The following is a 72,089-nucleotide window of genomic DNA, read 5'->3' on the forward strand; positions in this document are numbered from 1 at the left end:
TTCACTTATCTTGGACTTTGACCAAATTTGAATGGCCGTCTCTGCACTGTGTGTGTGTGTGTGGTACTTCGCCCCTTTCCCAATATTCCAGATGTTTCCTATTTGGTTTGATGAGCTGACATGTTTGGCATCGGTACAAGTCACAGCGACCTGCCACTCATTCTACTACACTTCCTATCTTTGCAGGAGAAAATGTTTTGTCTCTATAGATGACCACTCCTCTAAACACTATGAAGTTACCTGAGGGGCAACACAGGGATCAATTTTAAAACAGCATTTTATCATTTGAAGAACTTCTCCACAGCGAGGCCATTTCTCTCTCTGAGCAACACAGAAAGACCCTTTATAACCAGCAGGCTAGACGGCTGTAACGCTCTCCTTTCTGGTCTACTGAAGAATACAATTAATCAGCTACAATTAATTCAAAATCCTGCTGCAGGAGTGCTGATTAAGACCAGGAGGACACATTATACCTATTTTAAAGTCTTTACACTGGTTACCTGTTAGTTTTGGTATTGATTTTAAAATTCTTTCATTAGTTTATAAGGTACTTGATGGCCTCGCACCAGACTACCTCTGAGAAATGCTTTATGTTTATGAACCAGGAAGGCCCCTCAGATCCTCCGGTTCTTCTCTTTTAGCTGCTTCTCAAAGCAGAACCAAAACCTTCAGAGGATCTGAGAGCAGCTGAAAATACTAAAATCCATCTATGTAGTCTGGCTTTCATGTAGTGTTTTATCATTTTATTGTTTTATTATTTATACTTATTTATCATCATCATTATGATTTATTTTATTCTATTTTATTTTATCAAGATTTTACTGTTTTACTGTAATCTATTTTTTCCACAATTTTATTTATTGCTTGTATTATCTGTATTATCTTAACTATCCATCTTTTATTGTTGTTTTATTCAATTAACCTTTTTTTTGTTGCTTTTTATTTGTTTTGGTGCACATTAGACTCTAAAGAAAGACTGAAACATTGGTCAATAATCACTTGATCACTTGATTTGACCATTAATACATGTCAAATACTGTGCTGTCTCTGATGTCAGACACTCTTTGGATATTTGGATATTTTAACACCCAGCAATTTTTAGAACAATTTCAAATCTCCCTTTTTTAAGCAAAACTCTAGAGAAACTAGTTTTTAATCAATTAAGTACGTTTTTAAACTCAAACGCTAAATTAGAAATGTTTCAGTCAGGTTTTAGGACACATTACAGCACAGAGAAAGACCTGATAAAGGTTTCTGGATGCTACTTGACCTGAGAGCTGCCTTTGATACTGAGGACCACCAGATTCTTTTAGATAGATTAAGTGAGCATGTTGGGCTGTCTGGAATAGTTTTTAACTGGTTTACTTCTGTTGTGGCAGAAAGAGGAGGATAACAGAGGGATCAGATGGTCGAGACACAGGTGTCAGATGGGGAATCTCTTTATTCACAGCGGCCCTACTAACAACGTAGTCAGAGATATCTTACGTGACATGCCTTTTTAAACTGAAGACAGGCTGTGTGTGTGTATGTGTTTGTGTTGCGTGACAAGTTTCATCCTGTTTACCAGACTCTTTGGCTATCGCAAATCCAGAAGAAGAATGGAACATCTCTCAATTTCACTTATCTTGGACTTTGACCAAATTTGAATGGGCGTCTCTGCACTGTGTGTGTGTGTGTGTGTGTGTGGTACTTCGCCCCTTTCCCAATATTCCAGATGTTTCTTGTTTGGTTTTGTGGACTGACATGTTTGGCATCAGTACAAGTCACAGCGACTTGGCATTCATTCTCCTACACTTCATATCTTTGCAGGAGAAAATGTTTTGTCTCTATAGATGACCACTCCTCTAAACACTATGAGGTTACCTGAGGGGCACCACAGGGATCAATTTTAAAACAGCATTTTATCATTTGAAGAACTTCTCCACAGCGAGGCCATTTCTCTCTCTGAGCAACACAGAAAGACCCTTTATAACCAGCAGGCTAGACGGCTGTAACGCTCTCCTTTCTGGTCTACTGAAGAATACAATTAATCAGCTACAATTAATTCAAAATTCTGCTGCAGGAGTGCTGATTAAGACCAGGAGGACACATTATACCTATTTAAAGTCTTTACACTGGTTACCTGTTAGTTTTGGTATTGATTTTAAAATTCTTTCATTAGTTTATAAGGTACTTGATGGCCTCGCACCAGACTACCTCTGAGAAATGCTTTATGTTTATGAACCAGGAAGGCCCCTCAGATCCTCCGGTTCTTCTCTTTTAGCTGCTTCTCAAAGCAGAACCAAAACCTTCAGAGGATCTGAGAGCAGCTGAAAATACTAAAATCCATCTATTTAGTCTGGCTTTCATGTAGTGTTTTATCATTTTATTGTTTTATTATTTATACCTATTTATCATCATCATTATGATTTATTTTATTCTATTTTATTTTATCAAGATTTTACTGTTTTACTGTAATCTATTTTTACCATAATTTTATTTATTGCTTGTATTATCTGTATTATCTTAACTATCCATCTTTTATTGTTGTTTTATTCAATTAACCTTTTTTTTTTTTTTGCTTTTTATTTGTTTTGGTGCACATTAGACTCTAAATTCATTTTTAAATTCTTAATGTGTGATACTCACAGCAGCATTCACAAAAAAATCACATTTCAAAACTAACCAGACAGTTTGCACGTTACTGTGGATAATTCACAGAAAATCTCTGAACAGATAGGACAGACAATAATAATAATAACATTCGATCTGGTTCCTGCCAGCAGAATTACAGACTACACTTTTACCCATATCCTCTGTACAGAGTGATGACAAGTTTTAACCTTGTTGATGCTGAAACTCTCAGGGAAATAGTAACAGAACTGAAGCCGTCCACGTGTTCCCTTAATTAAATTCCTGCCTCTCTTTTTAAACCTATTTAAACTCTGTATCTGAATACATCCTAGTCATAGTAAATCACTCCCTACAGCTTAGTGTATTCCCCACTGATTTAAAACTGCTCTAGTAAAACCTCTTAAAGAAAGGGAACCTGGATATTTTAACACCCAGCAATTTTTAGAACAATGTCAAATCTCCCTTTTTTAAGCAAAACTCTAGAGAAACTAGTTTTTAATCAATTAAGTACGTTTTTAAACTCAAACACTAAATTAGAAATGTTTCAGTCAGGTTTTAGGACACTACTTGAGTAAACGTACTTAGTTACTTTCCAGCACTGTGGCTGAACTCCTGTAAAGATTACAGGCACTGCAGTATTTTTGTGTTGCAGCTCCACCGTGTGTAATGATGCAGTATTGCAGCTACTTTCCAGATAATATTTTTTTATATCTTTCAGCAAATATTGCAGCAGTCAGCCTGCAGGTCAAGTGTCATTCAAATTAGTGGTCAGTTTCAGTTCACCTTTGTTGTTTTTTGATTAATTATTGATTGATTGATTATTATTAACACACACCTCCTGATATCCACAGCCTGTCTCACCTGTTTCCTATGTAACACAAGTTGTCAGATATAAAGACAGATATAATCCAGGCCTGATGGTGGTAAATAAAGCTGAACTGGATTTTCAGTGTATTTCTTTTGACTATTCAGGTGTTTTGAATGAACACCAGCTGCTGGATGCACCCAGGACTAAACTTTACAGTAACTTGTCTTTTGAGTTTTGACACAATGCTGAAGAACAGCAGCCTTTTTATTTGATGAAGTGACCACATTTATATGTTCCTTTTTAAGTTTTAAACTCTAAAGGAAGTTAAAGGTAACTTTAACTCTTTACTGTTAATAGTTATCACACTAGCACGTGAACGCACCACAGAAATGAGTCTCTTGTATGCACTTTTAGTCCAGTCTTTCTTTAGCTGTACACAGTGTCATTGAAAGGGCATCTTCATAATGTAAAGACACTTTTTATTTTCATTTTCAGCATCTTTTAACGGAGCATTAAAACATATTCCCATCATTACTTCCTGCAGTTCAGTGCTATTTGATTTCAAAACACAGATTTAACATTAGTGACTGTTAGTTATTCAATAATTAATTCTTTATCATATAAAATAAACACTTGATAGATTAGATTTATGGTCCACCTCAGTAATTTCATATGTGCAGAGTCGTCATACAGGCAAACTGTTGAAACTTTTTACAGCTGCAGCCTCTGTCCTCACCCACAACATGTACATTCTGATTATGTTTATATAGATCATCAGACAATGATGATTCTAATATTTTCCAGGTTTCTGATCACCTGTGCAGGTACGTCTCTGAGGACATGTACACAATAAACCAGAGCGAGTTTATATACGGCAGGTCAGTAATCGCATTTCTTTTGAACCGAGGCTGACTGAGAATAAGTGTGAGTAGGAAAGAAGGAAAATCAGGGATAAAGGTCCTAATATTTCATAATTTTCATAATTTAAAAAATGTCTCAGTATTAAGGAATTAAGTGCAAGTTTCAACAATTCAGACCAACACAGTGACTAAAGCTCCATTTGACTTCATTCTCATTGTCACTTTTTTCTTGTAATTTTACTTTTTTCTCTAAAACTAACTACTGTAGAGCACAGAAGTGAAACTAGAACTTTTAAGTAAAACCATATGTTTGTGTCTTGTTGTTCAACATGTTACTTAAACATTTTCAGTAAAGATAAAAAGAAAGAATATATATATAAATGTGCCTTAATGTAAACAGACAGGTGACAAATTAAAGGAAAAACTGGTCCAGGTCTGAATGTTTGACCCCTACAGTGAGGGGGTCTGGTGGATCTGTTATGCTTTGGGGGCATTTTGCTGGCATGGTTTGGGTCCACTTGTCCTCTTAGAGGGAAGAATCACTGCTAATCAATACAAAGTAGTTGTGAGTGATCAGCTTCATCCTATGATGAAACATTTCTATCCTGATGGGAGTGGTCTCTTCTAGGATGACAATGCCCCAATTCACAGGACACGAGGGGTCACTAAATGGTTTGATGAGTATTAAATGATGTGAATCAGATGCTGTGACCTTCATAGTGCTAGCGATCCAAATCACTTCCCAGAGTAAGGTACTGGACCCCCAAGAAGGTTTCCTCCACAGAACAGGAAATCTGTCTGAGAGACTACCTGACAGAGGCAGCTGATTAGTATTATGGGTTGAGCCCAAAGGAGGTAGGTTACATATTAAGCTAGAGAATGCTTAGGCTATATGTAGATTTACTACTTTTATATTAATAACTTTTTTCATTTTGAGTATTTGATTGATTAATTATGTATATTTTAGACATGTTACAATCGTCCCTGGTATGTACAGGGACAGTTGTAACAGTGGACTGACTGTATTTAAATCAATTTTGCAAGCTGTACATATTTCATAAAACCATTTAAATACATTGTTTCAGTAGCTGACACATTTGAAGTTTATAATATGTCAAATGGACTATTCCAGTGTAAATGTTTTTTGATTTATAAAGATTTGATTACCAGATATTCTGTACTGAGTATTGGTACCAACTAGAGCTGAGCTTTTAAAGTGAAACTGCACCAAACAGCAACTGAGATACTGAACAGAAAGTTGAGTATTTTTATGTTGCATATATCACACACCTGGGCCTGTGTGATAAGTTAAAAGAATGATACACTAAAAGGGCCATACAAGCTTAAAAAGGACAAAATGCTGTGATAAGGTTAAAAAGATCATAGTCATGAGAAACAATTTATAAGATGTGTTTAAAATGGTTTAAAGAAAAAGTAGGAATTCATTATGTCAAAAGAGGTTAAAATTTTAAAAGGTCTTTAATTAATTCATTGTTCATTTCATCCTTTATTGTCAGAGGTTCAGCTATAATGGTATTATCAGTGATCCGCAAAGTAGTCTTAATCTACTAGCGTGAGATCGATTGCTTTTGTCTCCATCCACGTATCCAGGGGAACTCGCGGTGTTTTCTTCATTCGAGTAAACGCTCTCACTGAAGAAACATTACCGTATCACTCTTGTGATTATTTCTCCCCGTTTCAGGTATGTTGTCGGCATTTGACACTATTAAGGTGGTTGTAATAATTTTTCTAATATGTTTGAGTGTCAAGTGAATGTATGTGTAACATTTCAAGTGAGTTAAAGTAGAGTTTGCCGAGTATGGTAAAGTGTCTGGCGAGCTAGCTCCCGCTTGTTAGCAGAGTTCAACCCGTAACTACGCCAATTGCTTCCGCCATTTTGTGAATCCAATTGTCTACATATGTAGATGTATTTTACACAGTTTTTCTATATTGTCTATTTAGTAACTTTTATAAGGTTATGAGAGGTTACTGAGTTACAGCAGTATATTATTTACCAGTAACAGTAGAGAGAATAGGAATTATGTCTCAAAGAAATACTGTATATTTGTGTAACTTGAATAGGGTATGTATGCTACTGTAATCAGCCTGTTAAGCAGGGTATGTTTATTTGTAGATTGTGTATATGTTCAATTATTTATTCGAGTAAACGCTCTCACTGAAGAAACATTACCGTATCACTCTTGTGATTATTTCTCCCCGTTTCAGGGGCGTAACACCTGCAGGCTTTAGATTCATACCAGGACAATATTTCCAAAGTCAGTAATTCAATCAATCAATCAATTTTTATTTATATAGCGCCAAATCACAACAAAACTCCCCTCTCATATCACAATATCAATATAATATCGATATATTGCCCAACACTACATAGTCTCTACTGAGTTTTGCTGTCATTTATGGTCACGTTAGTTTTTGTCTCCTCTCCTCTGCTCTGTTTCACTGTAAGCGAGGCTCAGCCCCTCCACTCATGGAGCACAGCGGAGCGGAGGAGAAACAGACAGCAGTGGAGAGTTGAAGACAACTACACTAGTTACGTTACTATAACTGCAAAACAGCTTTGCGAGTGAAAAGTATTGATGTAATCTGCACAAAAGATGGGAAGACTCCACATGAAGAAAAATACTACTGTAAAGAGTGTAAAGAGCTGTATCACAATCAATCAATCAATCAATCAATCAATCAATCTTTATTTATATAGCGCCATATCACAACAGAAGTCATCTCAAGGCACTTTTCACATAGAGCAGGTCAAGACCGTACTCTTTAATTTACAGAGACCCAACAATTCCCCCATGAGCAGCACTTGGCGACAGCGGTAAGGAAAAACTCCCCTTTAACGGGTAGAAACCTCAAGCAGACCCCGGCTCTTGGTGGGCGGCCATCTGCTTTGACCAGTTGGGTTGAGAGAGAGAAAGACACAGGGAAAGGGGGAGGAAGGAGGGCGGGGGGGGGGGGGGGGGACAGAATAACAACAATCATAACAATAACAATAAGTATAAGTAGCAACAGCAGTAACAATAGCCAGGGAAGGATACCAACAGGACTGTGAAGGACCGCGAAGGCTCGGCCCAGAACCCAGGATTTCCTACGAGATGAGAAAGCACAAAAAACTCTGGGGAAGAAGCAAAGTTAGTGACATGCATTGATGTTACATGAATGCATACAGATGGAGAGGAGGAGGAGGAGGAGAGAGGAGCTCAGTGCATCATGGGAAGTCCCCCAGCAGTCTAGGCCTATAGCAGCATAACTAAGGGCTGATCCAAGGTGAGCCTGGTCGGCTCTAACTATAAGCTTTATCAAAAAGGAAAGTTTTAAGCCTACTCTTAAACATAGAGAGGGTGTCTGCACCCCGGACCGAATCTGGAAGATGGTTCCACAGGAGAGGAGCTGAAGGCTGAAGGCTCAGCCTCCCATTCTACTTTTAAAGACTGTGGGAACCACCAGTAAGCTGCATACTGGGAGCACAGTGTTCTAGTGGGATAATACGGTACTATGAGCTCTTCAAGATATGATGGTGCCTGACCATTAAGGGCTTTGTAAGGTAGGAGAAGGATTTTAAATTCTATTCTAGATTGTACAGAAAGCCAATGTAGCGAAGCTAAAATGGGAGAAATGTGATCTCTTTTTCTAGTTTTAGTTAGAACACGTGCAGCTGCATTCTGGACCAGCTGGAGAGTCTTTAGAGACTTGTTAGGGCAGCCTGATAATAAGGAATTGCAATAATCCAGCCTAGAGGTAACAAATGCGAGAACTAGTTTTTCTGCATCTTTTTGGGACAGGATGTGCCTGATTTTTGCGATATTATGTAAGTGAAAAAAGGCAGTCTTTGAGATTTGATTTATGTGGGAGTTAAAGGACATATCCTGATCAAAGATAACTCCCATAAAGATAAAGATAATTATGGCTATTAAGTGCTTTAAAGCATTGTGGATGACTGTTTAAATACTAAATATCCATCAATGTTAAAAGATGTCGTACAACTTTTCTCCAGATCATCATGATATGTTCACCAAACATTTTCGTCATCAGAGCAAGGCAACAGGGCTGATGATGGCGAGATAGCTGAAAACATTTGATGAGTAAATCACGGTGTATTGAAGAAGAGTTGAACCACATCTTTTAATTTTGATGGAATAAAGCTCACACTGGTCTGCACCTCACTGTGTGTGTGTTCTCCAAGTTAGAAATAAATGCTGCATGAAAAACAGAAGAGACTGAGAAGCCGTGACAGGTAAAACGTGGTGACATCTGATTGGCTGAACTGGTTCTGAAAAACAAAGCAGCAGTAAGCAGAGAGAGAACACTACAGAGTCTCATAGCAGCTGTTTAACTGCAACATGTTTCAGCCTCTGTGCTGTTCTTCAGGCAACATGTATGTCAGTTACATATGTAACATCATGTGACATATTTTCACCAGTTCAACAACTGTCAGCTGGAAGTTAAAACAGTGCTGCTTTACTGGGAACAGTTTGCACTTCAAGAGGTTTCTTTTTTGCTTCATGCTTGATGCTTTGTAACTTTTATAAAAGTTTTATGACCTCTGTTGTTTCTTCTTCTCATCAGCTGGAGGTTGTGATCTCTATCTGTACAAAATAAAGAAGTGATACAGATGGGCACAAACAGCCGGGAGCAGTACCAGGAAGCAACGGTCAGTCTAGAAATCCAGTCTCTTCTAGGCTCCCTTCTGGTCCAGATCTACCCTCAAGAATACAGAAGGTGTAGAGCTGTGTCTGGTAAACATTAACCACATATTTGATCATCGGGCCTCATTATCAAACTTAAAATGAAAAACAAAACAACCAAAGAAAATGAATAAATAAAGTTGATTTGATTCAGACTGCAGATCCATTAGGAAGAAAAGTCTCAAACCAAAAACAATCCAGACAGCCAGAAGCTCCACCTTAGTTATTGTGAGACTCCAAAACAATATAAAAACACATTGAGAGCAAATGAACGATATCTACAAAACCAATTACAATTAATTGAAGAGTCTCTGGGGTCAAATAAATTTTGGGAAAATGGGAACTTATTTGCCAAGAAACATTACAACAAATAGTCCATTTAAAATGGAGATACATGGAAAAATCATTCTGAAGATCTCTATAGAAAACCTCCAAACAATTAAGCTCAAGAACAGATTTCAGGATAACTGAAAGGTCTTGAAAGAGTTCTTGAGAATTATCAGACCCCACTGGATCACCCCATCACAGAATTAGAACTGGAAGACAAACTGAAGGTTCTGCAACACAAAAAAGCATGCAGGCCTGATGACATCTTAAATGAGATGTTAAATATACCAACAGAAGATGCAAATTGGTCATCCTAATACTACTTCTATTCATTTGCATTTGCTATTCATTTGTCTTATACTTTGTATATTTCAAATAAACATATCAATACAAAAAAATCTGTGTTTTGTGTGAATCCTGTGTTTCAAGAACAGCTGTCATTTTTAAATTCCTCATGGGTCTAATTTGCATGATCTACCTGGTTCCTCAGATGCGGTGGAAACGCAAACAGGATGCACAGCAGGGACTTAAAGTTCCCAGTTTAGCTCCTCTGAGTCCAAAGTACCTGGAACTTTTCATCAAAATGGGGCTCATGTCATTTTTCAACCATAAATCTCATTCATTACCTTGTAGCAGCCTCTTAAATGTGTAGCAGTCACCCATTTGTGGGACTTGCTATCATTTCACTGTCTCCCCGTTCCAAATTCAGATAGTTGCATGTCTGGGTTGATTGGAGGGTTTATGCAGATCACCTGTGTGCAGAGTGTGGGGACTGGCTCCCACACTGTAAAAAAAAATCATAAAAAAATGGTAAAAAGTCTGGCAGCAAAAGTTGCCAAACGCTTACCGTCAAATAACAGTAAAAAAAACTTTAGTTATTCTACAGAGATTTATTTTTAAAATACAGATATTTACTTTGGACATTGTCTACATTTTTACAGTCCAAACATTATAAAATAAAAATAAAATCTCATTATAAAACATTGCTAGAATGTTAAACAAATGCATAAATCTGCACAAAAAATGGAAAAGATTGCAGAACTACCTTAAAATTACCTAATTTAAATGAAGACTCTTCTTTTCATACAGTAATCTTTGGTAAATTCATAGGATTATCCAATCCATCCACAAGAACTCCAGTACAGATTTCTGGATGTAAAACAGAAAAATGATGTAAAATTACATTCAAATTACCCTCCTTTAACACCCATTAATGGTATCTTTAGAGCTTTAAGCTTTTATTTTATGTGATTATCCAATCTATTTACAGTAGATCCCTGGTAAATGTTAGTTTTATACTGTACAAAACAATAAGATCATGTGATAATAGTTTACAAAACATAATTTTAATAATCATTACTTTACTAACATTATTTGATAGTATTTAAAAGCAACTATCAAATATATCTACATACATTTCCCCATTAATGTATGAGGTTAACTTCATATAAACATTATTTAACAGTAATTACAAACAGCTCTCCAATATATTTTCAGGCTTCTCCCATAAATGTATGGAGTATACATTATTTAAACATTTTTTGACGGTAATTAAAATCAACTCTCCAATATATTTACAGGCTTTTCCCATTAATGGATAGGGTTTACTTTATATAAACATAATATGACAGTAATTGCAAGCAACTCCCCAATATATCTGCAGACATTTCACATTAATATATGGAGTTCTGAATGTACAAAATCATTTTACAATATTGTGCAATCCATTCAATACAGATCCCCATTTGAGATGTATGAGACTTCAAGATGTTTAATAACCAGAATATATCATAAATTACTTTTACTGCTTGCTTTACAAAGTAATTCTGTAGACATTGCCCAAGCCTAGTATACAGGTAAATTTTATGTTTCAGATATGAAAGTTTACTATAGACTGAAGCTTATTTGGGTATTAAAAAATTACTACAAAATTAGTCTCACATTCATTGTATATGAAGCAGCTCCAGACTTTATTGCGGATGGCATCACAAATTTGAGTCTTATGTCTCTGGTTTGTGGCTTTGGGAGAAAGTAGTTCATGTTCACAAATATCAGAAGTGGGAGTAAGTTACACATGTGCAAGTCACAAGCAAGTCTCAAGTCTTAACCTTAAAGGCTCAAGCAAGTCTTAAATCACTGTGACTCTCACTGTGACTTAGACTCAAGTAAGCCAAGTCAAGTCAATGCTAAATGTCAAGCAAGAAAAGTCAATTAAGTCACAAGTCAGTCACCATGAAAGAAGCACTTAAACCACAAGAGAAAAGGTTACAATGGCAAGCCATGTCATGAGAGAACTGCACATCTTAGTTAGTCTCTACAACTAGGGATGGCTATGGTTAGGATTCATGAAGACAACTATTTATGGTTCAGTTCATACCTTGTTTTTTGTTGTTGTTGTTGTTTTGATCTGATCCAACATGTTTTCCAGGATCTAGGGTTCATCATTTTGTATTTTATGCAGTATTAATGTGTGTGGATATGTTGTATGACTTCTGCCATTCTGCCACCAGGTTGTGCCTTTTAATAAGGTGAGAGTTTTGAAGCAGAAGTAGTAGAAGAAGAGGAACTTCCTCCAGTTGCAGTAGTTGGCACAAAGCTAGTGGGTTTTAACAGCAGCAAAGATATGCTGATGGACTGTAAGCTACACAGTCTGCTTTGTTGTGGTTGTAAAGTGCACAAATAAAAAAAACTGCAAGTTATACTATAGCCTGAGGCTCTGTCTGCAACACATGACTACTTTGGTATATTTACTCACCAAATGGAAAATCTACCCGCATTTGGCTCTTGCACAACGAATCTGATGATTACTTTTTTCTGCTGTGGATTGTGTAGACTAATACATCCATTAATTTAGAACACTGGAATTATTCAAACATCAAGCATCATAAAGGAAAAATACCATGTTTGCCTGATCTTGAAGGATTGCATTTGTCACACGGTTGATTAAAGAGAAAGAGACCATTCTGCTGTGGTTGAGTTACATTGACTTTGAAGTAGTGAGGGACTGCGAACAGAACAGTGAAGCTCTGTCATGAAAAGCTGTATATTCATAAGCTGTCTTGTCTGAATCAGAAACAGTCTGGTAATATTAAGCTTGAGAGAAAATCAGCGCAGGTATGGGAAAATGCTTTCAACAAGCTTTGAGCTCAATCCTGTCTTGCACTGTTTTCTAGGTCTTGCTAGACACTGTCTTCAAAGCCTGGGTTGCACACACTTCACTAGAAGCCACCCTTTCATGTCTCAAAACATTAGCTGTTCATGCTCAATATCTACAATAATGTAAATAGGCAATTCAGCTAAATAAAAACTGTCAAGTCTTTTCGAGTCATCTGCCTCAAGTCAAAGTCAAGTCGAGTCTTATAAGTGTTAGTCAACCAAGTCGCGAGTCCTCAAATTTGCGACTCGAGTCCCCAACCTCTGACAAATATTTATTGAACTTTCCTTGACCATGGAAATAGGTGAATCTGTTCATAGGAAAGTTGAAAGTCACCCACTTCCTTTCAGAATTACAACGATGGCTATGATCCTCTGCAATGAGCCTCAGCAAGCCTTGTCCTGAGAATACAAAAGCAGAAAATATGTATCATGCTCTTAAAAGTACCTGCACACCAACAGATGTCAACGTTGTTGCCTGTATTTTTTTCAATGTACGCACAATGGCAACTTTGCCTCTGACCCTCACAGCAGCGGCAGAGGGGAGCCATGAGGCTGCTGCTCTTAAGGAGTGCAGTTTGCCGCTTGAACAGAAATTGAGCATGATCAAACTTTGCCTCTTTTAGTGCAGGGACATTAAGGGTTTAAGACGGTCTGAAATTAAGGTTGGGGTCAGAACAAGCTGTTCTTTAAATGTGATCAACAAAATCTTAAAACCATTTGTAAAACTGACTGGTATCCTGTGTTGGGATGCTTAATTTGGAGTGATGTAGTAGTCTCTACATTTGGAACCAGTTAACAAGCTTTAGGCAAGAGAGTGATTTTCAGTTTTTGACTTGCAATATAATGACTGATTTGTGCAGAATATACAGTTTAAAATAAAAAACAAACAACAAATATACACATTATATATAAATTATATATATATAATTATGATTAAATACCTATCATCAATACAGTGAAAATTCTCTAAATTAATGATCATCTAGCCTATCGATTGAAACTGAAATCTTGGTGCAGATGGCCAAAATTTGTTTAACATAATTATGTATAGATTTCTTTATTGTGAATATATAATTTATTTACAAAGCAGTCAAAGTATGTATATCCATGTTTCACTGAAGTGCAGGGTTGGGAAAAAATAGACTTGAAGCTTAAAAGAACAGAGCAGCAGAAAAGCAGGTCCAACTCCCGTGCAGCATGCGCACTACGGCTGTCACTTTGAATGAATTCACAGTGCTATGGAATTCGTTCAAATTATATAGAACATTAGCATTATGTAATTTATAGGCAAAAAATAGACAGTTGGGCAAGGTTGTGTAGCTGCTGGTGCTCTGATTCTTTAGCCTCGCTTGGGTGAGAAGCTAACAGGTCACTCCATTTGTTGTTGTGGTAACGTTACTGTAAAGTAGTTGCTTCATACAAAGTCGGCAATCAGCCTTATCTTTATCAATAATTTTGCCATTGATAGAGTAAAATCCAAAATGCTTACACACAGCGCTTCTGAGGTGCGTTAGTGTTGATATGATCCGAGTTTCCTCCAGTTTTCATCACGCTCTCTCTACCTAGCCCTATGTCATGCAATAGTTCCAGCGTGACAGTGCGGTTTAGCCACTGATCTATATAATGAATGAGCTAGTGCACACACCTGGTAAACAGATAGTAGGCCTGGGTCATGCAGTGTAGCACCCAGAAGCAGTTCCTCAACCCTTAGATGCACGAGTGACTGGACCCTACACTCTTCCATAAGTGGGTCAAAAATGACCCATATTAGAATCAATGTGTTTTTATGCCATTTTTGTCATTTAGGTTAAGAATAATCACTTGTATAATATTTAGTATTATATTTAGGACCACACAAGCATGATTTCATGTTTGAAATATCTTTATTTTTCACTTTTTAACATTTTTGAAAAAGAAAATTACCCAGAACAGCAATAGAAAAATGTGAACATCCATTGTGTGTGTGTGTGTGTGTGTGTGTGTGTGTGTGTGTGTGTGTGTGTGTTTGTGTGTATGTGTGTGTGTAACTGTCCAGTCATTGACAGTTCCTCTCTCTTTTCCCTGTTTTGCCTTCTTGTCTCATCACTGTATGCAGTTCAGACAAACTACCTGTTTCTGGCTGTGATCATTACACACAGGTACATTGCATTTCCCACACCTATTGTTGACTCTGCTTCTTTCCTGTGGCTGGGTTGTGGCTTTTGTCACCCCACACCTTTCCATTGCTTCAATAATCGGGGCTTGCAGTTGGGGGCAGCCTTCCAGTTGACTCCTCATGTGTGGTGTGACAAGCTCCTTTGACAGCTCTTTGAGGAAGAGCCGTCATGCATTGGTGATGCCGATCTTGAATTCTGGGTGCTGAGCTGGAAAAAGGTGTAGGCATTCAGGGTGGCGATGTCAATTATGTTGTACCACAGCACCATGGGCCACCTCTGTGTCAACCATCTGGTCAGTGGTGTCTACACCTCCTTTCGTCTTGTTGTAAAATGTGATCACTTCTGGTTTTTTCTTTCTGCTATTTTCATCCACTACTTTGTCGTGGTGCATCGTGCTCAGGAGCACAACAGCTTTTCCTTTCTTTCTGACGTAGCTGACCATGGTAAGGTTGTCGTTGAATCCAAACTCTGTGCTGTGAACTTCCCTGGACTTGGAAGGCTTCATCCAAAGAGGGATGTCTGGCTTGTTCTGACGTAGAGAATACATAAGCCCACAATAGTGAGATCCTTCTCCAGGAGATGCTGCGCAAGAGGCACACTGGTGAAAAAGTTATCCACGGTGATGTTGCGACCTGTGTTTCTAAATCTACTATACAACTGCTGGACAATGTTTTCCCCCAGATTCTTCTGAACTTCTTCCCCTGGTTGTCGCCCTGTGTAAACTATACCATCTATTGCATAGGGGATGCGTGCATCACAAACCCAGAAGATCTTTAGGCCGTACTTGGCAGGCTTGCTTGGCATGTACTGTAGAAACTTGCACCTACCCCTGAATGGCACAAGCTGTTTGTCCACAGTGACACAATCACTGGGGATGAATCGCTGTCTGCAGTTGACCAGGAACAGGTCCCATACATAGTGGAAGGCTGCCATATGGTCTGTTTCCAGTTGGCTCTGGTCCTCTTATCATCGAAGTGCAAGGTACGGCGAATGTCTTCAAATCTTCCAACAGCCATAGTGGCATTGTACATGGGATTATGTAGAGGACTCCCAAACAGCTCACGGACTGATACATCCCAGTTCTTCTCACTTTCTGCAAGCAGGGTCAATCCAATGAAGGCCATGAATTCATCTTTGGTGACATTTTTCCATTCTTTTCCTCTAGCTGTTGCTAGTCTCCGTCCTTCCAAGTTTGTGCACGTCATCACCTCTTGTATTATATCATCAGTGATAAAGAGCTCCCATGCATCTTTTGAGGATGTTGTGGCTCTGTGTTCTGCCCTGGGTGGGAGGTAACTCGCTCCAGTAAGAGCCCTTCCGACTCATTCTGTTGGACATGATTTGGACACTTTCTTCTGCAGAGGACACAGAAGAGGAATCTTCTGAGTCAGATTGATCCTGTTCAGTTGGATTTCCAGGTGGACGACTGCCACTGCCACCTGGACAATAGTCTGGGTCGTCATCATCAGAAATTTCAGACTCGGAGTCCAACCCTGTTACTGCCTCTCCATCATCCAGTATCTGTAGGACCATTTCAGCTGTGTATCTAGCAGCCATGACACCTTGGATGAGGAAACATAAGAGTAATGTTTTCAATAGATCAATATGTAGCTATATAAATAAATACACTCACACACACACACACACACACACTACATATAGTAATGTTAGCTAGTTTAGTTAGCCAGCTAGTGTTAGCTAGTTATAAAGTAGGCTAATTTGTTGATGAATAATAATAACACTCTTTCACACAACAATCATGAATGACACGCACGCACGCACACACACACACACACACGCACACACACAATACGTATAGTAATGTTAGCTATCTTAGTTAGCTAGCTAGTGTTAGCTAGTTATAAAGTAGGATAATTTGTTGATAAATAATAACAACAGTCATGAAAGACACACACACAATATTATATGAAGATAATACTTACACGTATCAGCTCTTGCTGTGTAAAATAATCTTCCTGAGGGGTGACACTTCTGATATAGTCTGTCAGTTAATTTATTCCTGACAGCCACAGTTGATAAGAATCAAAGGTTCCCATTGGATTCCATAGAAAATGCATGCGGGTCATTTTTGACCCACTTATGGAAGCTTGGGGTAGTAATACAAAAACTACAATTTCTTAAAATGTATAAAAGGTAAGTTAAAAATGTAAATGGCATCATATCAAAAACATGTTTTTTGAGGAATACCTGGAATATGAAATGATAACAATTTTTCATTACGAAGATATTTCAAGAAAACAACCTCACCGGGTCATTTTTTAACCAATTATGCATCTAAGGGTTAAACTCCACTTGGCTTTCCCCTGGCTGAGAACGCCCTCCTGCAGGGTGGTGAGGCTGGGTATGACCATGGGGATGTTGAGGCCCGGAACCTTCCAATAACCATGCAGGCCGTATGTGAAGGCTGTGCCTGGGAAAACCATGCCAGCGATGCAAAACAACTCAGGAAGAGGCTGGGGGATGCAAAGTTCAAATAATTATCATGATGAAAATACTTATTTTATCAATAAATTTGTGACACATTGATATACTAACATTACATTAAAACATACATATTTTGAGGCGTTCTATTATTTTCCAAGCCTCAAAGCCTGGACCAGCAGGCTCCGAGACAGGTTTTTCCACCAGACAACCAAGCTTATGAAAAATGAACACTAATTGCCTGTCTGCACAGTACACACACACACACACTTACACAGCACTTTACACACACCACACTCATTTAACTACCACACTGTAAATCTTACTGCATTGTGTTTCATTGTGTGTTCTTCACACCAACACTAACTTAGTCGGTAGACAGCAGGTTACTGGTAACGTATTTACTAGCAGTAAATAGGAGCAGCTGGGCGGTCTGATGTTTCTTTAATAAATAATATTAGTAACTTATCAAGCTAACTGGCTAAATTTATTAACACTAGCATACTAGCTGTCACTTAAAGTCTTTCTCAGGTCACAACTTGTCACAGCCTTTTATTTAATGTTTGCAGGACAGAATAGGAGCTGAAACATGTAAATGGTCAACTGACAAATGTAATTTATTTAATGTTATTATGACTGCTATGAGATTCTGATTCAAGGCTAACGTTAATAGCTTCATTAGGACTGGCATAACGCTATGTCATCTGAAGCCACACAGACTTAATGTTACTTAATGCATACAAAAAGCAAATGCTAACGTTAGCACTGCTGACTCCACATACATTTTAAAATTCTGGCACTTATGCAACATCAACGCTTTAGTTATGTCAAGTTGTAGCTAGCCTTGAATGCTACTATCTCACTTTCCCTCTCTGCTGCCCTTGGTGTTAGCTCAACTCATGACAAGTTCAGTTTATATCTCTCTTTATACGAAACTTCATGTTAAAGAGAAAAACAAAATGATTACCTTACCTTTACTGAAAGCTGAATGTGAATCATCATCTTTAAATCAACAGTCTTTGGAAATGACTTGTGTTACTTTATCCAGAGAAATTTTCTCTCTGTAGTCTCTGCGCTTCAGGTAGATCAACAAAGTGCACGTATATGCAAACAATTGAATGTTGCGCAGTCATTGGATGAATCACGCCGGGAGGACCCGCCCCCTGAACTCAAACAATATCATTGGTCAAGAACATCTCCCCACAGCCTGATTCATCCTATGATTGTACGACATTCATTTGAATCTGCTCACATTTTCTTGACCTGTCTGAAGCACAGAGACTATAGAGACATTTTCTATGTTTACATTTATATGTTTTTTCAACTATTTTAAGGTCGTACATCCCTTCATCCATATTATCAAAGCTCAAGCCTTGCTTGAACTGTTGAGTCCTAACATCAAATCCCAGTCTTTCACACATCTCTCACATATTGCTAAAAAAAAAAAAATGTAAACCATTGTAAAGCTTTACTCATATTGAGGTCCCTCTTTATTCACCCATTTTATCTCTGCTTTTTGCTCTTTGTTCCCTTTGACCTGTAGAAATGTTGGAGTGACCTAATGACTAGAGGGAGCAGTAGGACTGCAATGAGGGCCTTGAATTTTGTTGAACATAAACTGACTGTGACTCACTTTGGGTCTTAATGTTTAGAGAAGAAAAACTAGATCTACAAATGACACCTTCACAAGGAAAAAACGCATGGATGCTACATATACAGTTTCAAGTTGTGGTCTAAGAAAAATGTATTAGGAGACAGCTTCCGATATTTTTAAGGTGGATTTACAGCCTTTATTATAGCTACCTTCAGAATTTGAAATGAAATTACTAATCTTTTTTAAAATAAGCATGTGTTGCACATGTCAATATGAATGATGCTTTCCAGATTAAAATGATTACAGAATAAAAAATCAGAAACCCATGTAAGCATCCTGCTGTGTGACAGAAAAGAAACAGAAACATTAGAGCACATACAGTATATCAAGTAGCACTGAGCCCAAATATAAAACACGTGAAAGTGCAAATTAAAAGAAATAAATTCATAAATATTTGTAACCATTTAGTAAAATCTTCTGAGCTCCAATCACACAAGGAACATAATAAAGAACATAAACTGTATTTCCCACTTCTTCATTGGGCCTCATGCAAGAACCACGCGTACCAACAGATTTGTTCCTTAGAGACACATGATTTATGAAAATTTGTTAAAAGTATAATTTGTTTCATTTTATTTCATTTAAGAGCTCAGACCTGTTGTATGAGTCTTGAACAGATAATATCTGACTTTCTTCACAAGAAACAAACATTTGTTTCACTTTGATGATTGATAGGAGAAAATAAAACAATGTACAAAAAGTTCAAAAGTTCACTAACGTGTGTGAGGAATTCTTTACTGCTGTGACAGGATGTACTAATGGTTGTACCAGTATATAGTTCAAGCATTTGGGAAACACTGAACCTCATAGTCATGGTATCATAAAGTCAGGTTAATTATTAGTTGGATCTAAAATACAACAATAGCTTGTTCAGTTTTGAAGGTGATAACACTTGATTGAAGTCCAGTTAGATTTTCCAGTTCAGCTTCACAGACTGATATAAAAGCAGTCACATGTGAAACAATGCAGTATATAATATTGATAAGAAGAAAATATACATTTGCTGGTGAACATGTACAGAAAAAAAGCATATTTACTTGCTTGATCCTGAAAAAGTAATAAGGATTGTTGTTTTTTGTGTTGTAATGCTGTAAACAAAGTAAGGTCCCTTTAAAATAGTCTCCTGGATGTCTGAGGGACATCCTCAGTAGATCCTGTTAGTTGATACCGTCATGACAACCAGTTCTTGTTGACTTCTTCAACATCCAGCAGACTGAGAGCAACATTATAATCACTGAGTTGGAGTCATGTTTGTGTTCACTTGATGAATGAAAGTCCAAAATTTATTCTCCGTTTAGCTCTGGTTTGGTCTCCGCCAACTCCTGAGAAAAATATCTAGAACTGCTACATGTTCTTCACCAGCTAGTCTCTAACTGTGTCTGTTTGCTGATGGGTGCCGGGCAGGTAGTGTACAGTCAGTTTATTGGAGCTTGTTTTTGTTCCCTCAACATGCTTATAGAGACAGTTGAGTTGTGGTGGTTTTATTTTTCTGATATACAGTACTGTGCAAAAGTTTTATGCTCTTAAACTAAAGTGAGGATGCTTTTGTAAACAATGCAGTGAACAGTTTTGATCAATTAACTTACAAACTTGAGTAACCTATCAACAGAAACTTAAAGTGAATCAGTTGTCAGTTGTTCCTGCATCTTGGAGAAGTTGCCACAGTTCTTCTTCTGTGGATTTCGGCGTCTCAGCTGCTTCTGTCTCTTCATGTTAATCCCAGACTGACTCCATGATGTTGAGATCAGAGACCATCTGTTGCAGGACTCCTTGTTCTTCTTGTTGATGAAGATAGTTCTTTATGACTCTGGCTGGATGTTTGGGCTTGTTGTCCTGCTGCAGATGATCAGACGCCTCCATGATGCTGCTGCATTACGGAGAAGAATCTAAACATCTAAAGAGCCTAAAACTTTTACCCAGTACTCTATGTTAAAGACTTAGAAGTTTTTATTTAATTTATTTGTGTAAGGTCACTCATTCTTGGGAAATACGTCTGAATATATCTATAACTTTGTCACAGGCCTGTATTTCTTTAAACTTTTCATTTTCAATTTTTTTAAATTTCCATTCAAGTTATTGTCATTATACAGTGCAGAGAGCACACAACAAAAAGTGTCTCCTACAAGTCTAGAAGTGGGACTATATATGCATCACTCACAATTTTTGGTATTTCAGATACTTCAATTCAGAGAAATACATGCAGGTCTTTAGTGTTGCCCTGAACTGATTGAGTAATCTTTTTTCATGACACCGCATGCATGAGTCAGATGCGTGGGCATAGATTTGGGTTTGTCCCTACCAATGTCAAGCAAAGCTATATTATATTACCAACCAGGGAAAGCAGGTAACTGCAAATGTTTACTCCACATCATTTGAGTTTAAATAATTTTATTAATTCTCTGTGACATCCTCCATGTTATGGTCCTGGTCTTGAAGAAGGACTCAAGACTTTGAAGACTTTACTAGTTTTACTTTATATTGTGTTCATTTGTTGTAAAGTTGTGTTTTATCAAACTGCACACAGAAAACTGGGGGACAGGTAGTATTATCCCATCATAGGAGTACTGTTATTTTCTTTCATAATCTTGATTGTTCAGTGTAAAAAATGTCAGAAAATAATGAAAAATGACAATTACTTTTCCCTGAAGCCCAAGTGAACATATTCAGATGACTTGTTTTGTCTGACCAACAGTTAGTCAGAAAACTGGGAAAACTAGCAAATATTCACATTTGAGAAGCAGCTAATGGAGAATTTTTGACATTTTTTGCTTGAAATTTAATTGAATGTTTAATCACTTATCAAAATGTTTACCTATTCATTTTCTATCAATCGATTCATCAATTATTTCAGCTCTGGAGTCCTACCAGGTACAGGGGGGTCAGTAGGGGCCCAACAACATTGTTTTTCCTGGGGTCCCATAGCAGGTTTGTTCAGCCATGATTTTGCTGAACTGTCTCTGACAATTTTCTTCAAAATCTCAAACGATCTTGCCATTAATTCCACATTTTACACATAAATCTATGCAGAGCTGCCGGATATGTTTGTTTAGGATGAAAAGTGATCTGACAGCTCTCAACTTCAAACTGCATTACAGAGTACAGTACATGTCGATTAGCTGCAGCCTGGCGGTAGTAGTTGGTGATGAATGAAAGATGGTAAATCTGAAATAAGTATTTAACCGCAGAATTGGAAACGTCTTCACTGGGCAAACTTAACAGTCAAAATTATATTTAAATTTCAGGTGTAAGCTGTTGTTGACTAATTTGTGGTCATAACTCAGACATGTCATTTTATTAAACAACTTTATTACTGTAGACAAAACTGCTTCCCAAAAATAATTTCCTTTTTAAGCGTAAATAACATCCAAGCTTTTTCTTTTTGAAATTAGTGGGAGAAATATTTACCATTTAATGTCACTGTTTCCCTTTTCCATGAGTGGCCCAGGAGTGGGTTATTACTGCATATCATTTATGACATGAACATTATTTATTAACATTATTAACTTTATCTATAACATTATCAGTAGTTCTGTGCACAGATAAGATGTGTTATATTACTAAGATTGAAACTTAAAGATACAGCGGTGTGGTTGAACATGAAAGAATCTGTGAACATTGTGAATGTTATTTCATTCTCTACTGTCCTTTATATCATGATTTATGACAAATATTATTTCAAAAAGTTCATGTTCCAGATTTAGGTGTAGGTTAACGATATTTTTGCATTTTCTGAATATATTTTAAAGCATGGACTAGGAGGAGAAAAATGACTTATGATAGATTCAAGTTCTTTTCTCTATATTGATTACAGGCTATGAGCTGGATCATATTAATAGTGTTTGATATTAATGGATGCATATGTGGACTGTTTTGTTTTGTTTAATCTCCAGTGCTGGATATCTCCTGGGATATTTGTATGCAGGCTGTTCATATCTGGATGATGTTAATGTGTTGTGCTGTTCGATGCTGGTGGGTTTACATGCTGGAATGTTTGTTTTTTTGTTGATTAATGTGTCTGAATGATTTCATGAGGGATGGGACGTAAGACACAGACACGAAAATAAATATTCATTCATTCATTAATAGGTGAATTGAAGTGAATTGAAAATACCTTTTACAATGTCTTTTTTGTGAATAACAGGAATTATTTTATGATGTTATTATGAAAATCCCGTCAGCAGCAGGTGAACTCTGATGTCACAGTGAAATATCTAACCATGAATTCAGGTGTCAAATGAAAAAAATGAAAAAAACATGATTTAAAGATAGTGTTGTGTCAGCCATATCAAAAAACAGAAAGACAGAATCTCAGGTGAGGTTTGAAAATGGCTTATAGGAGATAGTTGGTTTAAAGTGAGGAGCACATTACCTGCAGGTTATTAACCATTTATTTTTATTTGCTTGTAACAGATTTATATTAATTAAAAAAGGAAAATATTTGTTTGCAATTACAGAAAAAAATCATGGTTTAAAGTAAATTATATCAGAAAATACATATTCAATAAAATAAACTACATACATATACAGAAGGGAGAGACTTAATGTGTATATATGTGTGCATATGAATAAGGAAAGAGAGACAGAGAACTTATACAACGGTTTATTTTGGCCGTCCAATAAAAGATTTCCTGATCAAAGATTAACTCAAATCTACGCCTTTCATCAGATGAGTCATTTACAGAAAAACCTGGAATGGGGGAGGAGATACAGTTAATGAGAAAGCGGATGACACACCGTGTGTGAAAGAGCTTCACATTCATTCATTTGTGAAGAAAGAAGACTCGTCCTGTGCAGTTCGTCGGGTGAGTCCAAAATTAAATTGATGGTAGGAATATATCTAATAATTGTTACCACTTTATAGTAAGGGTATAGGAATTATCATGAATTTACACACAAATTAATTCATGTAATACCTCATGAGCTATCAGGAATTAAAAGTATCGTGTGGTCCTGGTCTTAAAGAGGAACTCTGTGTCAAAATCTAGTTTTCAGACTTTAATAGTTTTAGTTTATATTGAGCTCATTTGTTGTAAAGTTGTGTTGTATTAAACTGCAAAGAGAAGACTGAGGGCAAGGTAGAATTATTGCATCATAGCACTGTAAGGCTACAAACAACTATTATTTTCATTATCAATAAGTCTGACAATTATTTTCTTAATTATTTTAAGGAAAAGTACACGCTTGAGAAGTTGAAACCAGCAAATTACTGGCATTTTTAAGTTAGAAAGTGACAAAAATAATTATTCAATTATCAAAATAGCTGCTGATTAATATTTGCAGGCTCTAATTGTTGCAGCTCCACCAAGTTGTAAAGTGACACTATAAATGCAGTCCATTTACCATTTAAATAAACTGGAAATACTTATGGTAGATTTTAATTTTATATGCTCTACTTTGTTTCAGGTTATGTGGGAGCAAATAAAAACACTAAAGCACAAAGAAGATGAGAGTTGATGAACAGTTTTTAAAAATCTTGTAGTATTCTAAGGGAAACAGGATGGGACGTCAAAAAAGGAGAATTAAGTGTTTGTTCTGTTCAGCTGGGGATGAAGAAGGAGCATCAGAAAAAGAAGAAGAAAACACTTCAGAGGAGAAGGAGAATGAGTCAGATGAACGCAGTGAAGAACTACAGTGGATGAATGACACTTCACACACAGAAGACACAGAAGTCGTAGTGATTAGTGCTCATGGTGACATACGGGTAGGGTCTAGCCTTAAAACTAGATCATATATAAGAACAAAAAGAAAAACATCTTGTTTCAGCGGGGCGGCCAGAGTGATCAGGAATGCTCTGTCCTCTGCTTTAAATTACAAATCTTCCCCCAGAAGAGTCAGTCAGTCAAGCACACTATCGCGCCCCCCTGTGGCTACTGCAGCATGTGCATCTTCTTTTCTCCCCCATCCGCCTCCTCAAATTGCTCATCTTCAACATGACAAATCTTTCAGGCAGTCTCTCCCAGGAGACCCTAATCTGTCCCAGGAGACTTCTTTTATACATGAAGCCCTGGTGGAAATGACAGCACCTGTTATAGCTGAGTCTGTCCCTGAGACCCTGCCAACCCATTCTCACCTCAGTCCTGATTGGAGTAGACGAGACTTCAGCTGCTTGCCTTGTTCTCACAGCGTGCCCTCACTCAGTCAAATAACCTCTACAAAGAACAAGAACTTAACTCGAGCAAAGAGCTTACCTGACATGTTGTTAAAAGACAGCTTTGAGGAGTTTACACCTGATGTTACTGTTGATGAAAATGAGGAAACCTACAGGTTCCACTGCTCCCGTCCAGGCCTGTACCAGTGCAGTGTGACAAGTCTGGTGTTTCACATGGAGGGAGAAGGGGACGTGGTTTACAGGATTGTCTCTTGGAACTGCAGACTACTGGCCCAACATCACAAGAAGCCTGCAGGACCCCTGTTTGACATCAAATGTCTGCAGCAGTCTGTGTGTCAGCTTCATCTCCCACACTGTGAGATCCGCTCCACAGGTGGATGTGAATTCTTGTCAGTTGCTCATGTGGATGATGAGGGCATCGAGTTTATTACTCCTCATAAGATAACAGAAACTCATGTCATTATAAACATCACAGGGTTTTCTGGTTTCGGTAATGTCAAGGATGAAGACTCTCCTCCTAAACCGGTCCGAGCACTGGTGCTGCTGTTCTACAGACCCCCGACTGATCCTGATCCAGAATCTCTCCTCAATGTGTTGTTGCTACCAAGGAACGTCGTGCTGCGTGATGTGAAGCGCATGAGGAACGAATCAGCTGATGGGAGGTTCATCGAGTGGTACATCGACATATGTCCCAACTGTACACTGTTCCCAAAGCATAAGTACAGACTGTCCACTAGTCCTGAAGACGACTCAGTTCTAGTTCAACCAACAGTAGCAGAATTTGATGAGGAGTACTACATCGACTACTTCCCATCATTCCAGGTGAAATTAAAAACAATCATGAAAAATATTCAACTTTTTTTAAAAGATAAGAACAGCTCCTGCTGTGTCTGGGAAAGCCAGGTTTCTCTTCAGTCCACTGGAGTAACAAAGCCCCAAGGACAGTGTGCTCGGAGTCTCCTTTCAAACGAGAGGCTGAAGAACATATGGACCAGCTTCATTGATGGGATATCAGGACCTGTTCTCAAAAGTCTGCTGGACAAGATGTTTGAGAAAAAGGTGATAACTGACTCTGAGAGAGAGTTAGCGGATGAGATGCAAAACAAAAGAGACAAGGCTCGTTTTGTCATCGACACGGTGACGAAGAAAGGTGAAGCTGCGAGTTCAGAGATGATTGAGTTTCTCTGTGAGGAAGACCCCTTCCTCTGTAAACATCTTGGGTTGATGTGAAGCACAATGAAGAGGCGGGAAATACACTTTATGTTGACCTGGTGGTTAGAAACTGATCGTCCTGTAACTGATGTGGAAGCAAATAACTGTATTACGTTTCCTTGTGTGCATTAAGCTCAGAGGATTTATTATAATGTTCTGTATACTGTAAGTAATGTATGATTTTTTAGAAGATCCTGGTTATTTATTTTCAGTAGTTGTCTCACCCTGATGAGGGAAAAGAAAAAGAACCTGCCAAACCCTTTATTTAAGCCTGTAACAGTCAACAGCCAGGAGGTGGAGCAATTGAGCTCCTTCAAATATTTTGGGACTGTTTTGGATCAAACCTTCACCTTTTCTGAGCATGTGGGATCATATTTACTAAAAATCACAAGAAATACTCTTTCTTTAGTGCAAACTGAGGAGTTTTGAAGTTAGTCAGCACATCTTAAACAGAGTGTATCAATCCCTAATAGAGAGTGTTCTTACATTCAACATTGTGTCCTGGTTTGAATACCCGACTGTCAAAAACAAGGCCAAACTTTTCAGAATAGTCAAACTTGGCAGTGTAATAGTATAAAAATAATATAATAATAACTATAATTAGTCGTTAGTTTATCACCATGACAAAGCAGATGAACAAATGACAGACAAAATCTTGGAGGATTCATACCATTGCTTGAATCATCACTTTCAGCTCCTATGGCAAGCTGTTTTAACATTTAATAGCTAGACTGGATATATGTTGCAAATATCCGTAATTCAATTCTTTCCAGTCAAAACGAACATTTTATATATCCACAATGACATTCTTCCTAAGACAAATGATGTCACTTTTGCCATTAATGTGTATTGGGCTTTTAATTTCACATATTCACAATTGCAGTTTTGATACCTAGAATGAACATTCTGGATATCTGCAATAGAATTATTACTGGGAAAAACTCCCATTTCTACAGTCCAGTTGTTAATAGCCATAACTTTAATTTCATGTATCCAAGTGAAAAACCATTCCAGATATCCATAATGTAATTTAGGATATTCAAAAATACATTAAGACTAGTAAAAATGTCCTTATGGATATCCACAATTTGTATTATGACTAGTAATAATGCAATTTCAGATATCTACAATTAGAATTGTGACTAGAAATAATGCAATTGCAGATATCCACAAATGCATTGTGGATATCTGTTGACAGGTAGATATGATGCCATTTCAACATAACAGGGGTTAATTAACTATCCACAGTTATATTTAAGATCTCTATAACAGCGTTTCTCTTAGTCAAAATTACATTCTTATTAGCCAGACTGGCAATAACAGACATCCACACTAACATTGTTACGAGTAAAATTGTATTTCAAGATATCTAAAACTTTATTTCTCCTTGTCAAAATTCAGCTAAAGATATGTTTAAATCCTTAAAAAGTATAAGTGGCCGTTTTAACATTTAATAGCTAGACTGGATATATTTTGCAGATATCTGTAATTAAATTCTTCTCAGTCAAAATGAACATTTCAGATAACTACAACGACATTCTTCCAAAGACAAATGATGTCACTTTTGCCATTTAAGTCTTAAATTGAATTTTGATCTTCATAATGCATTTACAATGTAAATGCCTGACTGTTGTTTTAAGACACACCTGAAGAATTACGAACCTTTCCTTTAAAACGGTTGTTGACAATTACAGAGTTGGTTTTAAGAGATTTGACATACTGTGCATTGACAATACAGCACTAAATCCATTAAAAGTGTTTAAACATCTTGAACAAAGAACACTGGCTGACTTGAGGTGTTCCTGGTTGTTTGGTGTTCAGGCACTTCAGTATTAAGCTCCAGGTTGGACATAACTTAGAAAAATGTTTTAAGGAGTTGGATATATGGGAGCATTCATAATTACATCTTTGATGTTGACATGAACGCTATTTACAAGTTTTACACTGGTTATTACAAACTTTTTTAAATTTGCTTTTTTCTTATTACAAACTAGTCTATGACATGAATGCAGCCATGACATCACATCATTTTTCCAGTTTTGATACTCGTTTGTTTGTTTTTTTGTCAAACTTTATTAAAGTTTAATTTGAAAACAATCATGGTATATTTTCATCTCAGAAAAAGAATAACAACATGTGTCATGTTATTTTAACATGACAATAGTACATACATGTAAACATATGGGAGCAATGTAGAAAAAAATAAATAAGAATACAAATAATTTGTGTAATATAAAGCAAATGAAACATAATAAATGGTTTCTGTCAAGTATTGTGAAATAAAGTGTAAAGATTTCTGGTTTCTCATTCTTCTTTGTTTTTAGGGACTTAATGTATAACTTAAACTTGGTAAAAAATAAAAAAAATAAAAATCTAGCCTAATTTAGTTTAACATAATGATGCATTGCAGCACAGTTATTTTTTTATTGAGAAGAAACACCAAATATTTATTTCACTTCTGATATCTCTTGAAAAATGAAGAGTAAATGATGGAACTACTATAATTTTTACTTAATTTATTCCTATGATATCATTACTACATACAAGTGTTGAAATACTGTTTCAAGAATTTTGTCAATAACATGTTTCTTCCCTCCGATGTAGAAAGACGTAGAGGTGCCGTTTAAAGCTAGAAATATATAATATATTTATTTCCAAGGCAAAATTAATGGATTACCAGACAACAGCTTGTTTACTAGCTATGTCTTGAATAATTGATAAATAATGTGTTTATTATACATTTTAGGTCCCTGTTAGCTGACACCTTAATGACACTGAAGTCTTTCAGCAGACTGAGAGCAACATTATAATCATTTATTTGGACTCATGTTTGTGTCCACCTGATGAATGTGAGTCCGAAATTCACAGGAGTCTCCACAAATTCTTGAGAAAATATCAGACTCTTTAGCTGCTAAATGTTCCAATTTCTTCACCAGAGAGAGCACAGTGACCAACGAACCAAAACAGTACATGTGTCATAAAAACAAAACTAAACAATAAATCTCTGAGTCTGACACAAGTGAACCGTTTGACATTCCACATAGTCATTAACTTAGTGTTAATATCAAGAATATTGATTAATGCACCTTTTGAATTAAACACTTTAAAGTCATGTGTCCATATTTACTGCTGATTCTTTTCAACAGTAAAAAAAAAACAGTATAGTACATATGATGAGATATTTTTATCAAGTGAAAGTAAAATCTGATAACAAATTCTTAACTTGACTTATATAATGAATATTTGGAAATATCCTCATTGGATCCCATTTCTTAAACATACATTAAAAAACTAATATAGCTCAAGGTAAGATTCTATCACAATCATGTGCATTGATCTTTTTCTCCTCAAATGAAACTTTGACATATTAACACATTTAATAAACGTTTACAGATACACTGACCATATTGTTCCTCACTTAGACCTCAGCTTTTCTCAAAGACACAACCCCCCCCCCCCCCCCCAAGACCTCTTTCCTGACAATTACAGGGTGATGTACCAATTTTAAAGTTTGTTTCACATCAACCCAAGATGTTCACAAAGGAAGGGGTCGACCTCACAGAGAAAATCAATCATCTCTGAACTCGCAGCTTCACCTTTCTTCCTCACTGTGTCGATGACAAAACGAGCCTTGTCGCTTTTGTTTTGCATCTCGTCCGCTGACTCCCTCTCAGAGTCAGTTATCACCTTTTTCTCAAACATCTTGTCCAGCAGACTTTTGAGAACAGGTCCTGATATCCCATCGATGAAGCAGGTCCGTATGTCCATCAGCCTCTCGTTTGAAGGGAGGATCAGAGCACTCGGCCCACAGGTCCTTCTTACTCCAGTGGACAAAAGACAAACTTTTCTTTCCCAGACACTTTGGGAGCTGTTTGTGCCTCTCAAAAACAGCTTAATATTTTTCATGATTTTTTCTAAATTCACCTGGAATGATGAGACGTAGTTGTTGTAGGACTCCTCATCAAATTCTGCTTCTGTTGGTTGAACTAGAACTGAGTCGTCTTCAGGACTAGTGGACAGTGTGTACTCCTGCTTTGGGAGCAGTTTACAGTGTGCAGGTGTCTCGATGTACCTCTCATCTCCAACTAACTTCTTCCTCGTGCGCAGCACATCACGCAGGACGACGTTCTTTGGTAGCAACAACACATTGAGGACAGATTCTGGATCAGGATCAGTCGGGGGTCTGTAGAACAGCAGCACCATCGCTCGGACCGGGTCAGGAGGAGAGTCTTCATCCTTGACATTACCGAAACCAGAAAACCCTGTGATGTTTATAATGACATGAGTTTCTGTTATCTGATGAGGAGTAATAAACTCGATGCCCTCATCATCCACATGAGCAACTGACAAGAATTCACATCCACCTGTGGAGCGGATCTCACAGTGTGGGAGATGAAGCTGACACACAGACTGCTGGAGACATTTGATGTCAAACAGGGGTCCTGCAGGCTTTTTGTGATGTTGGGCCAGTAGTCTGCGGTTCCAAGAGACAATCCTGTAAACCACGTCCCCTTCTCCCTCCATGTGAAACACCAGACTTGTCACACTGCACTGGTACAGGCCTGGACGGGAGCAGTGGAACCTGTAGGTTTCCTCATTTTCATCAACAGTGATATCAGGTGGAAACTCCTCAAAGCTGTCTTTTAACAACATGTCAGATAAGCTCTTTGCTTGGGTTAAGTTTTTGTTGTTTGCAGAGTTTATTTGACTGAGTGAGGACTTGCTGTGAGGACGAGGCAAGCAGCTGGAGTCTTTTCTGCTCCTGAAGATATCTGAGGGTGGTAGGAGGTGAGAGAGGGCTGGCAGGGAGTTTTCAGCTGAGGTTTGCTTGGCTTTAACAAGTTTCTCTGGTGCATCATGGTGACCCCCATATTTCCGTGTGAAAATGTTTGGGAGTAAAAGGCCAACAGCAGAAGTAATGATGTACTTTGTGTGGGGGAATAATTGTGAAATGTAGGTGAACCATGTAGGTGAATCTTCTGCTCTGTCACCTAGTTTTCGAAAGGCACGTAACAAGGACCCTGGATCATATAGCCTATCACCTATTTCTTGAATAGCACATAACAAGGGCTGTCGAAATTGTTCTCTAACACATATTTCTCGAAGGTAATCTCCCAGCACCACTATTTGGTGGGCTAAGAGACGTGACTCATTTTCATGATGTCTGCACAGTTCTCTGCTATATCTTCTGTTGCCAGTGTAAAAAAAGACAGGGAAAAAAGGTGATCTGAACACAATAGGAGTGCAGAGGAATACACACAAACAGGGAAATGTTTCCTCTATGGCCCATCCTCCAGTGGGCAGAATTTTTCCATTTTCATCAGGATCTGAGTTGTAAGTTCTTAACCCTTCGGTGCCAAGGGGCTCCATCCAGTGTCAATTTTTAATATCTTGTTCAAGATTATCTTCTTGTATTGTCGTAGTTTTTCAACTGCTTCTTAACCCTGGAAGACAAATCAGAGAATGGACAACATTCTTTACTGGTGATAATTCAAAATAACACTAAGTTAAAGTGCCTCACTAAATGCAGGAAAGAAAATTGCATACTTTCGCAATTAAAATGACAAAACTGTCTCTTGGGTCTTCTAAATATGTTGCTTAAAAACAATAACAGACAAATTAATTGTATAACAGAGACTAAATGAGGTCACCTGGATGAAATGTAACATAATAATAGAATTATTGTAAGGAACATAAAAAATGTGGTCTACATAAAAACTTATAAACATGGGGTTACACATTTACTCATTCGATGTTTTGTTCATTATTAATATTATTAAAGTTATTTGACAATGTCACTGTTGAACCTTTTAGTTTGAAACTCATGGTTGCTTATATATATATATATATATATATATATATATATATATATATATATATATATATATATATATATATATATATATATATATATTTGAACTATATATGTTCAAATAAACATAACTTTTCTTCTCACAGTGCACCAATTTAGAACTTGAAAGAAGAAATCTTTTTATATTGAAAATTGTTTGGAGACAGGAAGTAAGTCTGCTGCTCATACTAACTGCTGATCAAATTCAGAATGTTTGTGATTGTTTTAAGTCGTGTGTCTGAGTGTGTATGATGACTGTTTTATGATTGTAAGAGAATGAACCGTCTTATTGTGATCCTCTGTGTATGTAGCCTGTTCTCTAGCCTGTTCTTGTAGCCTGGTCTCTATTGCAAAAGAGATCTTAATCTCAATGACATTTCCTGAATAAATACAGCTTAACAATAATAATTAATAACAATTAATAATAATAATAATAATGATAATAATAAGTAAGAATGACAAATATCCTGCTATTACTGTCCAGCTTAAACTTATGGTGTCACAGTTAAATGAAGCTTAGGGAAAGTTCAGTCAGAAAGACTATCTTTTTCATGCACAGGTCTGTAATATTGTTGTTTAATCTATCTGTCATTAGCATCCCTCACGCATGCTCAATTATAATTTCCTTGCTGTCATTCCCTTAGGTGTCAATTAAGACGTCAGCTGTTCACATCAGCTGGGCACAGATAACCAATAACATGGTGACATACCTTCATTGTCAGCCTATCATATTGTGGCGGTCTTTTATTATTATTGTGTGGTTTTCTCCCTCTCTGCCTTAGTGCTTTCATGGAGATTTTTTGCATGTCCCACCACCTCCCCATCTTCGCCCAGTCTTCGCTGATTCATCAGTACATCACTGATGTACTGAGGGGAGGGGGGATCTATCTCGCTGCTGCTTAGGACTGATGTCCCTCAATTCAAAATCTGACCTGTAGAGTCTAAGCGCCAAAGACTATTGACCACACCTAGTCATCAATATCATCTGTGTAATAAGCAATTCTTTTTCCTTCATTCACTTTGTCTCTCCTGATTGAACTATTTATTCTTGCATTATTTCCACATGGTGTCCTTTAAGGACTGACAACATAAATTGGGATAATAAAGCTTTTACAAAACACATATTTCACATCCTATTCCATATAAACCTCCTAAAGGAGTACATTTTTAAAACTTTGAATAAAACTTACCTCTCCAGTGAATTTCTGAAAATGCATGCAATATGCTATGCAATATTAAAAAGACAATTACATCTGATTGACAAGAGCCCTGACACTGTTTACATAAAAGTTGGTAAACTCTTCAAGTAAGGTCTATGGTCCCAAATAGATTATTGACATTTTAACACTTTTTCGTTGCAAAAAACAGACCAAAAGTAATGTTGAATTTCTCCCTTTTTCAACCAGATTCACAACAAGGTTCATTCACAAATGCAAATAGTGTAGAGTGCAGCCTATATTACTTTCAAGCGTTTACATTGTACGTCATCTGTCCCAGGAGACTGTCACTGCCATTGTATTTTACAGTAAGACGCCTCAACAACGCAAAACAGTGAGATGTCTTCGTGTTAAATAAACCTTCAACATACTTCCTAGTTCCCACAGTGTCTCCTTCTTTACCTGCAGTGGTGGTAAAGTCACATTTCCGTGAGTTTTCTTTCTCCGCTCTTCAGCCGACTTCCCAGCGGACTCATGTCGGAGTTCCCCGTCGGCCAAGAGGAACACTGAGGAGAAGTATTTTAATATTTCATTACCATGTTTAGTAGCCATATTACACTACCAGACTACAAACTGTAGCGTCGTCGCTCTCACAGACTGTTTACAGTATTTCACGTCGCGGCACATATCGTCGGATAGATGGGCGGGGATATAGGAGAGTTAGGAAATAGGAGTTCAATGGTTACGTCATGGATGTATAAAGCAGGAAAGGGTTTTGCAGAAGGAGTTTCACATATCTCCCTTCCTCCTGGGGAGCTACGTCTGACCGTGAGACGAACCAATTCACCTCATAACCCTAAACCCACTGATCAGCCATCTACTAGTCACTCACAGGTGAGCTAACAGGGCACTATTGACCTTAGGTAACCTAGGCTGAAGCTAGCATGATTATGGTAAACACAAACGTCATAGCCAGATGATCTAGTCAAACCAGTTTGGAGGAATTTACCAGCAGAGTCTTCTCCAAAGCTTTTTATGACATCGTTTTTATATTTTATGGAAAATCATTTTATGGATTTGATTTACATTACTATAGATTAATTCATGTATTTATTGTTGCTTTTCTCCTTTAGACACTCAGAAAAGAGAGCACAAACGGCCTTGAGAAGATTTTCAAGACAGATATCTTCCTCCTGAATTACCTGAGAGACAACCCTAAAGCATTCAAAGTCTTAGAGAAGCAGCTCTCTGCTATTGGCTGCAGGGTGGAGTTAAACTTTGATGAAGAGGAGGCAGTGGTTAGAGGGGATATTGAGAAGGGGCCTGGAGGAGCTTCTGGCGGTGCTGCAGAGAGATGGGAGTTACAGGTGGATAAAGTCTCGCTTCTCGCTTCCAGCAGAGCCTCAGAAATCCTGTTGCCTTAGATGTTGGGTCAGACCTGGTACTGTCGAGTTTGTCCTCTGCTGCCCTGGATGAGGCTGAGGCAGCAGTGCTGAGAGAGCTGAGTGAAGTCACTGTGCAGCTGCAGGGAGCCACAGCTGTCTCTCCAGATCTAGACAGAGTGAAGGAAATCCTGATCAAAACTAAAAACGAGGCAAACCTTCGAGAGCTCAGAGTGGACGTCAGCTTCATTCCAGTTCCCAGACAAGCTGCAGTGACCAAAGTACAACTGGTGGGCTACAGTGAAAATGTGAACAAGCTGAAAGAGGTTCTGCAAGACTACCAGATGAACCAGGTCGGGACACAAGAGGGTCTGAATTTACCCAACCCTGATATGATTAACGATATTGATAAAAGCTTGGGTCTGATTGAGATGATGTTTCAGAGGCCTTTTTACACTGTTTTCTGTATGACCATTTCTGTCACATATTTACATAAATACTGTTTTCTAATGAATTTTTACTTCAGCAGAATGCAGTTGCTTAGATCCGTTATAACTTTCATTTAAATTAATGGGTATAAATGTATAACATCTGTCCTCAGTGTGATGTGATGTAATTTATTTTAAGATATTTCCATTACATTCCTTCAAGGCAATTTTGGCAGGTTACTACTGTATTTTCTTGTTTTCTACTTGGTAGATTGAGCACTTGCAGAATGTTCATCTGCAATGCATCTATGAGGAGCAGAAGATTCACATTTCTGATAAGATCAGACAGGCCGGAGGAGCAGGTGAAAAGCTTCTGTACCACAAGACGACCCAGGACAGCTGTGACTCCAGCATGACAACTGGGTTCAACAGCCGCTTTGCCGGGCAAAACGGTAATTATCATTTAGACCTATTCATAGTCATAAGCAGTCTTGCTCCAAAATACTACAACAGTCACATCTACAGACTGTAATGTATCAGTTTAATCTTTTTCTCAGCAACTGCATACATGCCAGCTACTCAGCCATTCCCACCTACTCCAAGCCAGATACTGACAGTTCCCAGTTAATGTTTGTGGCCCAAGTCCTCTCTGCTGTCTGCTCTGTGTGTGTGTGTGTGTGTGTGTGTGTGTGTGTGTGTGTGTGTGTGTGTGTGTGTGTGTGTGTGTGTGTGAGGAGCTGAACCTCGCCCTAGGTCAAACACAGAGAGCAGAGGAGAGGACAGAAGCAGCAGCAGAATCAAGCCAAAACACGATAGTGTTACAATAGCAGGGAAAACCCTTCATAACTGTGTTTTGCGCACAGACTGGAAAGTTTTCAGGCTATGATGTTGTTGATACAGGAGGCTACGTGTGTTGGATCAATCGGGTGTCACGATAGACATGGATCTTACCATCAGGTCAAAAGCAATGAAAGGGAGGGGGGACTTCATGCCTACAGATCTGAATGGATGTGGCTGTGCTGTGCTGTTTTTGCTGTGATTTACCTTAATAATTTTGCATTTTGATTAGGCAGGCTCAGTGTTCCCGATGGCCAATCTGGGCCTGTAGCCTATTAAAGTGATGGATGTAGTGAAAAGCACTCCACTGATCCAGAGAAGATTTTAAAAGGTTGATTTGTTTATGTCTATTGTCAATTGATTTGTGTCAGTAATACAGTGCTGTCAAAGTAAAGGGGAACCAATTTGGATTAAAAGAGAAAATTAAAGCACATGGATTTTCAGTTGTTTTAGAAATTCTGTTGTGTTTGTTTTCACAAGAAGGAAGATTTCAGTTATTTTCCTGGGAAGTGGAGATTCTTTGAATAAAGCACTGATATTATTATTATTATTATTATTATTATTATTATTATTATTATTATTATTATTACACCAACAATGAACTGATTCTACAAAAAGCTTCCTGGTCAGTTAAGATGATTCTGCTTCTGCATTATAGATCTGTTGTACAACTACCCACTCATATAAAGAATACAGGTAAGCCACAATCTTTCTCAGTGGCATTTTGCCAACTTAAAGTCAAATGTGTGTTTCTATGTGTAGTGAAGGGTAATTAATTCAACCAGACAAAAACTTTTATAGCAACTCACATAAACTCTTATTTGGTCTTTTTATTCAGGGGGCAAATATATCAAAGAGTTCTTCATTGACCTCAAGAAGACTTTAAAAGGTGAGATCAGGGTTTTCAAGATGTGTCTGAACAGTTGTGAATTATTATAACAAACTTAATCTTTTTGTTCTACACCAATGCAGGAAATCACTCTGACAACAAAGTGAACCTTGTTCTGCTGGGAATGTCTGGGACTGGAAAGAGTGCGAGCGGAAACACAATCCTCAGAAAGAAACAGTTCTTGTCAAGAGCCAGTTCAGTGCCGGTCACCACAGAGTGTCAGGAGGCAGAAACTGAGATAAACGGTGCACGTGTGTGTGTCATTGATACCCCAGACATCTTTAATGATGAAATCAAATCATCAGTGACGAACCAACATGTCACAAAGTGCAAACAGCTCCTTCAGTCAGAGCCTTGTATGTTTTTACTTGTGTTACATATTTGTAGATTCACAGATGGTGAGAGAGACATACTGAGAAAGTTTGAAGAAGCTTTTGGTATCAGAGCTAAAGAACAAAAAGTCATCCTGTTTACCCGTGGAGAAGATCTGCAGCATGCAGACATGAACTTGGAGGATTTTTTGCAGGACTGTAATACTGAACTCGAGAACATAGTTGAACATTGTGGCGGAAGGTGTGTTGTTTTTGAGAACAAAGCCCCACGTCAACATCAAGTGACAGAGCTCATGCAGACAGTGAACACGATGTTAAATAAATATCAGAATCAATAAGTGTGCATGTATCAGACCAGATCAATAAAGTTTTGGATGTGATTTCTTTGTATATAGTTATATATTGATCAAGATCAATGGATGATCAGTTTCTAACCACCAGGTCAACATAAAGTGTATTTCCCGCCTCTTCATTGTGCTTCAGATCAACCCAAGATGTTCACAGAGGAAGGGGTCGACCTCACAGAGAAAATCAATCATCTCTGAACTCGCAGCTTCACCTTTCTTCCTCACTGTGTCGATGACAAAACGAGCCTTGTCGCTTTTGTTTTGCATCTCGTCCGCTGACTCCCTCTCAGAGTCAGTTATCACCTTTTTCTCAAACATCTTGTCCAGCAGACTTTTGAGAACAGGTCCTGATATCCCATCGATGAAGCAGGTCCGTATGTCCATCAGCCTCTCGTTTGAAGGGAGGGTCAGAGCACTCGGCCCACAGGTCCTTCTTACTCCAGTGGACAAAAGACAAACATGTCTTTCCCAGACACAGTGGGAGCTTTTGGTGTCTTTCAAAAACAGCTTAATATTTTTCATGACTGTTTTTAAATTCACCTGGAATGATGGGAAGTAGTTGTCGTAGGACTCCTCATCAAATTCTGCTTCTGTTGGTTGAACTAGAACTGAGTCGTCTTCAGGACTAGTGGACAGTGTGTACTCCTGCTTTGGGAGCAGTTTACAGTGTGCAGGTGTCTCGATGTACCTCTCATCTCCAACTAACTTCTTCCTCATGCGCAGCACATCACGCAGCACGACGTTCTTTGGTAGCAACAACACATTGATGAGAGATTCTGGATCAGGATCAGTCGGGGGTCTGTAGAACAGCAGCACCAGCGCTCGGACCGGGTCAGGAGGAGAGTCTTCATCCTTGACATTACCGAAACCAGAAAACCCTGTGATGTTTATAATGACATGAGTTTCTGTTATCTGATGAGGAGTAATAAACTCGATGCCCTCATCAATCACATGAGCAACTGACAAGAATTCACATCCACCTGTGGAGCGGATCTCACAGTGTGGGAGATGAAGCTGACACACAGACTGCTGGAGACATTTGATGTCAAACAGGGGTCCCGCAGGCTTCTTGTGATGTTGGGCCAGTAGTCTGCGGTTCCAAGAGACAATCCTGTAAACCACGTCCCCTTCCCCCTCCATGTGAAACACCAGACGTGTCACACTGCACTGGTACAGGCCTGGACGGGACCAGTGGAAGCTGTAGGTTTCCTCATTTTCATCAACAGTGATATCAGGTGTAAACTCCTCAAAGTTGTCTTTTAACAACATGTTAGGTAAACTTATTGCTCGAGTACAGTTGTTCTTTGCAAAGTCGATTTTGCTCAGTGAAGGAATACTGTGAAAGTGAGGTAAGTGGTTTGACATTTTCCTGGTCCAAGAGGAATCTGTGGAGGAGAGTTGGAGGTGTGAATGGGCTGGCAGGGTGTTTGTAGCTGAAAAGTGTCCGCTAAGGTCCCGTGGGTGTCCTGAGTGAGTTACTGAGGGCACAGGGGGATCTTTAGAAAAATATTGTCTATATAGTCCGCTAAAGCTGACTGGGAGTTGTGGTGATGTGTAGTAAGTTGTGGGAGTTAGCCCAGACAGATATTCAGAATCCCCACATGAAGAATATCCACTTGATCGTGAATTTAGGGCGGAGAGGATGGATGCCTCCCCCTCTTCACCTTTAGATTCACTGCTCCAGGTGGGGGACAAGTTGTCTTGTAACTGGTCTGGTAGCACTAGCACTGTTTGAACTAAAACTTTGCGTCTGTTACTGGGGGTTGGAGCTAAGTCCTTTGAGGAAGGGACTCTCTCGATACTTGATTTTATGTCTTGAACAACAAATGAAGTGTGCTCGATACTTAATTGTCCAACATTGCCGAGTAGCTCCTCTCCCTCTTCTTCATCTGCAATTTCAGTGTTGGAAGTGCTACAGCTATACGAAGCACCCTCATTTGATTCATGAACATCTGATTCTTTCTCCTCTGAAGTCGTCTTGTTTTGTGTGAAGAGAGTTTGACTTTTTGGATTTGTGTTAGTTGATTTTTCTCGGTATTCAAGCCGCCTTTTCTTGGCCTTTACGTCAGGGTGAAAGAAAACTCCTCCTTTGTTCTGAGCAGAGCATGACTGCTGCTCTTCACTCTTTCTACTTTTCATCTTCTCTTGATGTGAATGTGTTCCTCTTAAAAGCTGTTTAAAAATAGTTTCTTCACAATCTTCTTTTTGGCTCCTGTGTTATTCACCTGTTGCTTGAGCCTGAAATCAAGAGGAGAATGTTATTATTAATGTATCTGTGCATTCATCCATTGGTGTTTACAATATATTCAATCAAGTGGCCTGTTATAATATAAAAACAATAGAGAATATTACATAGTTTTACATGTAATTAAAAGGGAAAATATTTCATTGGCTGTTTAAATCATGTGGGTTAAAACAACAAATGACACAAGAAAATACATATTTAAAATAATTGAAAGTCCTAGATGGAAGGTAAAAAAAAACAAAAAAAGAAAATTGTGTCACCATCCATTTAGCCACATTACTGCTGTGTTACTGGGTGAATCTCAAACGTCAAACCTGAATCAAACACACTTAACATGTTCTTTACTGCAGATCCATGTTTGGCATATAACAAAAGAACAAGACAGAGTAGGAAATCATTTGTATAAACTTAAATCCCAATAAGCATGCAAGTGGTGTGGTTTTACTTGCAGATTAGCGTTTTGTGTTTCTCAACTGATCTTAACTGAAACTACCTACCGCTGTGTTTCCAAAAGTTACTGATGTAAGCAATACAGCAATTATTTAAAGCAATTATTATTGTGTAGTTGCTCCATAGTGTCCCTGTATTAAAAGTAATTACCAACTAGTGTCACCTAGTTTAATACAACCTTAAACAAATAAAAGGTTAAACCAACAATAAATGTAATGTCAGCAAATTAAATAACATTAGTTATTAAGTTAATTAATGTTAACGTTAAACCTGCAGTGCAGAACTTTTGTCTCCCCCTCTGGCAGTGAGAGTAAACAGTAGTTATCTGGATGTAAGTCCAGTTCTATGTGTACATGTGTGAGCTGGTCCCCGTCACTACTGTTGCAGCTGTAAAACAGTGGATAAATTGTTTTGAGCATCACAACCTCCACAAAATGATTCATTTCACTCAGAATTTGATTCATTCAGTCTGATAAAGTTTGGAAAGTCTAGAAGAGCTGCACAATTAAATTATTTTATCCCCCTTAAAGTTAATGGACAGCTAACCAGAAAGTAGCCAGTTCAGCCAGTGGAAGTCTCTGGTGCACATGCTCTATGGGCACCCTTCAGCTCTGGCAAACCAGTCATTGCTAGTTGACACAAAATGCATCACTACTGGTGTGCCAGCATGGGAATGCCATACCAGACACCAGATTTAAAACTCTGTATGCTGTGAAATACAGAGAGATTAATGTAATGGACATTCATTTATATTTAAAAGTTACACACTCAGCTCCAAGGTTCTTTGTTTTCTTTTCTCAAAAAATGCAATGCAGTTTGTGATGTTTTATATGCTCTTATTGCGGTAAAATTGCAGGAATTGGGAAAAATTGCAAGCAAAGGAATTCATTGAAGAGTCCTATGTAATCACAAAAACATACTGCATATCACAGAAACAACTTTATTTCAGTGCTAATTTTGTAATTGATTTTCTGAACATGAGAAACATGGGCTCAAAATTATATAAAAAATTGTTCTTCAGGATTTTGCTGCAACACGCAGAACTCATTTGGACTTGTAAAGGACTTACTTACACACATTTGAGTTTATAGATCATATACTGATCCAGCGAAATTTTGAGTTCTGTAATTTTGATGCTGTATTCTCATTTATTTCGTGTAGAATTGGTAATGCAAATGGGTTGTGTTACTGTAAATTCAAAACTTATGGTACTGGTTAAGTAAACTAACAGGAAGGTTGAGCTGAACTCTTAAATATACCCAACTAAGATAAAATGATGACTAAGAACCGAGTCAACTCAAAGAGAAATTAAATAACTTAAAAGAATCTAAGTTGGAAATATATCTCTTTAACTCAAATAGGTTAACTTACCTCTTGGTCTGTGGTCTGTTCTAGTTATAAACTGCTCCTCTGAACCTAGACTCTGGTCGTATCTGTAAATACCTACAGTTTTACACACAGATGAGTCATGAGTGTGTATCGGGCAACAGGAGGAGGACCCAAATGTAGACACCCAGGCAGAATAAGTGCTAAAAAGGACTTTAACAAATCAATGTTTAAATAAACAGGCTTACAGTCAGCAACAAGGAGGCAGTCCAAACAGGTAAACAAATCCAGAGGAGAAATGCAGGCAGACAGGTCGGAAACAGACAGCAAGTCAAAACACTGGCAGGAATCAACAAGCAGATAAGCAGGAACAGGAAGCAGCTATGGTGGAGGATCAGGTATCATAAAACAGGTAGGTAGGCTAACAGGCAGGAACAGATATCAGAGTTTAGGATTGGGTGGCTGGTGTGCAAAAGCAAACAGAAAAATTGGGTACATCCCAATTCCCTCAATTGCATCCATGTTTCCCTACTGCGGTCAAGCCAGCTGTCTGTCATGTTTGCATGGTCAAACCTGCCACCACTAGGATTTAGGATAGTCTAAATTAAGCATTTTTTATATGATTGGATAAATAATTTGTTGAATAATCTGGACAAATTAAATGGAAGAGAATCATGACACATTAACTTCATTTTATGATTGAAGAATATTTGTCAAAGCATGAGTAGTTCAGCGAAAAGATATATTTGAATAAAGGACTGCTTAGTCTACATGCACATGTATTATGAATAGTATGAATATGGCTTTTAAAGTAGGTAGGTAATTATCACAAACATGTTGAAAATAATGCCTTTTATTGTATCTCCAAACAAATCATTACAAACACACAATCACCCCCACCTCTTTTGCAGTATTCCACATTGATATTGTGAATTCAAGCTGCAGTAATTTAATCAAGTGAAAGGAGAAAAGTGTCCTCTCTTCCTTGAAAAATAGCATTATCAGCATTACTGAGAGAGGAAGCTGAGGCTGCTTGGCAGTGTACAGCATCTCTTTGCATCCCTTAGTCAGTCAGTGGGTCAGTGACCATCATGCTCACACATCTAAAATAACTCCAGAGTAGAAAATACCATTCCAAATTTTCATCATTCTTCTAAATATTATAAAAATCTGAATGATTAGTTGTTGAGAGAATAAACCTAACCTTCGAAATATATTGTGTTTATCATTGTGTGACGTAAGTTAGGTGTATGTTGTTAATATATATGTAAATTTAAAAAAGAATCAGGAATAATGTCAAAATGTCAGCTGGAAAGAAGTACACAAAGACAAACTGGAAAGAATAAGGAACATGGTGATATTCATTATTTGTTTTTTTTCTCAAAAATAATTTATGAACACTAGGAACCTTGTATTGTTAAACCAATACACCCAAAAAATAACAACAAACTATAATAAAAGAAATTCCAACAAAGGAGAGTTGAGGGACTGGCAAGGTGTTGCTGATGTTTGCTGTGCTTGAGAATCTGCAATCTGCAAAGGAAAACACACACATTGGAAAAGTCTTAAGCATCCCGAAAAGTTTCCGTAACCAAAGTGTTCGATATGTTCCTGAACACAAATTTTAGTTAAAGACAATATACTACTATACTTAGCTATTTAAAATGTTTCGGTTGCTGTGAACATCATTTGTTAGCAGACATACAGTCCACCTAATCAGCAACACAAAGTCAACATCTTCTTTAATTATCCTATGTAATTAAAGGAATGTAGAAAACACAGCAGGGCAGGACTAACGAACTTGATGCAGGGTTGGTGTGGAGGGAAGAACAGGCTGGGGAGGAGGACAAGAACGCAGAAGGGAACAAATAATCCTCTTAATACAAACCAGCCTACATTAACCTGTCCAGGAATAAACATATGTATAAATTTAAGTACACAACACTATAAGCTAACTAATAATGCAAGACAGTCCGTTAGAGATACAACCCAAATATTATGAATGATCCAAACCAAATGACCAAAAGTAGTAACACAGGAAACCAAAAGAACAAACAAAGTAACTAATAACTCAACGTCTCTGAAGAGAAACAACAGACACTACACGCTGATAGTTCCTGTTATTAACTAATTTTCATTTAACTTTTTTCTTTTAACAAATAAGACATGTTTTGGTTTGGTTTATTTTAACATTTCTTAGATCAGCTGAGACAATCACATTTCATATATACATCTGCCCACAGAAACCACCTTCAACTATAAAGTATCTGGACACAGCACTTTTCAGTTGCTGGAGTTTTTCTCCCCAAAACTTTATGAAATACAGTAGAAACAGCAGCAGACACAGAAAGTCACAGGTTTTACTTCTCCAACTGGTCTGAAATCATGTGTGAAAAACAAGTAAATACACCGCAGACACACAACAGCTCAAATTACACAGAGAAATATTAGGTTTTGTTTTTGGTTGAATATATGTTAAACTGATTCATAGAAAGGGAAGCTAAAGGGTAATGAGAATGCTGAGCTTTCAAGTTTCATTTAGACTATCAAGTGCATAATGTTTAATTTTGAAAGTAGGAGGAGGAACAAAAAATAGACAGAGGTTTGAAAACCACAAGTTGACAAACCATCTCTGGCATTTGATCTTTTTTAACATTGTTTGAAGACTGAACTCATCCTGTGCAGCTCGCAGGTAAGTCAGATATAAAACCGATGTGTTAACATTTGAAATATTAGCTAAATAATGCTTATATGCTCATAATTTGTGTTTGTGAGTTTGTCAGAAATGTAGATTATAGGATGTACATTTATGTATCAGTTTATCTTCACATCATTTCTGATTTTTCTCATTAGTCATAATTTGAGACACAGTAGCTTTTACAAACCTTGTAGACCTGTTTGTTGGTCACCTTTTATTGCATCAGTTAAACATATAACAGAACAACTTACAAATGTAACCTTAGTGACATTTTTTGGGTTATTTTGATGACTTAACTTTACCTGTAATGTGGCCTTTAACAGTTCGTCTGTGATAGCTTGTTACTCAGATTGTGATCACTGTAGGTTATTATTAAGAATGGACATGGACCTTGCTTTAACTCCATAGATGAATCTTTATCTTAAACAGAGTATCTCATACTTGAGTCTGACTTAAAGAGACTGAAATGTCTGTTCAGAGTGCAAAAGCTTTTTTGACTTTTGATTGTTTCCCTTGCTGATTGCACTGGACAAGTACCTGTGCAAATGAGTTGGACTTCTACGTGAAAATACAATTAGAAACAAATCACTAACACTGCATGAACTATATGAACATTCAATTAAAGGGGGTGGCTGTGGTTCAGGAGGTAGAGCAGGTTATCCACTAATCTGATGGTCAGTGGTTCGATACCTAGCGTCTCTTGTCCACATGTCAAAGTGTCCCTGGACAAGATACTGAACTCAAAATTGCTCCCGATGGTTGTGCCAGCACTCTGCATGGTAGCTTGCTGTGTGAATGAGCAGCAGAAACATTGCAAAGCCCTATGTAAATGCCATTTACCATCAACTATAATATTATTTCTTCACTCAAAGTTTATACATTTTCAGTTGACATTGACATGTTTATTACTGAGGTCATAGTGGGTGGCGGTGGTGTACTGGAGTTTATTGTGGAGACTTATTCCCCTTGAGTAAACAGTCTGATTCTACATATAATTCTTTGAGTTTAATACTCAGTTGTAGGAGACCTGAAGACTTATCGGCCCATCTGAAGATTTCCCATGACAGTATTGTATTAAAAAGCGCTATTATATTTTTATATTTTTAGCAGATTTCTTTTCATGAAATAGTCCAGGCAGATTTCTAAAAAGGACATTTGGAGACTCTTTTAGTGAACACAAGGTCTTTTTGATAAGGGCAAATCCACAAGGGGTGTGACGTATTGAGGCAAGAAAGAGATTATTTTTACATCCTCTACTTTATTTCAGGGTACGGGAGCAGTTCGAATATGTCTAAAAACTCTGAGATGAGTAAAAGAATGACTGGACACAGAGGTGAATCACCAGGGAGTCCAACTTTTGTCTCAAAAAGTAAAGGAAGAAGAGCACAGACATCTCCTGACATCAACAGTACAGTAGAGCGAGGGGCACTTATTAGGTGGGACACTGATAATTACAACCAGGTCACCATGAGGCCACCAGCTGTGGAACATAGAAGAGCAGAAAGAGAAGCGTCATGTTTCAGCAGAGCAGCCAGAATGATCAGGGGCGCTCTGTCCAGGATTTGCAGAGATAATTATCACAATACCTTTGAATCCAGAACTCACTCAGATTCAGGAATACAATTAAATCTGGATAATACCAGGGTAATGGATCAGCATGCAATAACTGGTCCATCCACTCCCCTACTCTCCACCAACTCCTCTGGAAAATTTCCTGACAATGATTCAGTTGATGATTACAAATATGATGACTCCATTTATGGCTCCAACTCTCATTTAAGTTTTCTCAGCTACTCTCTGCCCATCCAGCTTGATGATGCTGGCTTTACACATTCACAAGGCAGGCCTGCAGTCTTCCAGGACTCCACTGTCTGCACTGAAGGAGGCGGAGTACATGAGGCATTTAAGCTTTTGTCTGTGCAATCTGAAAGTCAGTCAGGATGTGACAGTGAAGCCCTGGTAGAAATGGAGGCACCCGTTATTGCTGGGAACCACTCTGTCACTAAAACCCTGTCAACCCAGTCTCACCTCCAAACCTGCTCCTCGTATCCCAGTTTGAGGAGAAGACACTCCAGCTGCTTGCCTCGTTCTCACAGTGTGCCTGCATTTAGTCAAATACCTTCTGCAAAGAACAAGAACTTTACAAGAGCTGAAAGTTTACCTAACATGTTGTTAAAAGACAACTTTGAGGAGTTTATGCCTGATATCACTGTTGATGAAAATGAGGAAACTTACAGCTTCCACTTCTCCCGTCCAGGCCTGTATCAGTGCAGTGTGACACGTCTGGTGTTTCACATGGAGGGAGAAGGGGACGTGGTTTACAGGATTGTTTCTTGGAACCGCAGGCTACTGGCCCAACATCACAAGAAGCCTGCAGGACCCCTGTTTGACATCAAATGTCTCCAGCAGTCTGTGTGTCAGCTTCATCTCCCACACTGTGAGATCCGCTCCACAGGTGGATGTGAATTCTTGTCAGTTGCTCATGTGGATGATGAGGGCATCGACTTTATTACTCCTCATCAGATAACAGAAACTCACGTCATTATAAACATCACAGGGTTTTCTCCTTTTGGTAACGTCAAGGATGAAGACTCTCCTCCTGACCCAGTCCGAGCGCTGGTGCTGCTGTTCTACAGACCCCCGACTTATCCTGATCCAGAATCTTTCCTCAATGTGTTGTTGCTACCAAAGAACATCGTGCTGCGTGATGTGCTGCGCAAGTGGATGGAATCAAATGGAGATGAGAAGTACATCAGGACACCCCCACACTGTAAACTGCTCCCAAAGCAGGAGTACACACTGTCCACTAGTCCTGAAGACGACTCAGTTCTAGTTCAACCAACAGAAGCAGAATTTGATGAGGAGTCCTACATCAACTGCTTCCCATCATTCGAGGTGAAATTGAACACAATCATGAACAATATTCAACTCTTTTTGAAAGATAAGAACAGCTCCACCTGTGTCTGGGAAAGGCAGGTTTCTCTTTTGTCCACTGGACAAAGGCGCACTCTGACCCTCCCTTCAAACGAGAGGCTGATGGACATACGAACCTGCTTCATCGATGGGATATCAGGACCTGTTCTCAGTAGTCTGCTGGACAAGATGTTTGAGAAAAAGGTGATAACTGACTCTGAGAGGGAGTCAGCGGAAGGGATGCAAAACAAAAGAAAAAAGGCTCGTTTTGTCATCGATACGGTGAGGAAGAAAGGTGAAGCTGCGAGTTCAGAGATGATTAAGTTTCTCTGTGAGGTCGACCCCTTCCTCTGTAAACATCTTGGGTTGATGTGAAGCACAATGAAAAGGCGGGAAATACACTTTATGTTGACCTGGTGGTTATAAACTGATCGTCCTGTAACTGATGTGGAAATAAATAACTTTATTATGTTCCTTGTGTGCATTGAGCTCAGAGAATTTATCAGAATTTTCTGTATACTGTAAGTAATGTATGAATTTTTACAAGATCCTGGTTATTTATTTTCAGTAGTTGTCTCACCTTGATGAGTGAAAAGAAAAAGAAAGAAAGAAGAAACTATTCAGAGAAGCTTTTGATTCTATTACACGATCTTCCTCTTCAACTTTTAAGTCAATGTGGCCAGTCTCTTTCAAGTATTCAGAGAAAAAAAATCAAGGCAACTGTACAAATTACATCTGCTGAGGAGGACTGTGTGATGTGATTGAAAGCTCCAGAAAAGCTACTGAAGGGACCTTGTCATGAGATTTTATGGTCTAAATATGTTCTAGGAGATAAAATCTCTGCTCCTTTTTATTTAACCTGAATATACATGAACATCCTGCTTTGTGAGGTGAGAGTTTAGTTTTGTGAGGGTAGTGAGGCACATGGGTTAGTAATTTGTAAAGTAAAATTTTTATTTTCTTTCTTCATCCTGTATTTTTAGTCTGAAACCAAACCTGTTCACTCAAGTAGAGGATCAGTTAACTGTGGTATTACTGGTGAAATATCACCATCTGCTGGACTCTGAATGTATAAAAATCAGTTTGAACTGTGGTTGGGTTGAAGGATTACTTCACTATAAATACACAAACTCAGTACTATAAATATACTGTTTATAGATGTTGTTGCTTCATCAATCAAACAACTATTTCTTGTCACAACTATTATCCTCATGTACTATGACTGAAGGTAGACAGTAGACTTATTGTTTTAAATGTATCAGTCTACACACACTGGATTTATTTGCAGATTTACACTGACTATGTGACAGAACTAACAAAGTGGTTTGACAGTTCTCATCTTTTATTAAATGTGTTTAAAGGTAAAGGCATGTACACAGACAGTAATAAGAACAATCTGCCAAACTCTTTATTTAAGCCTGTGACGGTCAACAGCCAGGAGGTGGAGCAAGTGAGCTCCTTTAAATATGTTGGGACTGTTTTGGGTCAAGCCTTCACCTTTTCTGAGCATGTTGGATTACATTTACAAAAAATCACAAGATAGACTCTTTCTACTGTGCAAACTGAGGAGTTTGAAGTTAGTCAACACATCTCAAAGCTTTAATATGTAACTATTCTGCATTAAAATGTCTAAAACTAGACCTGTTATCTATTTTGTTGTGTACTTACTAGGGGTGGGCCCAAATACAAATACGTTATTCGGCAAAGCACAAATAATTTTTTTTTTTTTTTTTTTTTTTTTTACAAATATTTGTTTCATACAATTATTTTTAAAATTTTGTTTTCAGGAGGAAGTCAATTACCAGCGTGCAGGTTGGTTACATCACTATCTCAGTCTCTCTCCTCTGCTCTGCTGTTATGTCCAGCAGCAGGTCTCGATGAGGGGAGTCACATCCACCTGCTACATGACGCACATTTCCTAATTTGGACATCACTCCCAGAGTTGGGGTTATTCTCCAGAGATAAAGCTGAGTTACTGACACATGCTTCATGAGCAAGCTTCATGAACACTTATTGTAACACTTTAATTTTCTAAAATTAAAAGCGTAATAATAACAAAAACAGGATTTTTTAGCCTCTTTCCACTTTTATTCAAATACAAATACAAAAAATTTAGCTGCCTCAACAAATACAGATACAAATACTTCTGCACATCCCTAGTACTTACATTATCCCAAATGTTTCCAACAATTTTCAAACCCAGAGAAATCCATAATTTTAATCAAGGTAACAGTCCGTTTCATTTTGTTGCCTGTCGATGGCGTCATACTCCCTCTACCAAAGAGTATACCAGCACAAGATGCATCAGCATTGTGGCTGTCTGCCACAGTGGCATCTAACAGAGACTATTAGCGTACAAGATAATACCTCGGAGGCATTGTGGTTGTCCGTGACAATGGCGTCTACCAAAGAGAATAAACATACAAGATGATACGTCGCCGTTGTGGTTGCCCGCAAGAAACGGTCATAAATGTACTTTTATTCTGTTTTAAGCCACATTTTTATGATAAACATTTTAGATTTTGGTCATTTTTATCTGTATCTTTTAACCGGATTAAAGATTTTAGTCATCGGACATCTAGATCTTTTAAGTGAAATTGCTTTATATAGTGTTTTTACAGTTTTAATCCCCGTGTATGTTTGTTTTGGAGAGGAGGAGACCTCTATATTGGAATGTTTTCTTGGCACATTTTGGGCCTCTTAATACCAACCAGTCATGGTTTGAATGCCACAGCCTATCTGAGTATTGTTGCTGACCATTTGTATCCCTTTACCATGACAATTTACCATCTTCTATGCTACTTTGAGCATGATAATATATCATATCACAAAGACACAAAAATGGTCTCAAACTAGTTTTAATGAACATGACAATTAGTTCAGTGTACTCCAGTGGACTCCCCGGTCACCACATCTGAACCCAATAGAGCAGCTTTGGGATGTGGTAGAACAGGAGATTCACAGCATGAATGTACAGCTGACAAATCTGCAGAAATGTGATGCAATCATGTCAACATGGACCAGAATCTCAAAGAAACGTTTCCAACATTTGGTGGAATCCATGCAACCAATAATTGAGGTTGTATTGGGAGCAAAGTAAACACACCGAGCACTAGTGAGTGTATATTCCTTCATTTAGAGTTGTTCAGGAAGTACATATTAATAATTGAGCAATTATCAGGTTGTCCCTGATTTCTAATTTCCTTTTTCTTTTCATGTAACTTATTGTAAAATGTAAAAGAAAACACAAACATTAGCAGTTCTACCCTTGATTATATTTCATGTGTTTGTGAATGAAATATCGATTGTGGTTGTAATGTATCCTCGTGGACAGTAGCAGGTAATTTGTTGGTTTGGACAGCAGGTGGTGATGTTGCCTCAACAGTGAGTTGAGACTCAAACATGTCTTCTACTGTCATCTTCTTAATGTCTGACTTGTTACTGATTTCTGTGTCATGTGTCTTTGCTTTTGTATTGTACTACCTTTGCTTTGTCTGTCAAAGCACTTTGTAAACTCTGTTTTTAAAGGTGCTATATAAATAAAGTTATTATTATTATCATGACTATTATTATTATGTGTTTTTATCTCACAGGGAGAGAAGCTGGGTTCAAACCTGTGATATGGACACAACTCAAATAAATCTACATAAATATCAGGTGTGAAACCAGAAGCTTTGACATTTTATGAACTTCTTCTAATCCAGTTTCCACTTTATATTTACCCTTACGTAGCTTTAAGACTGTAAAACTGCAGCAGCAGTTAGATTCAGTATTGAAGTAAAACACCAAAACATCATCTTTGTTTTTTTTATTTCCACTGGTCCATTAACTCAAGTACTGTACTTTACTACAATCATCAGGTACTCGTACTTATCCTGTTCAACGCTGCTTGCAGCTTTAATTAAACTTATTTTTACTTTTCAGATTTCGATTTTACAAATGCACTACTTTAACTTGTAATGGAGTATTTGTTCACTGTGCTATTGATACTTTTGAGTAATTGATCTGAACACTTTCTCCACCTCTTCGTAGAGACTTGAGCTTTAAGATTTGATCAGTTCTGAATCTGGTTCATATTAAATCCTGTCTCTGATTCTTGTCTTATTATTTGAGTCAGAAAATAAAGCAAAATAAAATGTACTTTCAGCAGTTTCATTCTGCCATAATGAGTAATTAATGATCAATGAGGCATTTTGATGAATGAATGAAAATAGTTTTTATTTTTATTTCTTTCCAAACATTTGGCCCATCACCCATAGGATTACAAGACACCACTATTTTACAAAATATGCATCTTCCACTAACACATGTACAAAGCATGCACAAAAGGATGTGGAAAAAGAAAAAAACAAACAAACTAAAAATGAAAATTTTTAATCCCAAATGAACTCATTTATACTTCTGACTCATTTATGACTCATTTATATGTTTCATAAGTGAACAGCAGTGGCAGCTGGTGACTCAAAAAATTGGGGATGATAGGAGGAAAACCAACCCGCAGTGTCATGTTATTTTATACTAGTTGGCTACTTATTTCTGTTTTATTATGTTCAAGTTATGTTATGTTCTTATGTTCAAATGCAGGGCAGTGCAGAGACCTCAAAGTTAAAAAGGGTCACATGGAACAAGATTTAAAAAAAACCATAAACCAACATACTTTTAGTATTCAAAAAGTCTTAATTTTAGTTACTTTAAGCTTATTACTCATATACAGCTCAGCTTAAAAACAAACAAGAATGAAGGGTTAGGGTATAGCTGTAAGATAACTAAACTAAAAACTACACTTAGTGAGCGATCTTGGTTTAGTTAGCCATCAGCTAATTTGGTTTATAGCCAACTAAAGTTACTCCACTCACTAGCTTTAGCTAGCTGATAGAAATAAAAAATCAAATTGTGATTTAAATAACGTTACCAACCATTTTCTACAGATGAATCTCCTAGTTTTTTGCTAATGCGGTGGTCAACACAGCTGTAAACATGGTAAGTTTGCATGAACAATCACAAACTTGTCTTTTATAATCCAGTGAATTTTACTGGTCACACAGACTGTGAGGTGGCGCGCTCGTTTTTCAATATTCATTCAGTCACAGAGACTGATGACTCAGTTTTCCCTGACCTCATTAAAATGATCCTAATGAGGTTTACAGATTGCAATTTTGGGAAAAAGAGAACAGTGGTATTGGATCGGGACTCAGTATCAGCAGATACTCTGAGTACTGACAGCCAGTATTAATAAGATAAGATTCAATTCAATTCAATAAGATAAAAAAGTGAGATTTGATAAATGTTACTGTCAGTCCTGCTCTGACGCATACAGTACGGATACTTACTGCTGGGACTTTGTCTATGTGTGCAGCAGCACCTGCAGCTAAATAACACCTGGCAGGTGTGTTTTATGGTTGTAAAGCAGGAATTTCATGAAGCTGCAGGTGTTTTTGATATGTGCTTGTTGTGTTTGTTATAAAGTGTGTTTCTTTTTGCTTCATGGTGTAAACCTGCCAATTCAAACTTTATTTATAGCACATTTCATAGACAGGGCAACACAATGTGCTTTACATAAGTGACTGTACCATCACAACACAATCATAGAACTGCAAATGCAGAAAATAAGTATGCATCAACAGCTGTTAGTGCAGTTATACAAGAATCAGTGCAGAATATATGAATGTCAAAATATATAAAACACACACACATAATTTAGCTATAAACTGTTGTGAAAAGTAAGGTTTTTAACCTGCTTTTAGTGTTCAAGTGTTCATTATAAGTCTCTCTCATGCTGGCATTACTTTCAAGATCATTTATACCCATTGTGACTTTTTGGTTGTAAAATTTAAATATTTGCCTGTTAAATGAGACCAGGGTTATGACTGTAAACAAAATTGTTGTTTGTAAGCTTACAAAGGGCCTTTGTAAGCTTACAAACAACAATTTTGTTTACAGTCATAACCCTGGTTATATCTCTTTCTGATATGTATAATATCACCTGCAATATCATAAAGCTGCCAGCATACATGCTCTTGTAGAAGGAAACTGTATCAAAATTTACATGTGAATTTACATGTGGATGTCTCAGAGTGAATGAGGTTAATTTGGTTAATCAAATTACTCTGTCCATGACCGACACAAAATAGGCCTCAAGTCTTTATTATTGTTTTTATTAGACCAAAATAAGTAACTTTTCATATGGACTAAACAAAAACATCATGTGAGATTGGACAACATTGCAACTGTATATTTATGCTCAGTTTGATACACTGAAAAACCACAGCCTATACATAGAGTGTGAGCGCACCATGAAGAGTAACATGACAGCAAAACTCAGTAGAGACTATGTAGTGTTGGGCAATATATCGATATTATACTGATATTGTGATATGAGACTAGATATATCATGATATGGCATAGGTGTTGTCTTTTCCTGGTTTTAAAGGCTGCATTACAGTGAAGAGATGTAATTTTCTGAACTTACCAGACTGTTCTAGCTGTCCTATTATTTGCCTTTATCCACTTAGTCATTATATGAACGCGTTACTGATGATTATTTATCATATCATTATCTTTTGTCATCCCTGCAATACTGCCACAATATCAATATCAAGGTTTTTGGTCAAAAATATCATGATATTTGATTTTGTCCATAGCGTCCAGCCCTAAGACTATGTTCATTTATGTTATATATGTTATGATATGTATCGTTATCTGGATATGAAATGACCTATGTTGGGATATGAGATATTGGCCTAATTGTTGGAAATAAAAGGCCCAGTTCTGACATAAACACCTAAACTGTGTTTCTTATTTGCAGAACAGAAAGAGCAAAACAGAGTTCTCAAAAGTCTTCATACAATCATCAAAATCACAGACTGAGCCTGCTGAGTTTATTGATCTTGTCTGATGTCACAAACAGCTCAGTGAGAAATAACTTACTATCAGCATCATTGGTCAAGACTGGAACATTGCCTGCTTTTTATGTCACTGTCAGACCCGTCTGACTATGTATTTTGTACTTTGATCTTTTATCGGTAATGAGGAAACAGTAGCCTGCACACACACAGGGCTGATTAACAGAGTTTAGCCTCAGGTGTCTGACTGTAACAGGGAAGTAGCAGAATCAGAGTTGAATAATGATGGGTGGGAGTTCTAACTGACACAGGTCATCCCACTGAGATGAATAATAACTTATTTTTCAGACATCATCACAACACGAGAGAGCTGCTGCACTGATGGACTAAGATAAGACGGGAATATGTAGAGTAAGTTCATCTCTGTTATCTGCTATTTTTTCTTTCTTTGTGTGTGAATGAAAACCATGTGCACTTATTAAACTGGAGGTGATTTACTCATTAGTTATTATTACTTTACTGTACTTGAGGGCAATTTTGAATCAGCATTTTTCTCCTACTTTAAAGTTTTGGTCCAATAAATTTCTTAGTACTGTACTATATGTATCTGACAGCTGGAGGAAATACTGACTTTAGGACTTTACCTACAAATCTGATTATATGATTATCAAAAGAATAGATTTATTTAGATGAAAATAGTGTACAAAGTAGTCCACATTATCTCCATTTGATCAAGTACATGTTTATATATCAGCCACAACATAATATATAACTGACATAATGAGCACTTTTGCTTTTCATACTTAAAGTATGTTTTGCTGATAATATTTCTGTACTTCAGTAAGATTTTGTATGCAGGACTATTACTTGTAATGGAGTATTTTACATTGTTGCTTTTACTTTGGTAAAAGGAATGTTTCCTCCTCAATGGATGAAAGACTTTTTTATTGTTCATCATTAATCAGTTATTTATAGTACAGCTCACTGTATGGAGATTGTTAGTGTTTGTGGTTTGTGGTGTCTGGTGTAAGTATTTCTCTATAACATAAAATATGGTTTAGCAACAGTCACTGTTGAATTTTACCATTTGTTGTTTATTGTTTCAATGAACTTAACATAATTGATCTGTTATTTGGATTTATTGAAAATGAGAAAAATCTTGAGTTAAAAAGTAAACACTGAGAGAACAATTCTGAAACATCCTGTATTGTAGAGCAAGAGAACGTAACAGTCTCTTCCCAGTTTCTGTTATCGGAGATCATTTCTGATTTTTCTTTATGAAGTCACACTTTGGGACACAGTAGCTTTTTCAAACCTTGCAGATGAGTTTGTTGGTCACTTTTTATGACATCAGTTAAACATATGACACAACAACTTATAAATGTAACCTTAGTGACTTTTTTGGGTTATTTCTTAACCTTACCTGTGATGTGGCCTTTAACGGTTCATCTGTGATAGCTTCTTACTCAGATTGTGATCACTGTAGCTTATCATGAAGAATGCAAATGGACCTGGCTTCAACCCCACAGATGAATCTTTATCCCAAACAGAGACTCTCATACCTGAGTCTGACTGAAAGAGATGGAAAAGTCTGTTTCAGAGTGCAAAAGCTTTTTTTGACTTTTGATTGTACCTCCAAAAATGAGTTGGACTTCTACGTGAAAAGACAAATAGAAACAAATCATTAACACTGCATTAACTATATGGACATTAATCACACTAATCAGATGGTCAGTGGTTTGATACCCAGCCTCTTCATACTGAACTCAAAATTGTTCCCGATGGTTGTGCCAGCACCCTGCATGGTAGCTTGCTGTGTGAATGAGCAGCAGAAACATTGCAGAGCCCTATGTAAATGCCATTTACCATAAAATTATTCACTCAAAGTTTATACATTTTCAGTTGACATTGACATGTTTATTACTGAGGTCATAGTGGGTGGTGGTGGTGTACTGGAGTTTATTGTGGCGACTTATTTCCCTTGAGTAAACAGTCATGGCAGTAACAGTACAAAAGACTTATTTGCTTATGTTGTGTGATTAAAGGCCAGCAGGCCTATTTTTATTTTTTGAATTTAGGGAAGTTGTGACACCATTATTTCAACACCAGGTGAAACTGGTAAAAAGTCAGGTGGAGCCCAATATAGGCTCCACAATAAAAGTTGTAAAATAGTATATAAGATGATGGTTTCTCAGTCAGTTTCAGGTTTTTCATCGTAGGATCAAGGCCTCGGTTTGCTCTGTATTACACTTGATGCACAGTAAACCTATTCACATTGAACTCTATCAGTTTCAAGTGTGTTCTCTGAGTCTGATTCTACATATAATTATTTGAGATTAATACTAAGATGTGGGAGACCTGAAGACTTATTGGCCTATTTGAAAATTTCCCACGACATTATTGTATTAAAAAGTGTTCCTAATATTTTGCCCTCCTCATGTATGTTAATGGCATGGACAAAATATTAATGATATAAATAAATAAGAATAAAATAGCATGTTTTCTAATGTCTAAGGACAGCAGTATCAGTCATTTTTTACCTTTAGCAGAGCGGACTCGGTATTGTGGAGCATCCTGGAATTTTTCAGAAATGTTGTTGTGCTCTAGAAAAGGGATTTTATATAGAAATAGAGCAGAAGATCTTTGAAGTCAGTAAAAATTGAAAGTATTGTCCACCTAAAATAAAAATGTTTTTACAGTCCAAATAACTGCCTGTGGTTTTGGCAGTACGATGCTGTCAATAAAATACCAGTGAATACCTGCCCCAAATATGATGAAGACAGAACACATATGACTGCAGATTTTTGGTGGTGTGACGTAGTGCAAGAAGAAAGGGAGAGAGAGCCAACTAGCAGACTTACTATGGTTGATCATTTATGGTATTTGAGGTTAAAACCCTACATAGGATAGTACTGTGTTGAATAAACAAAATGAAATATTTGTGGAAGATTTTATTTTTACTTCCTCTACTTCATTTCAGGGAACGGGAGCAGTTCGAATATGTCTAAAAACTCTGAGATGAGTATAAGAATGACTGGACACAGAGGTGAATCGCCAGAGAGTCCAACTTTTGTCTCAAAAAGAAAAGGATAAAAAAAAAGAAAAGAGCACAAGAGAGAAAGAAAAAGAGCACAGACATATCCCAGCTTCGATAGTGACAACACATACACCAGAGGGACATTGGGTACCTCCCAAAGACCACCAGCTGTGGAACATAAAAGAACAGAAAGAGAAGCGTCTTGTTTCAGCAAAGCAGCCAGAACGATCAGGGGCGCTCTGTCCAGGATTTGCATAGATAATTCACACAATATCTGGATTATTGGATCTAAAACTCACTCAGATTCAGATTTCAATTATAAAGTTCCTGACTCTTCGGTATTTATTGGTAGGATAGATCGAAGTCACCATACTGGTGACAGTGAAGTCCTGGTGGAAATGGAGGCACTTGTTTTAGCTGAGTGCTACTCTGTCACTGAAACCCTGTCAACCCATTCTCACCTCCAAACCTGCTCCTCGGATCCCAGTTTGTGGAGAAAAGACCCCAGTTGCTTGCCTCGTTCTCACAGCATGGCCACAGTCAGTCAAATACGTTCTGCAAAGAACTTTACAAGAACTGAAAGTTCACCTGACATGTTGTTAAAAGACAGCTTTGAGGAGTTTACACCTGATATCACTGTTGATGAAAATGAGGAAACCTACAGGTTCCACTGCTCCCGTCCAGGCCTTTACCAGTGCAGTGTGACAGGTCTGGTGTTTCACATGGAGGGAGAAGGGGACGTGGTTTACAGGATTGTCTCTTGGAACCGCAGACTACTGGCCCAACATCACAAGAAGCCTGCAGGACCCCTGTTTGACATCAAATGTCTCCAGCAGTCTGTGTGTCAGCTTCATCTCCCACACTGTGAGATCCGCTCCACAGGTGGATGTGAATTCTTGTCAGTTGCTCATGTAGATGATGAGGACATCGAGTTTATTACTCCTCATCAGATAACAGAAACTCATGTCATTATAAACATCACAGGGTTTTCTGGTTTCGGTAATGTCAAGGATGAAGACTCTCCTCCTGACCCGGTCCGAGCACTGGTGCTGCTGTTCTACAGACCCCTGACTGATCCTGATCCAGAATCTCTCCTCAATGTGTTGTTGCTACCAAAGAACGTCGTGCTGCGTGATGTGCTGCGCATGAGGAAGAAGTTAGTTGGAGATGAGAGGTACATCGAGACACCTGCACACTGTAAACTGCTCCCAAAGCAGGAGTACACACTGTCCACTAGTCCTGAAGACGACTCAGTTCTAGTTCAACCAACAGAAGCAGAATTTGATGAGGAGTCCTACGACAACTACTTCCCATCATTCCAGGTGAATTTAAAAACAATCATGAAAAATATTAAGCTGTTTTTGAAAGACACCAAAAGCTCCCACTGTGTCTGGGAAAGACATGTTTGTCTTTTGTCCACTGGAGTAAGAAGGACCTGTGGGCCGAGTGCTCTGACCCTCCCTTCAAACGAGAGGCTGATGGACATACGGACCTGCTTCATCGATGGGATATCAGGACCTGTTCTCAAAAGTCTGCTGGACAAGATGTTTGAGAAAAAGGTGATGACTGACTCTGAGAGGGAGTCAGCAGACGAGATGCAAAACAAAAGCGACAAGGCTCGTTTTGTCATCGATACGGTGAGGAAGAAAGGTGAAGCTGCGAGTTCAGAGATGATTGAGTTTCTCTGTGAGGTCGACCCCTTCCTCTGTGAACATCTTGGGTTGATGTGAAGCACAATGAAGAGGCGGGAAATACACTTTATGTTGACCTGGTGGTTATAAACTGATCGTCCATTGATCTTGATAATTTTTTGAGAAGTTTTTAAAGTTTGTCTGTTTGACATTTTTTCATGAAGTTATGAGAAAGTTTGCGTTGACCTCTTTTGACAGTTGTGAGTATTTTGGCTTAAAATATAACTGTTTCACTTACTGTTTTTATCGCCTTTCTTGTATTTGATAAAGACATCATGACCTGGTGATGTGGAAGCAAATAACTGTATTACGTTTCCTTGTGTGCATTGAGCTCAGAGAATTTATCAGAATGTTCTGTATATTGTAAGTAATGTATGAATTTATACAATTTTCAGCAGTTTTCTCACCTTGATGAGTGAAAAGAAAAAGAAAAAAAATCAAGGCAACTGTACAAACTATATTTGCTGAGGAAGACTGTGTGATGTTACTGAAAGCTCCGGAACAGCTACTGAAGGGACCTTGTGGTGATATTTTATGGTCTAAATATGTTCTAGGAGATAAATTCTCTGCTCATTTTTATTTAACCTGAATAAATACACTCTGCTTTGTGAGGTGAGCCCAAATATATGCATATTTAAATTTTTTATTGAAACAAGTTCAGTTTGTTTTCATTTCACTTGTAACATTAAGTCTCACACTTCCACACATACTATTTAATTTTTGAAGTTTACATCTCCACTGAACAAGGATTTGAATGTAGCCAGATTAGATTTTATTCGGCACTAAACTGAGATTACAAGAGGCCAGCCGAAGCCTGAATCCTCAACTCAAACATCGCTTTAAAGAAGACAGTGACACTTTAACTGGATCTCTGCCTGCTTGCTGAGAGCAATACTGCAAACTGGAAGTTAAGCTTACCTAAAGACTGTTTCCAGAGCAGCCTGAAACCACTTGACTCGTCTTCACCGATGATTCAACACCACTTTATCACGAAGACACATCTGTTACATGGCTCATGCTGGGCTGCACCGCATCGCTAACACCCCAGCTAACTCCAGTTTAATCCAAAACAACACCGGACCTGCTGAGACGACATCAACTACAACAAAACTGGTCAACAGTAAAGCATAACATGGCTTTGTGATCAAGGGTTGATGTCAAATAACATTAAAATTAAAATATAATTTCTTTAGAGAAGTTGAATTAGCTTTCCCTTAGCATTCCCTGTTGCAGTACGTTAGTCTTGAGTCACACACTTGGAGCCACTATTTCTAAACAATTTTCTCTATTATTTTATTATCGTTTATAGGCCTTTTTTTTTTTCCTTGTTATGTTATGCTTTATCATGTATCCTCAAAACATTTAGCTATTTATAAATATCTTCATTTATCCTGAGATGTTGTTGTGGTTTATTTGTGTGCAGCAGACAGAGGTCAATGCTTGAGACTGATTCATTGATTAAAGTGAATAAGGGTAGTGCTTCCTCCTGGCACTAACGCATTCTAATCATGAAGGGAAGTGGTGCCCAGACAAGGTTATGTTTTAATTAAAATTGCCTTATATTCCTAAAAGGAAAATTGTGTGATGTGATTGAAAGCTCCAGAACAGTCACTGGAGGGACTTTGTGGTGAGATTTTATGGTCTAAATATGTTCTAGGAGATAAATTCTCTGCTCCTTTTTATTTAACCTGAATATACATGAACATCCTGCTTTGTGAGGTGAGAGTTTTGTGAAGGTAGTGAGGCACATGTGTTAGTAATTTGTAAAGTAATATTTTTATTTTCTTTCTTCATCCTGTATTTTTAGTCTGAAACCAAACCTGTGCACTCAAGTAGAGGATCAGTTAACTGTGGTATTACTGGTGAAATATCACCATCTGCTGGACTCTGGATGTATAAAAATCAGTTTGAACTGTGGTTGGATTGAAGGATTACTTCACTATAAATATACAAACTAAGTACTATAAATATACTGTATATAGATGTTGTCAAACAACTAATTCCTGTCACAACTCTTAATGTTATCCTCATGTACTATGACTAAAGGTAGTCAGCGGACTTATTGTTTTAAATGTATTAGTCTACACACACTGGATTTCTTTGCAGATTCACACTGACTATGTGGCAGAACTAACACAGTGGTTTAACAGTTCTCATCTTTTGTTAATTGTGTTTAAAACCAAAGAAATGTACACAGACAGTAATAAGAAAAAACCTTCCAAACCCTTCATTAAAGTCTGTGACGGTCAACAGCCAGGAGGTGGAGCAAGTGAGCTCCTTTAAATATGTTTGGACTGTTTTGGATCAAACCTTCACCATTTCTGAGCATGTGGGATCACATTAACTCTTTCTTTCGCGCAAACTGAGGAGTTTTGAAGTTAATCAGCACATCTTAAACAGTATATCAGTCCCTCATAAAAAGTATTCCTACATTCAACATTGTGTCCTGGTTCAAATACCTGACTGTCAAAAACAAGACCAAACTTTCCACCACAGTCAAACTTGGCAGTGCAATATCAGGCTGTAAACAACACTCGTCAGCTTATCACCATGACAAAGCAGATGAACATATGACAGACAGAATCTTGGAGGATTCATACTATCCCCTGAATCCACTTTCAGCTCCTGCCTTCAGGGAGACAGTACAGAGTCTGTGCAATGAAAAATATCTACAAAAATTAATCATTCATCCCACATGCCATACATCAGTTAAACCAGTAATTAATGGACATGCCAACATTGGTTTGAATCCCATGTATCATTTTACTTCTTAAATTGGTCTTGTCATTTCCAGCCATTTATTCTTTTCTTTTTATGAAGTTGCATCTAATATAGTGTAATGTTGGAATTTGTGCAATTGAATATCATTATGATTTTACGGGGAATTATGAATTATTATTGTGCACAACTCCAACATGAAATTATTTGTCCAGCGACATATCTCACATTAGAGTAGGTATAATAATAGGGAAATAGTCCTCCTTGTTGGAAACACAAGAGAAGTCAATTAGAATTATGATTGTTATTAAACATAATTATGATTTTGCAAGGGTATATGTCTTTTAAGGTTATGTGACTGAGATGCAAGCACAAGAAAACACAAACAAGTTCATTTTAATTACATGTACATTTATTACAAATACTACAGTTACAAGTACTAAACACTACAACATTTTACAAACAAGACACAAGAGGGAAAGGAAAACTGGTACACAAGGCTATGGCTAGTGAATGATTGAAATGCATGATGCAGAGTTATGTATTGTGTAGTTGGTATGAGAGACCTGACAAACAGATGAGATGACTGTTACCTGAGAAGCAGTGAGTCAAATCAACAGTACAACAGCTTAGTTTTGAATTGCCAATTGAAATTACATATCACGAAAGCATAAAGGTTAAACAAGTTGATGAGGGTTTTGTACGAATACTTGCTTGCTCCCTGGGGTAGCTTCTTGCAGAGAATGGAGTCCGATGTGCTGGGTTGAGAAGATGGAGTCTGGATCTTGTAATGATAAGTAAGTCGGCCAGTCCGGAGATGAAAAGTTCCCATTGGAAGAGAGCTCCTGGTTCATGTTCTCCTAGGCTTGATCCTCAACTCAAGACTCTAGACTTTTGGGGTTTTACTTCCTATTGTTCTGAATCACATCTTCAGACAAAATGCAAGCTTTCAACCAGCATGGCAGAAAACAAGAAGACAAAAACAAAAGCAAGAAGAACCAGCAAACAGCAAAAAGCAGCCCAAAAGAGCAGCCTAAAACAGCACAGTGTCACAGATAAGACACTGTTTAAAAGTTTCAGTCTGCCCGCTCAGAAGGTGCATCCTGGCTGATCCCAGGGATTGCAGAGTTCTGGGGGAGCAGAGTCAGTCCCATCCTGTCCACGGACAGGCAGGTACAGTTCCTGAATACGGTTACACCATTAATCAAAGTATTTACAATTTAACAATTTCATGATTCCTAATTTTGCAATTTTGATAGTAGCTTTAGCGTTCTGAAAGTGAAACAAGCAGAATGGTACAAAACATGATAGCATTATCATGGATGATGGGATTAGTGGTACATTTCTTGGTATAAAGGCAGTGGAATAAAAGTCTAACCTAAGTACATAACAACACATATTGTGATATACACACACATTAACATACAACAATAATTGTCCTAAAATCTAAAATCTAAAACTACATTTGTAAGTCCATGGGTTTTACAGTCGTCTGTTCTTCTTGATCTGACTGCAAACGACAGGGGTCCATGTCATTTAAGGGTGTGTATCTGTGTGTGTGTGTGTGTGTGTCACTGGAGCATGGCATATTGTGCAGCATGTCTTGTACCTTATGCTGGTTTGTCCAGTGATCAGTTCTTGAGTTGATCACTCAAGTCCTGAAAATCAAAATCCACAGTCGGATTAAAGTTGGTGCCAGCTCGTCTCTGTGTGTGACTGGCTCTTAGAGGTGAGCTATGATACCTAATGGTGGGGGTCATTTATGCAAATGGCGTCTATCAATTCACACTGGGGTGTGAATTGGTCTTCCCATCTTCCTGGCTCTTGTAGCTTGAAGGATTAAAGGTGGTTTGGGTCAGTGGTCTGGTTTGGTGACCATGCAGGAGATGAGGGGTTCCTTATCTGATCCTTTCTGTTTGCAGGGGGTTGTTTAGATGGTCTGGTCAGTGAGAAGTTTGGGACTCTCACTTATATATTATTGGCCAGCATTCCTGAGGGATTGAAAAAAGAGCCGGTCTGTTGTTTGAGGCTTGTGCTGTCTGCCTTTGAAACATGCGGGGACTTTACCCTACAGTAAAATGTTTTCACTTGCTGTTTCTGTCATGTTTGATATGAATAATTTGATATTGTTGATTGTCATGCTGCAAGCTGAAGACAAATTTCTACTTTTTTGCAACAAAGGAGGACAACAAAGTTGTTTTGACTTGATTTGATTTATAAAACTCACTAAAATACAGAAAGACCTCAACCCTGTGTCTTTTGAACATCCATGAGATATGTCATGAACTATATAGAGTCAACTTGTGGTAAATCCAGTGTGTGTAAAAGCAGAGAAGGGATTTCTGGCACAACTTCACCTATGTCTAAGGTGCATGGAGGAGGAAAGAAGTCCAAAGGGGTTAGAACTAGAGCAACTTGTAGTATAAAGAACAACTTTATTTTAAGACTAATGCATTTCAGCCTATGTCCTTTATCAGAGATGCGCTTATATCAAACATGATTGAGACAAAATTCTGAATAATATGTGAACACATTTGCTGTAGCCTCTTAACATCCACCCTTTTCTGGAATTTTCGCCTATTTGGCATACCCAAATGGAAAAGCTTATAACAGAAGAACTGTGGGGTCGATATGCATAAATCAGGCTTCATTTGAAAGGTAACATATTCTTATTTCTAGAAATGTGCTTGTTTAGCATGTGGCTAAAACACAACCAAAACTACATCAGTTCAAATATGATTCAAAAAAATTTTTGGTCCTCGTCTATAATGAGTCATATTTGAATAACAATAACTAGTACGTGCTTTATGCCAGAACTATGCAAATCATCACATACCTTCTACATCTTGTTGACCACACCTATACAAAATTCAAGACCTCTAGGCCTAACCTTATGGGAGCTAAGGAGTTTTTAGTTTGTGGTGTCACTGGTGTCCCCAAACCTCTCCGAAACGTCTCCAAGTGGCCAAATTGTGCCCAAAAAAAAAAAATACACACATGCAGACAAATTTACCCAGATTGAATTAGAGAATAACATAAAAATACATTTTCAGAAGCTACAGTATATTTAAAAAGACTACCTTGTAGGGGTCCTGACCCCCAGGTTGAGAACCACTGCTGGATTGTGAATGAATTGCAGCAGGGGGCACCCCTAAAGACAAAGAACACAAACTAATTCACAATTCAGAAACCTTCACACATACTAAAAATATCATAGGAACATCAGAGCTACATGATAGTGATGGGGAATAACAATCAGTCATCAGTTTCATAACAGCGTATAACAGAAAGTATAAAACAGAATTTCCCTTAGACACCACACACACAGTCCTTATTATCTATATCATAGTCCTTATATTAAACAATGCAGCATTATTAGGCTGTTGTATTTTCTGTTTGTTGTTGGTAGTTTGGGGGATTTTTTTGAGAAAAAAAATTGCAGGATGAAAGACTGAAAATAACCTCTTATTAAAATTCAGCTTAGTTTTTGTGACGAAAACCAGACGAGGAAGAAAACACAGACACAGAGGTTTGAAAACCACAAGTTAACCAACCATCTCTGCCATTTGATCTTTTTTTAACATTGTTTGAAGACTGAACTCGTCCTGTGCAGCTCACAGGTAAGTCAGATATAAAACTGATGTGTTAACATTTGAAATAATAGCTAAAACTTGTGTTTGTGAGTTTGTTAGAAATGTAGATTACAGTATGTACATTTGTGTGGGATGATCAGTTTATCTTTACATCACATGTGGCTGAAACTGAAACACTGAGCATAATTGTTTTACTGGTTAGCATTTATAATAATTGTTTTTATTAAATATAATACTGTTCAATGTGTATATTAATGAAAATGAACCAGTGAGTTATTCTGCATTATTTCAACAACAAAAATACAGACAGATTTACCAGTCCAGTCCACAGTGAACTTACTATTAGGCAGTCATTTGTGTTATTTGTTGTTTCAATGAACTTAATATAATTTATATGATATTTGGATTTATTGAAAGTGAGAAAAATCATGAGCTGAGAGGAAAAAGCTGAGGGAACAATTCTGTAACATCCTGTATTATAGACGAACTGTTAAAGGCACCATCGCAGGTAAAGTTAAGTAATCGAAATGACCTTAAAAAATATCACTAAGGTTTCATTAGTAAGTTGTTCTGTCAAATGTTTAATTGATGCAATAAAAAGTGACCAACAAATCCCTCTACAAGGTTTGTAAAAGCTACTGCATCTCAAATTGTGACTGTATAGTAAGAAATATCAGTGAATACCTGCCCCAAATCCAATGAAGACAGCACACGTATGACAGCAGGTCTTTTTTTCATGAAACAGTCCAGGCAGATTTCCTAAAAGGACATTCAGAGACTCTTTTTGTGAACATGAGCTCTTCCTGATGAGGGCAAATCCACAAGGGGTGTGACATATTGCGGCAAGAAAGGGTGGGAGAGCCAATAGCAGACTTAATATGGTTAATCATTTGTGGTATTTGGGTTAAAAACCTATACAGAATTGTATTTTGTTGAATGAACAAACTGGAATATTTATGGGAGATTTCATTTGTGCATCCTCTACTTTATTTCAGGGAACAGGAGCAGTTTGAATATGTCTAAAAACTCTGAGATGAGAAAAAGAATGAATGAACACGGAGCACAGACACCTCCTCGCTTCAGACAAAATGACACATACCTCTTACTTCCTCAGAAGAGGGACAGAGATAAGTATCACCAAATGCCACCAGCTGTGGAAAATAAAAGAACAGAAAGAGAAGCGTCTTGTTTCAGCAGAGCAGCCAGAACGATCAGGGGCGCTCTGTCCAGGATTTGCAGAGATAATTCTCACAATACCTCTGAATCTAGAACTTACTATGCTTCAGGGATACAACACAGAGTAAATTATAGGAAGACCGGTGCCAACGGTGGCATCAATGACTCATATCAACCTCTAAAAGCGCGACCTCGACCTGATTATTTGTCCATCTTAGTTGGATCTCGGTTCCGGGCCCCTACTGTTGCTGACCCCCCACCTCTCCAAGGCGGGCCTGCAGTCTTCCAGGACTCCAATGTCTGCACTGAAGGAGACGGAGTGCATGATGCAATTTATCTTTTGTCTATGCCCTCTGAAAGTGAGTCAAAAGTTGACTATGAAGCCCTGGTGGAAATGGAGGCACCTGTTACAACTGAGTGCTACTCTGTCACTGAAACCCTGTCAACCTGTTCTCACTTCCAAACCTGCTCCTCGGATCCCAGTTTGAGGAGAAGACACTCCAGCTGCTTGCCTCGTTCTCACAGCGTGCCTGCATTTAGTCAAATACCTTCTGCAAAGAACAAGAATTTTACACAAGCTGATAGTTTACCTGACATGTTTTTAAAAGACAACTTTGAGGAGTTTTCACCTGATATCACTGTTGATGAAAATGAGGAAACCTACAGCTTCCACTGGTCTCGTCCAGGCCTGTACCAGTGCAGTGTGACAGATCTGGTGTTTCACATGGAGGGAGAAGGGGACGTGGTTTACAGGATTGTCTCTTGGAACCGCAGACTACTGGCCCAACATCACAAGACGCCTGCAGGACCCCTGTTTGACATCAAATGTCTCCAGCAGTCTGTGTGTCAGCTTCATCTCCCACACTGTGAGATCCGCTCCACAGGTGGATGTGAATTCTTGTCAGTTGCTCATGTGGATGATGAGGGCATCGAGTTTATTACTCCTCATCAGATAACAGAAAATCATGTCATTATAAGCATCACAGGGTTTTCTGGTTTCGGTAATGTCAAGGATGAAGACTCTCCTCCTGACCCGGTCCGAGCGCTGGTGCTGTTGTTCTACAGACCCTCGACTTATCCTGATCCAGAATCTCTCATCAATGTGTTGTTGCTACCAAAGAACGTCGTGCTGCGTGATGTGCTGCGCATGAGGAAGAAGTTAGTTGGAGATGAGAGGTACATCGAGACACCTGCACACTGTAAACTGCTCCCAAAGCAGGAGTACACACTGTCCACTAGTCCTGAAGACGACTCAGTTCTAGTTCAACCAACAGAAGCAGAATTTGATGAGGAGTCCTACGACAACTACTTCCCATCATTCCAGGTGAATTTAAGAACAGTCATGAAAAATATTAAGCTGTTTTTGAAAGATAAGAACAGCTCCTGCTGTGTCTGGGAAAGGCAGGTTTGTCTTTTGTCTGCTGGAGTAACAAAGCCCCGAAGACAGTGTGCTCAGAGTCTCCCTTCAAACGAGAGGCTGATGGACATACGGACCTGCTTCATCGATGGGATATCAGGACCTGTTCTCAAAAGTCTGCTGGACAAGATGTTTGAGAAAAAGGTGATAACTGACTCTGAGAGGGAGTCAGCGGACGAGATGCTAAACAAAAGCGACAAGGCTCGTTTTGTCATCGACACGGTGAGGAAGAAAGGTGAAGCTGCGAGTTCAGAGATGATTGAGTTTCTCTGTGAGGTCGACCCCTTCCTCTGTGAACATCTTGGGTTGATGTGAAGCACAATGAAGAGGCGGGAAATATATAATATATATTTATGTATCACTTTCTGCCAGGAGGAAATAAGTAAATTGATCAGTTTGAAATAATTCCAGTAACAGGGCAGATTTAGCTTGATAAGACTGAGAGGAACCAAAGGGAAACTTAAAATCGACAGAGCAATAATGTAAAATTTTAAATTTGCATGTAGGAAAGATCAAGATTCATTGGTTAATATCTGTTAAGCAGAAACAGCATGCTGCAAATTTTCAGAACGAGGCTTCAATTAACCGCCCACATTCATGCCATGTTTTAAGTTACTGGCATCAACACTCATCTCTAAAGTCAGATGCAGTGCCCCATATATTACCATAAAACAGAACAGCGGGCAGCAGGTTAGTTACACTGTGTTTCCTGTTGTTGATGCTGTGTGGTTTAGTGCATGTGCTTCTGAGAATCTCCCTGATCTGTTTGTTCAGAGTGAGCATGAGATTTAACTTTGAGGGAGTTTAGAGCCATCTGCTGGCGGACATGAGCTCCTGTTAACTCTAATTTTTAAAGGAGACATATCAACCACACCTCCTGGTGTATATTTATATTCTGGAACGCCTTCTGGAATATCTTTGCATGATTTACAGTAAAAAAAAAAAAATCCTTATTTGTCTTATACCTTTATGCAGCCCCTCAGTTCAGCCTCTGTCTGAAACAGGCCGTTTTAGCTCCTGTCTCTTTAAAGCCTCTGGAAACGTGGCTTGAAATCATAAAAATGCATATATGATATCAAAGTTGAGTGTCTCATTAAGCATCCACAAAAATCTGAATGAAAATAAACTTTCATAACTATTAGAAGACTTAGCTCAGAAACAGCTCATTTGGCTGCTCAAAGCATTTCTCAGGACTGTGTGGGCGTGTCCAGATCATGTTTGATTGACAGCTCACTTTCAGCTCAAGTACCGTTTTATTTTCTATTCATTCACTAAAACATTTTGCTGATATGGAATAAAATACCAAATCTATCAAATGGACCCTACTTGGTTAGAAAGCTTGACTAATCGACTAACTAGCAAAGCAGGTTAAACCACCCAAATCTGTTTTTATTTAACTATACCCCCCAGAGTATGACGCTAATCGTTTTAGCATCTTCCATTCACATACATGAAACGGTTAGCATTAGCTTAAACATTTTGCTGTTAACTACCAAATCTATCAAATAGACCCTGCTTGGTTGAAAGCTTGAATAATCCCCTAACTAACAAACTAGGTTAGACCACCTGAAACTGTGTTTTTATTTAACTATCACTCCTGGAGTATGGCGCTAATCGTTTAGCATCTTTCATTCACTAACATGAAACGGTTAGCATTAGCTTTACTATGCTACACTTTTGAGCTACTTATCCACACTCCACTCCGTGATTAATACAGATTTGGGTGGTGTACCTGAGTCTGCTAGTTAGCTTAACACAGTAACTTTCAAACCATATCAGGCTAATTTGAATTCTCAATCTAGCTAAAAGCAAAGAAAAGTGCACTGCATGCAGGAGACAAGAGTAAGTGTTGTGAAGTCAGCTTGGCCGGATAGCCACATCAATCATCTTTCTCTTAAATGTGATTGGGCAGGTATTTATTACGTAATAAATTCCCTAGTTTAGCCCCGCCTAACTGCAACCCAGTAACAAGGGAAGAGAGAAACTTTCTGAAGAATTACATAGGATATGTCAGAGGCTATGTTCTCATACTTTTTAGCTGTTTACTATATGCACATCAGATCCCAAATTACATAATTAATAGCCAATCATGGATTTGCCTTTCCAGAGGCTTTAAAGGACCAGTGTGAAGGATTTAGTGGCATCTAGTGGTGAGGTTGCAGATTGCAACCGACTGAATACCCCTCCCCTCCCCCTCACCTTCCAAGCATATAGGGGAACCTACTGTGGCCATGAAACTCATGAAAAACTTGAAAGGCCCTCTCTCAACATGGTGGTCTCCATGGAAGAGGACACACTTTTAGGAAGCTTTTTTCAGCTCTGGAGGCTATATAAACAAACTATAGTAGCAGGATTTCACTTATTTTTCTCCTTCTTTACTCAAAATGTGAACTTCCCAAATACATCTGCACATGTTGGAGATGAAATAAAATCCAAAATATTCATTCAAGTAATTTAAACCTTCAATTAAGCCTCAAAAATCATTGAGGTTTCCTTCATTTGCAACAATGTCGAGATACAAAGAGACTTAAATAGATCAAAAGAGGACAATAGTCAGTGGAAACAGTGAAGTGGTTTGAGATCATAGTCTTGAGTTGTCCAGGGCTAGCGAGAGCGTCGATCTTGAGGATGTGTTGAAGATAATTCCATGTGTGTGGTGCACAAAAACTAAAGGAATATTTTCCAAATTCAGAATAAACCCACAGGATTTATAGCAGAAGACAGTTAGAAGAGCCAGTTTGTGAACAACCCGTGAAACAACCTTAGCAACAAAGGTTACAGAACAAACAGCCTTTTGTGGGCAGTTTGATGGGGAAGTAGAAGTAACTTTGCAAATGAAGCTTTCGAAGCAGGTTGAAGCCCTGACTTTTGACTTGCAGGCAGCATTTCTACATATATTCAGCTCAAACTTTGGAAATTTTAACATCTGATATTATAACAGTATATAAAAGACAAGTGTTTAGTTGCTGTTCTGCAGCTTTTGACTGTATCACACAGTTTTCCTCAGCAGATGGAGTTTGCCCGGCTGTCTTTGAAACGCAGACATTGAAATTTCAACATTAATCTGCTGATGGTGGAAAGTTTCTCTGTGCACACCTTAAATCTCAGTTTAAGATATGTATGTTCAAATATGGCTTTATGACATCGCAACTAAATTGAAAGCCAACTGTCTTCCCAGTGTGATGTGTAAACTTGAAGCCTCCGGTGCACAAACACTGAGAACGGACTTTACGGTGAAGGAGGAGACATCTTCTGTCCAGCAGTTAAAACTACTGAAATATTTTTATTCATATACTCTGGATTATTTATGTAATGAGGGAGAAAGACTAGATGTAGTTTTAAGAATTTTTAACAAGGTAATTTAACTTTGTTTTGTGGAAAAACTATATTCCACCCAAAGTTTTTATTTTTATTTAATGTAATTCTGTTTGTCTTGTCTTGGGCTTTTAGGAGAGATCTTTGTATAAACTTTTATCTCTCTTTAAATTTATTTATCGCTTTAATCGCTGTAAATTTGTAAATGTGTGCTTGTATATATATATGAATGTCTTTGTGTACATATCAAATCTTTAAAGGACCAGTCTGTAGGATTTAGTGGCATCTAGTGGTGAAGTCACAGATTGCAACCAGCTGAATACCCCTCCCCTTCCACAACCCAAATGCCAGAACAAAACTTTGGCATTGTACATTTCTGCAAACCACAGATACGTTGAATGTCAATATTTCAATGTTGGCCATTATCCGTTGAATAATTATGTATTATGATGTGACAACGCTGTGGTTAAGGTCTAGTTAGATTTAGGCACAAAGACCACTTGGTTAGGGTTAGTGAGGGAAAGATCTCACATGAACTACATCACTTTAGAAATGTTGATATGATACATATAACACGTGTTGAGACGTAGATATTCAATGTATCTGTGGTTTGCAGAAACGTACAATGCCAATGTTTTATTCTGGCGACCAGGCTGCCTTCCATCCAAGCATGTAGGAGAACCTATGGCGGCTCTGAAACTTACGAAAAACACAAAAGGCCCTCTCTAGAGCCAGTCTTTAGTTCTTATTTTCAGGTGATTATACACTAAGTAATTGCCACTAAATCCTACACACTGGTCCTTTAAATCTCTTATAAAAAATTGTATTTGTTTTATTGTGCAAACAAACAAAAAATAAAAAGTAGACATAAATTACTATTCATAGCAGTGTCTTAAAACAAATATGACACCGTACTTGCAAACAGAACAAAACTCATAAATGTACATTAAACAACTTGTTCAAATCTCCTCTGTTAGTCCCACTGATTCCTTTCAAAGGGAAAATGTATTTTTCTTCTACATCAAAGAATAACAACAGAGCCAGCAGGTCTCTTTTTCAACAAGATGTTCCTGAATGTAACTTTGTATTACATATAGAGTGTCTACAATAGAATGGATGGATATTACCACATAAATATTTAATCACAGATAAGATAAATGAAGTGACATGTAAGATTATTCACATCCAGTTCAGCATTACATGACAAGATTTAAACCTGATATTTATGTAAACAAGTCATTTTGAAAAACTCTGAAACACTGCTTTGGATCTGTTCTCACACTGCAATATGTTGGCAAGATCTTGCAGGTTTTATTATCACTTATATATGTCATAATTTTTGTTTGTATATCCATAATGTGCTATTTTCATAGATCTGAAAAAAGACAGTTTTTTTATATAAAGG

General features: G+C 37.9%; 5 protein-coding genes and 1 long non-coding RNA gene across 12 annotated transcripts; 3 read left to right on the plus strand and 3 right to left on the minus strand.

Moving 5' to 3' along the window:
• Nucleotides 1-10,425: 10,425 nt before the first annotated feature.
• On the minus strand, nucleotides 10,426-18,141 carry LOC121888331. Of its 3 annotated transcripts, none has more exons than XR_006093196.1 (3): nucleotides 18,038-18,141; nucleotides 16,892-17,097; nucleotides 10,426-10,460 (listed from the first exon to the last, which is right to left on the minus strand). It is a non-coding gene; the product is annotated as an uncharacterized LOC121888331 (long non-coding RNA). The 3 variants fall into 3 exon arrangements; XR_006093197.1 differs by lacking the exon at nucleotides 10,426-10,460 and adding an exon at nucleotides 11,082-12,866; XR_006093195.1 differs by lacking the exon at nucleotides 10,426-10,460 and adding an exon at nucleotides 14,457-16,185 and having other exon boundaries at nucleotides 16,567-17,097.
• A 3,016-nt stretch (nucleotides 18,142-21,157) lies between these two features.
• Nucleotides 21,158-29,485, plus strand: LOC121888326. 2 transcript variants are annotated; one of them, XM_042399785.1, is made up of 2 exons: nucleotides 21,158-22,688; nucleotides 23,386-29,485. In XM_042399785.1, exon 2 carries the CDS (start codon nucleotides 24,217-24,219, stop codon nucleotides 26,056-26,058), a length of 1,842 nt encoding a protein of 613 aa, XP_042255719.1. In that variant the 5' UTR covers nucleotides 21,158-22,688; nucleotides 23,386-24,216; the 3' UTR covers nucleotides 26,059-29,485. The 2 variants fall into 2 exon arrangements, with proteins under 2 accessions (XP_042255719.1, XP_042255720.1); XM_042399786.1 differs by lacking the exon at nucleotides 21,158-22,688 and having other exon boundaries at nucleotides 23,201-23,521; nucleotides 24,123-29,485.
• Nucleotides 29,486-29,495: 10 nt separating this feature from the next.
• LOC121888325 (NACHT, LRR and PYD domains-containing protein 1b allele 3-like) lies at nucleotides 29,496-33,589 on the minus strand. Of its 2 annotated transcripts, none has more exons than XM_042399783.1 (2): nucleotides 33,511-33,589; nucleotides 29,496-31,484 (listed from the first exon to the last, which is right to left on the minus strand). In XM_042399783.1, the coding sequence occupies exon 2, from the start codon at nucleotides 31,408-31,410 to the stop codon at nucleotides 29,557-29,559; it is 1,854 nt and encodes a 617-aa protein (XP_042255717.1). In that variant the 5' UTR covers nucleotides 31,411-31,484; nucleotides 33,511-33,589; the 3' UTR covers nucleotides 29,496-29,556. The 2 variants fall into 2 exon arrangements, with proteins under 2 accessions (XP_042255717.1, XP_042255718.1); XM_042399784.1 differs by lacking the exon at nucleotides 33,511-33,589 and adding an exon at nucleotides 32,602-32,707.
• An 882-nt stretch (nucleotides 33,590-34,471) lies between these two features.
• Nucleotides 34,472-37,359, plus strand: LOC121888327 (GTPase IMAP family member 7-like). The gene is made up of 3 exons (XM_042399787.1): nucleotides 34,472-34,783; nucleotides 35,130-35,310; nucleotides 36,668-37,359. The coding sequence occupies exons 1-3, from the start codon at nucleotides 34,775-34,777 to the stop codon at nucleotides 37,252-37,254; spliced, it is 777 nt and encodes a 258-aa protein (XP_042255721.1). The 5' UTR covers nucleotides 34,472-34,774; the 3' UTR covers nucleotides 37,255-37,359.
• Nucleotides 37,182-46,343, minus strand: LOC121888324 (NACHT, LRR and PYD domains-containing protein 1b allele 3-like). Of its 3 annotated transcripts, none has more exons than XM_042399781.1 (3): nucleotides 46,218-46,343; nucleotides 46,011-46,104; nucleotides 37,182-39,501 (listed from the first exon to the last, which is right to left on the minus strand). In XM_042399781.1, the coding sequence occupies exon 3, from the start codon at nucleotides 39,400-39,402 to the stop codon at nucleotides 37,396-37,398; it is 2,007 nt and encodes a 668-aa protein (XP_042255715.1). In that variant the 5' UTR covers nucleotides 39,403-39,501; nucleotides 46,011-46,104; nucleotides 46,218-46,343; the 3' UTR covers nucleotides 37,182-37,395. The 3 variants fall into 3 exon arrangements, with proteins under 3 accessions (XP_042255715.1, XP_042255716.1, XP_042255713.1); XM_042399782.1 differs by lacking the exons at nucleotides 46,011-46,104; nucleotides 46,218-46,343 and adding exons at nucleotides 41,330-41,401; nucleotides 41,533-41,773; XM_042399779.1 differs by having other exon boundaries at nucleotides 46,011-46,343.
• LOC121888537 lies at nucleotides 46,261-48,080 on the plus strand (the record flags this gene model as incomplete). The annotated part of the gene is made up of 2 exons (XM_042400142.1): nucleotides 46,261-46,437; nucleotides 46,566-48,080. Coding segments are annotated over 2 exons (882 nt in total), but the record flags the coding sequence as incomplete, so codon positions are not given.
• Nucleotides 48,081-72,089: the final 24,009 nt, after the last annotated feature.

This window comes from Thunnus maccoyii, chromosome 21, assembly GCF_910596095.1.
Source record: "Thunnus maccoyii chromosome 21, fThuMac1.1, whole genome shotgun sequence".
Taxonomy (NCBI): Eukaryota; Metazoa; Chordata; class Actinopteri; order Scombriformes; family Scombridae; genus Thunnus; species Thunnus maccoyii.

Bases quoted from the DNA above. Each gene is read 5' to 3' on its own strand.
- LOC121888326 (XM_042399785.1), top strand. From the start codon at position 24,217: ATGGGACGTCAAAAAAGGAGAATTAAGTGTTTGTTCTGTTCAGCTGGG.
- LOC121888324 (XM_042399781.1), bottom strand. From the start codon at position 39,402: ATGAAAAGTAGAAAGAGTGAAGAGCAGCAGTCATGCTCTGCTCAGAAC.
- LOC121888327 (XM_042399787.1), top strand. The intron at 35,311-36,667 runs GTAATTATCATT...ACACCAATGCAG, and splicing joins CCGCTTTGCCGGGCAAAACG to GAAATCACTCTGACAACAAA.
- LOC121888325 (XM_042399783.1), bottom strand. From the start codon at position 31,410: ATGGAGCCCCTTGGCACCGAAGGGTTAAGAACTTACAACTCAGATCCT.